Here is a 71,818-nt window from a genome sequence, read left to right on the forward strand (position 1 = left end):
AATTGAAGCTATCTCTTTATAATTTACATTTTTATGAACTAAAAGACTATGTAGGGAGCTAACAGACTAAGTAGCTCTACCAACCTTAATTTCAATTCAGATAATTCCTCATCAGTCCTCTCCGCAAGGTCCTCCCTACAAAGATGAGCTCTTCATGGCTTCCATGGGAGTTGGCGGCCAACAGACTACATAGGTGCCCTTACCGGTCGAGCCTTCCAAGGCTCCCGTGTGAGCTGGCGACCTAAAGTTAGTAGTGCTGCCCCCGAAGGTCGAGCTCCTGGTAGCTTCTTGTAGGAGTGGGTGACCGGCATTACGAAGTTGATGCAACACAATCATAGCTTGACACCTCACAGGCAAAGCCTACGGGCCACATTATTGCTTAAGACCCGGTTGCCTCTCTGGCACAGGCAAAGTAAAAAAAGAGTAGACTACGAGTCACTCCCAAAGCCTATGGGCCACATTACTGCTTATGACCCGGTCGCCTCTCCGGCATGAGCAAAGTCAAAAAATAGTAGACTACGAGTCACTCCCAAAGCCTACGGGCCACATTACTACTTAAGACCCAGTCGCCTCTCCGGCACGGGCAAAAGTCAAAGAAGAGTAGACTACAAGTCACTCCCAAAGCCTACAGGCCACATTACTGCTTAAGACCCGGTCGCCTCTCTGGCATGGGCAAAAGTCAAAGAAGAGTAGACTACGAGTCACTCCCAAAGCCTATGGGCCACACTATTTCTAAATATCCAGTCGCTTCCTCAATAGGAGCAAAATCAGCAAATGTGAACTATAAGTTGCCCCAGAGCCTAAGGGCTACACTACTGAACTGGCGGAGACCCCCTCACCTTACTGGCAACTCACCACATATAGGCAGCTCCCGAAGCCTAAGGAATTGGATCAGCACTTACCAGCTTGTCGACTTACAGGCCAAAAGAAATCTACTCCCTTTGCTGAGTTACTCAGCTCGGGAGTGGGGGGCAATTAATGAGGGTAGATTTGACCCTCCAGTGAAATTGTGACATATGGCACCTCGTGACAACTAGGAAAACACCCAGGCAACAACTTACGGAGATAGTGACCCACCCAGGCATCGGTCTGGCCGGCTTGGCTCGGCCTGGCGCGGCCTGGCGCGACCTGCATGTGGCCTACGCGACCTGCGTGCGGCCTACGCGACTTGGCCGACTTGGATCAGCCTAGCACATGATCCGACCTAGTCGCCCATAAGACGCCCATCGATAAACTCGGCATGCATACCCCACGAGCTTGGTAGCTCACCAAAGATCTCGCCAAAGAGCCAGGCAGCTCGGCAGAGCTCGCCACAAGCAGCTCAGCATGGCTCCCCTGGGTAGCTCGCCACTTGTAGGGTAGCTCGGTACAGGAGTAGTTTGGCGTATCGCAGGAAGATCTCCTGCCTGACAACCTGGCCTAGACACCAACCCGCCGACTGACACAGACGCCGACCTAACAACCTGGCCCATACACCGACCTACCGACTGACACAGGCGCCGACCTGACATCCTGGCCCAAACACCGACCCGCCGACTGACACAAGCGCCGACCTGACAACCTGGCCCAGACACTGACCCGCTGACTGACGCAGGCGCCGACCTGGCCGCCTAACACAAACGCCAGCCTGACGACCTCGAGCAGTTCACCACCGTACCCCCGGGTCCTCTGATTCAGTTCCCGCAGGTCCCTCAGCTCCCGCTGCCTACAAATAGGAGGAAAAGATAGAGTTCTCACAGGTCCCTCAGCCCCCACTGCCTACAAAGGAAAGAAGATCACCTCATGCAGAGGGCAGTCGGGTTGCACTGCACCAGGGAGCTCCACCATTCTCTAAGTCATAGGTCGCCTAGTAGGGAGCTTGCCACCAAGCAGTCCGCCACCAGGTAGTTCGCCACTAGGCAGTTCGCCACCAGGAAGTTCGCCACCAGGGAGCTTCGCCACCAAGCAATTTGCCACCAGGGAGCTCGCCACTAGGCAGTTCGCCCCTAGGCAGTTCTCCACTAGGCGGTTCACCACCAGGGAGCTCACCACCAGGCAACTCGCTACTAGGCAGTTCTCCACCAGGGAGTTCGCCACCAAGTAGCTCATCACCAAGGCACGTCACCACCGGGTCAAATAACGAGGTAGTTAGCCAAAAAAATGTATACATTACAAAAAATGGTACGTGACTGGCAACGGTTAGATCAAGGTTCAAACCATTAATGCTCAACAGAACCAGCAGATGAACATGTCGCAACAAAATCCCTTCACAAGGTTGACTCGAATTGATTTTCCAAGATTAAATGGTTACGATTTCAAGGGTTGGTTGTACAAGGTGGAGCAGTTCTTTGAATTTGATAGGACTGCAGTTGAGAACAAGATCATATTAGCCTTAATCCACTTGGAAGGTAAAGCCTTACAATGGCATCAAATGTATGTCAAGAGTAGGGGGTTAAGGGGATTACCTGTTTAGGAGGAGTACTTGAGAGTTATGGATGAGACATTTGGTAAACCTCAAGCAAACTAATTCTCTCCAAGATTACTTGGATGAATTCAATCAATTATACACTCTAGCATATGTGACTGAGATCCAACTTCTCAGTTTTTTCCTTGCAAGCCTCAGGAAGGAATTGAAATTTAAAACCCAATTAGGAACTTAGGATGTTTAATCCTATATCGCTCTCCCAGGCTTATGAAATGGGCAGGCTATAGGAGGTCACTAATGATTCATTACTTGTAGTGGCCAAGACCCTCCTCAAACCACAGTATCAGTTCCTTCCAAGGCCTCAGCCTCCTATATTAACGAAACAACCCCATTGGGCTTTATTGCCTTTGCCCCCACAATAACCCTTTCTGCCAAGGCCATCACCACCAACTCTCTCAGCTAGAAACAATCAATTTGAAATCCTACCATTACCTCCCAGTGCACAACCTCTAAACAAGGGTAACTCCAAAAATACTAGAACCTTGTCTAATAAGGAATCAGAGGAGAAAAGAGCCAAGGGATTGTGCTTTACATGTGGTGATTAATATGAACCGGGGCATAGGTGTAAGGGAAAATAGTTGTATTCCATTATAGTTGTTGAAGAAGAATAAGAAGAAGAAGGTGGATCAATTGTCTGTGAAGGGGAGACTTATACTACTGAATGAGTGAAAGGAAACATCAACTAATTGAGGAAGAAGCACCAGTAGAGGATCTATAACTCTCAATATCTCCCCATGCTCTGTTAGGGCAAACTGAGATCACTCAAAATAACACCATGAGGATCACTATCTCTTATAAGAGGAGGAATTTGCATACATTGGTGGACCAGGAAGTTCACAAAACTTTTTGGATGCAATAGAGGTAAAGAAGATGGGTTGTGCACTAGAAATTACAAGGAGTCTCTCAATCAATGTGACAAAAAGAAAGTCGTAGACTTGTAGTGCAATTTGTAGAGGCTTCACTTAGTCTATGCAAGGGTATGTGTTTACAACTGATTTGTTGATACTTAATTTAGGTGGTTGTGAGCTAGTACTTGGAATATAGTTGGATACACTTGGTGATATCCTTTGGAACTTGAAAACATTGAGGATGGAGTTCACCTTAGCTAGTAGAAAAATAGTGTTGTCCGGTGAGCAAATTGCAATAGTGATGGCAGTACCTGAGAAAACCTTGTCTCAACAGCTAAAGAAAGCCACACATAGTGGACTAGTTCAGTTCCTTACAATTTGTATCAAGAGTAAGGAAGAATCAGCTGCACTTCCCTTAATTATGCAGTTGACATCAAGAACTTCGGTAATCCCTATATCCACCTCAAGCTTTTTTAGATGAATTCAATGATGCTTTTGATGAACCTAGAGGATTACCACCACATAGGGCACATGATCACAAGATATTATTGAAGGATAACACTAATCCTATCAGTTTAAGGGCCTATAGACACTCATCAATTCAAAAGGACATTATAGAGTAGATCATTAAGGAGATGCTAGACACTGGAGTTATAAGAGCCATTAATAGTCCATTATCCTCCCTAGTTATTCTTGTAAAGAAAAATGACATCACTTGGAGAATGTGTATCGATTACAGAGCCCTCAACAAAGCCACTGTAAAGGATAAATTCCCTATTCCTGTGATTGAAGAACTCTTAGATGAATTGCATGGTGTTGTTATTTTCTCTAAGATTGACCTCAGGTCTAGTTACCACCAAATTAGAATGCATGCTAGGGATGAGTATAAAACTGTATTTAGAACTCATGGTGGTCATTATGAATTTCTTGTCATGCCATTTGGCCTTACTAATGCACCCTCAACATTTCAAAGCTTAATGAATGACCTATTTAAAGCTTTCTTAAGGAAGTTTTTACTAGTGTTTTTTTATGACATATTGGTGTATAGCCCTTCCAAGGAACAACATGTGAATCACTTAAGGAGGTACTTACCACGCTTGGAATTCATACATTGTATGTCAAGATAAGCAAGTGTAGTTTTGGCAGTACCAAGTTTAAGTAAATGGCCATTTTATCTTTGTACATGGAGTCTCAACTGATCCAAAGAAGGTAGAAGCATTCCTTAAATGACCAACACCTGCAATAGTTAAGCAATTAAAGTGTTTTCTAGGCTTTACAAGTGACTATACGAGATTTGTGAGGAACTATGGTCATATCAACAAGCCCTTAATTTCTTTATTGAAGAAGGATGGGTTTAAGTGGAATGATGAAGAAGAGGCTTTCCAAAGGCTCAAGCAAGCCATGGTTTCTACACCAGTACTTTCCTTACCTGACTTTTCCAAGGGTTTTGTTGTAGAGACAAATGCTTCAAGTCAGGGAATTGGTGTTGTTTTGATGCAAGAAGGCCACCCACTTGCATTCATCATCAAGGCACTCTCCAAAAGGCACCAACAATTCTTAGTTTATGAGAGAGAATTGTTGGCCTTGGTTTATATAGTTAAGAGGTGGGAACACTACCTCACTAGCAGGCACTTTGTTGTGAAAACTAACCATTAGATTTGAATTATCTTTTGGAACAGAAGATCACAATCCCTAGGTAGCAGAGATGGTTGACAAAGCTACTTGGCTTTGATTATGAGATCCAGTATAAGAAGGGAAGAGAAAATGTAGTCATCGATGCTCTTTCAAGGGTGCACAATTCTGAGTTGTTTGTTTTATCAGTACCAAACATGCAATCTAGCCTTTTGGAGGAAATACAAGCCAGTTGCGAAAATGATGAGTATCTCCAGCAACTCATAGATTCTCTCCAAGAATCTCAAGTTTCTTCAATTACCCCATACAGACGATATTCTTGCGAAAATGTAGTTCTTGATTGGAAGGGGAGAATGGTTGTGGGGGAAAATCATTCATTTGATGCAAAGTACACCAATTTGTGGCCATTCAAATGAATATGCTACCCTCAAGAGAATACAGGCAGTGTTTTTCTAAAGTAGGATGGCAAAAGATGTGAGGCAGTTCATTAGAGCTTGTAGCATCTGTCAGAGATGCAAATATGATCACTCAGCCACTCCTAGTCTCTTGTAACCTCTCCAGATTTCAAAAAGGTGCAAGCAAAAATCATGGATTTCATTGAGGGTCTACCAAAGTCACAGGGCTTTGATATAATTTTTGTTGGAGTAGACAGATTTACAAAATATGCTCATTTCATGCCCCTAGCCCATCCCTTTTATAGCTTCCATGGTGGCTCAATCCTTCATGGATCATGTCTTTAAGCTTCATGACTTATCCAATTCCATTGCAAGTGATAGGGATGTTGTTTCTTTGAGCACCTTTTGGCAGGAGTTGTTTAAGTTGTAGAGCGTGGATTTGTTGATGTCATACTCTTACTACCCTCAAACTAATGGCCAAATTGAGGTGGTTAATAGAAGCTTGGACACTTATCTCATATGCATGGCTTGTAATCAACATAAACAGTGGGATAAGTGGCTCTCCTTGGTCAAGTGATGGTATAACACAACCTTCTATATAGCCATACACACTTCTCCATTTGAGGCCTTATATGGGTTCCTCCTCGTATGTCCTATCCATGTGTCGTACTTCCCAGGAGATTCAGTTGTAACTTCTATTGATCAACAGTTGCAAAACAGAGAGTCAATGTTGCAACTCCTAAAATATCACTTGACTGAAGCCCAGAAAAGGATAAAGACCTTGGTTGATAGAAGAAGATCTAAAAGGAAACTTGACATTGAGAACTGGGTTTATGTGAAGCTTAAGCCTTATAAGCAATTTTCTATAGCTCACAGAGACTACCATAAGCTTTCTCCTCTTTATTTTGGCCCCTGCAAGGTGCTTGATAAGGTTGGTAAGGTAGCCTACAAGCTGGACCTCCCACATTCTTTTAAGATTCACCCCACCTTCCACATTTCACAATTAAAGAAGAAGATTGGAGCTCATACAGCTCACAATGAAATTCCTGCTTGGTTTACAGAAGATACTCCTCAACCTACTGCTATTTTAGCTAGGAGAATGATGAAGAGAGGCAACCAGACAGAAATCCAAGTCCTCATACAATGGAGCCATAGGCCCGTTGAAGAAGCTACTTGGGAGTATCTTTATGACTTGCAAGCTTGGTATCCAAACATAGTCCTTATGGAAAAGGACTCTAAGAGGGGGGAGTATTGATAGGAATAAAATGCAATTGGCAGTTTGACAATTGCTGGCAATTTCAGGGCTGTTTGAGGGCTTAACAAGGTGCTAGGTCAACATGGCTGAGTCATCAGTCCAGCTCATGGATCGAATGTACAAGGCAAAGTCAGCATTGGTGCAAGTTAGTTATGTTTCCATTTTTAGTAATTTGTTACTAGACAATTGTAATTACTTTCTATTTCTCATGTAAAGGCCAGTATATAAGCCTCGATTAGCATGAGGATGGTTATGGAAGGATAACAAATTTGTCATTTTCTCTCAAATGCTTTCTTCCCTAATTCTTCCCCCATCTTTCTCTCAATTTCTTCTCATCTTCTCCTTATCTTCTTCCCATTTTCATTCTAAATTCTTTCTGTTCTCTGAAGGTTCTGGAGTTGATACACAAGTGTGTATCAGTAAAAGGCTGTGAATACGGTCTTGTGAGCATTGAAGCCGCTCTCCCTAATGAATAGTGGCTGATAGGCTGTTGGTGCCGATGCTAATGGCAATGGGTTCATTAATGTGGGCCGAGGCATCGCAGGAAGCCCATCATTATCTACCATCTTTGAGACTTTTGACTTCCTGCCTACGGCTACGTAGAAGAACTGTTAGTCATTGATAGTTGCGTCAAAATTTGGTGTTGAAATAGTATGTAATGTATCACTTGTTCTCTCGATCTAGGACCAACTTCGTTATCATATGTGCTTTTATATGTCATATTAATTAGGTGCTTAATTGCACTGAAGAAATACATCAAATTTTGACAAGGAAAACATGCCAACAGTACGAACACATAGCAGTTGTTAAATTTAAAAAACTTAAGTAGCTACTGCCCCAACCCCAATACATGCATATGAAACATGGGTTGTAGTGGGTTAGCCCTAAGTTGGTGGTTGTATCATTTTAGAGGCCGTCTTCATATACGTACTACATGGGTTGTCAAACAGCCCAGTCACAGGCAGGCCCAAAAACCTGGTCTTAGGAGGTCTGCCCATTAGGCCAGGTTGGCTGTAAATCCCATCCACCAAGTAGTTTAGCAAGCTGTAAGCCTGCCTGTAACTGATTCATTTTGAACATGTAGAAGTAGAATGGATTCGGATGTATATATATGTGGTATACCCATAACCCATTTCTTTTCCAGCATGGGCATCAGTCATAACATATACAACAATGCAATGCTCATCAGTTGACATGGAATAACACTATTATACAGCTTTATAAATTAAACTAGAAAAGAATACAATTCAATCTGCCACTTTTTTGGTAGATTCATCATTCATCTCTGTACACCAGCTTCCAGCTTTTCGCTACCAATGAATGAACTACCGAAGCACAAGTAGCCGCCAGAGTGACCCTTCTCTTGCTGCTATGATGCCATATATTGCATCTAACCCGCACCTACACCATGCACATAACACCTCAAGTGAGTTTATTACAGGACATAATTTACCCTGAAATAACCAGAATAAGGTGGCCAGAATAGCATCCAATGCTTCAAAGCAAAGCCCTTAAGACACAGAGGACTTCTCCAAGCACGTGGTTAGCCCTCTTCACAGAAAAAGGGACTGAATAATGTGGGTCTCATAAAGATCTAAAAGATAGATGTTTCCTAATTCGAATTTGATCACAAATAAAATCTAATGTACTTTCCCAAGCGAAATAAAAAACCAGCACAAATATTTTTAGGACTTACCACCTGGATAATAGATTCACTAATTTAATTTTCCAGTCAAATAAAAAAGAACAGCCTAAAAGATAAACCAATTTGGTTTCAGAAATAAATCAAAAGGGCAGCCCTTAACGCTTCAGAGGCTTGCAACATAGACAAGGGTTCCTAAATAAAATAGGACAAGTACTTGTCCCACGAAGTCATTAGCTAATATATCTAAGCAAATCTCTCAGAAAAGAGGATTTCTCCTTCAAACTAGCTTTTCTGCCTAGAAATAATGGTATATAAATTTTAGCTTAGATTAAAAAGTTAACTCGTGTCTATCAATGAATCAAATCTAATTCAACTCGAATAAAGGACCCAACAGAAAGGATTTCAATACGTTAGATTGGATTGGATACCTATGCCCAGATACCTATACAAATTACAAGGGTGTCATATCATATTGGACACTTCAATTTTTAGCATAAATTTTGTATCCAATACTGCATCCATCCATGTCTTTGTCGTATCTGAGTAACATAGGTGTATCCCATTCTTCCAGATAAAAATTGGTTGTTATTTACAAATATAACCTAATTTAGCCTCCTAACATAAAATAAAAACAGCCTAAATTTATCACATGTATAGTGGGTCCCAAACAAAACACAGGTATAGTTCCCTACGCTCAGAGACAGGGTAGTCATCAACAAGTTTATATGATGAGATGATAGAGGAAAGTGCCTTCTTTGAGGTCAATCAAATAGAGGAAATGCCAACTCCAAAGAAGCTTCACCTAGGACCATTATCCAGTGCTGATCCTAGATATCTGAGGTCTTGGGAAGGGTGGACTGGATACAGAGTAACAAATCCAACCTCAAACATTTTATTGCACAAATTGACCACTCTGAGATTCAAATTCATTCTCCCACACTAGTCAGCCAGAGATCAAGAGATGGCCCCTTGGGGAAAGTTCACCTATCACTTAATTTCAGCTTTCTTTTGGCATCCACTAAGTATATCCATATTCAAATTTCTTGTTTCTTCTAAACGGTTCTTGTATAGACTTGTGCCACACTTTGCCTCTATGAATATTCTTGAGTGCTTCAAAGTCCAAAATATAACCAGCTCGATCAATTGCCTATGAATATCAGAAAATAGCTAAGTTTCAGGGAGGATTGCTTTGTCTTTATTTTACCAATTAGTTGCAAACGGAACACACACAAAAAGGCCATTACCCAATGCTGTTCCTGACTGTCCAGGGTCTTGGGAGGGGTGGATTGGATACAAGTCCAACCTCCAATTTCTGAACAAGGTGACTATCCTCAGACTCAAACACATTCTCAAACTTGACAGTCCAATATTTTAGCATTAGACCAAGCAATCCCCCCCCCCTACACACATAGACACTCTAATTTGTAAGAAAAAAGGTCCTGATTTAGAAAGACAGAATCCCTGTTTATTTTCAAGGGCTTTGCAAAAAAAAAGGCTGCATTTTAATTCCCAAATAATATTTTGGAATAAAAAAAATTGTAACAGAAAAATACTTATTTGTAAAAGTACTATTTTTCAATTTTTCTAATGTTTGATTGCAACTTTGAAACAAACTGGGAAAGTGGTGTCATAAGAGAAGTAGAGAACAATTAGATTTTAGGCCAGCATGAGGAGAGAGATTTCTAAAAAGTCAAACGCTTCATTGAAGCAAGTGATTTTAGGAGATAGTTATAAGGTAGGGTGCTTAAAAATACAAACTACAATCTAATCAAAACACCAAGTAAAATGCCTTTGGGAAAAGGTGCAAGTTATTTTACCCCGTTCCTTATCTAGTTTTGAACAATATTTTGCTTCTCTTAGTATTTTTGTGGAATTAAAACACTAAAAAAATAATATTTTCTAAAATAAATGTTTTGTAACATATTATGCATACCAATGAGAGTCAGGTTTAATAGAATATATCTAAAATTCTAAATGATCTAATCCATCAGGAGGTACTGCTTTTGCACACAGATTGGGAACTATGTTGCAATAAGAGTATATTTCTCTCAGCAAAGCTAGACACTACTAGCAAGTTTCCCAAATAAAGACAGGATCTCATTCCAGTAAGTCCAAACTTTGAATTCATCAGTTTCTTTTTAATGCTATTCACCCTGGATGGGTATAATCTTGTATGAATGCACGAGCAAGGTTTTGCTATTGTATGGATTATGGAGCTCTCAAATTTAGGAAACATTCTCAGTTGGTTTCTTTCAAGTTCTTTACTAACATACACACAAAAGATTGCTAATATTGGACATATATCTCCAACTTCAATATTATCTCCCTTACATTGGCATAGAAGAAAGAGAAATTACCTAGCCCACTTGCATTCCAGCAGCACCCAAAAACTTTTGAGCTTTCAAGTTTTGCTCCAATTTCTTTTGCTCCTTTAATTTCACCCTATGATCTGATAGCCACATTCAGGACCCTATGATTATACCTGAATTTGGTGCTTCTATATTCCTTTTCCTATCTTGAGCATTTCAACGCACCAAAGTTCATGGCTTTCTGTAAAATGCTTGCAAATCTATTTAAGAGACACTAGATTAAATAGATAGTCCTTTTCTAATCAGTTCATCCCTCTTGAGAGATGACAGAAATTTGAGATACCAATCAAGAAAAATGATACAGGTTAGAGATTGAAAGATGTATTAAGTTTGCAATTTATTCTAATTATAAGTGGCCTGAAAATTTGATATTGTAGCATCATTGCAGATTCAGATTTTAGGGTAACACCACTACTTGAAACCTTGATGAGTTGGACTAACATAACCTTTTCATTGTCTTTGTTAGGGTGTGGTGGTGCATAATCACATAGAGATGAAAAATAAAAACCATAAAGAGCATATATAAAACAGAAATTCTACCTGCTCATTCAAGAAATGGCATGTTGACATCATCCTGCATCCCAATCCAAAGAGTTAAACAAGAATGTCTTGCCGGTATCATCAAATGTTGATATTGGGAAGAGGCATTTTCCAGTAGTTCCATGAGTTGAAGTCTTCCTGGAGTTCATAGATAAGTCAATTCACAAAATTTTCAACCAAAGCTGAAATGACCAATCAAAACTTAGGAATTAAATTGTTTTCTCTTCCTTTTTTTTGGGAGGAAGATGGTGATCTTGATTCAATTCTGACCAAAGATATAAAAGATGGTATCAAGAAGGGGTGAACCAAAATTTAGAATACAGTTTTTCATTTTGCAATTTGATTTTTTTTTTCCTTTACAGGGGGATGCATGGTATTCTAGATTCAACCCAGAACCAAGTTAGGCAGTGTAAATGGAAAGTGTTCATTCTCCTGGAGTTAGAAGACTACTCAGTTTATAAAACTTCCAATCAAGCCTCAATGGGCCAACCAAAATCTGGAATTCATGTCTTTCTTTGATAGGCAGCAATAAAAGGTAGCATCATGAAGGGTTCCTTGTCCTTGACTGAATTGGAATAAGATCAGGATGAAAAATAATTTATGTTTGCAAACTGAACCTGCTCAGATGAGGACATGGCGGGAAACATGCCATTAACAAGTGCATGAAGGGATGTGTAGGATTTTGTGTCAACCGAACGGTTCACAGCAACCTCGCCCTGTAAAAACCATCAACAAGTAAGTTGGCTATGACACAGGGTTGGTTTTTACTACCCCCATTCGGTAGAACTTGGACTCTGAGATTACCTTAGGGTTTATGATGAAGATTTTCCCTTTGGGAATTCCAACTTTAAGGTAGCTAATCTCATCGGTGTCTCTGTTGCCAAAACCAGCATAGAATGGGTTGCAATCATGAGGAAATAATGCCCTGATATCCTGGAAAATTGAAGAACGGGACACATTAAAGAGACCAGTTTTCCCGAAAGATGTAGCAACCATCATTCTTTTTACAGAACAGTGTATGATTAACCTTCATGAACAATACTCATGGTTATTATCACACTAAGACAAGAGAGATGGTAAAACATTCAATATACTATTTACATTTTAGGGAAAAATTGTAACACAAACTTATGAAGAGAATTAATAATTATACTGTTAAATCAAATGGGCAAAATTGTCCTTAAGAAGTCAGATAGGAATTAATTGATAGATCATGATTATTGTCTAGGTAATTAGATCACTTAAAAATACAAGCTAGTACATATGCATGCACACAACACTAAAAATGTTATGTTTGTGCCTTGGAATTCATTATTGCAACCCGTTTCATGACCCACTCTGAATTAAGTTGAGAAAAAACCCGAAGGCAAAATTTCATGGTGGTTTGTGGTGGAAGCACAGGCTAGGCCCAAGCCCATAGCCCACCACTAACCACCACTGAGGGTACTATGGGTCCAAGACAAATACAAAGAGTCATGTAGTTTGGGGGTTTTTCTCTTGTATATATCTTTATGGCTTGAAAGACAAGTCAAGAGGTTTTGGGCGTTGTGGGGTTTGGGGTTTCTGTGAAAGAGGTTGTGCACAGATGTGATTCAAAACTAATAAAATCAGTAGAATATTTCAGAATAAGGTAAAAGAAATCAGAGAAGAAGAAGGAGACAGCAAGGAGGAGGAAGATTGGAGAAGAAAGGAGAAAGAAAGGAGGAGTTTGAATGTCTCCTTTTTCCCCTACTCTTGTCTTTTATAAAACATACTTAAGTTATATAAATTACAAGGATTCCCTTAAGTAGGCGTACACATCGGCACTAAACTTAGAAAAACATAAAAAGAACTAAAGGGCCAATAAGAAAACATAACGTGAAAGAACTAATAAGAAATGTTAGAATGTTAGAGTGATGTTCGACTGATAATAGTTCTTATTAGCCCTGTTTAACTTATCTTGTAACTGGGCCTGTGTTAATGGGCCTAATCCTATTTAATGATTTAAGTCATCTGGGTGTCCCATCACTAATCAGGGGCATCCCAGTAATTTCTTGTACCTTGTACTACATTCATCTATAAATAAAAGACTGGTCAACTAGCTAGTACAGTTCGACATTCTCTTCATTTCAGTGGTTCTCTTCTCTTCTTTGCTACTTCGAGTATAGCTCCTCAGATTACATGGTATCAGAGCATTAGCTCCTTCCTGGTTTCAGCAGGCGCATTCTCTTCTCTTGCTGTCTTTTCATCTTCTCTCTTCCTTTTCTGGGTTACTGCAGTAAAGACCTAGGAGTGTAAGAGAGTAAAGCAAGTTCAAACCTAGGGTTTCTCTTGGTTGTAGAACTCAAGGGAAGTAAGACCCAGAAGTAGATGTCTTTTCATCTTCTCTCTTCCTTTTCTGGGTTGCTGCAGTAAAGACCTAGGAGTGTAAGAGAGTAAAGCAAGTTCAAACCTAGGGTTTCTCTTGGTTGTAGAACTCAAGGGAAGTAAGACCCAGAAGTAGATGTCCTACTAGTTTTTTTTTCAGCAAGTAGTAGCTATTGAGCTACTAAAAGGAGAGGCATGACAAGCAGATTGAGGAGGGCAGAGCCTTTAAGTTTCTAGCGGGCCTTGACCCTGTATATGAAGGTATAAGGTCACAGATTCTAGGGAGAGATGAATTATCTGAGCTTCACCATGTCTACTACCTGGTGAGGAATGAAGAAGTAAGGAGAAAGGAGATGCAAGTTGACTCCCAGACACAGTCAACAGAACTACTTGGAAAACATTTAGCCTTAGTCTCCACTAAGGGGAATAGATTTTCAGACAAGAAGTCCCTCAAGTGTATCCATTGTGGTGGTGAGAAACACACAAAGGAGAAATGTTGGGTCTTGTACCCTCATCTGAAGCCAACTGCTCTGAGAAAGGACAAAAGGCAACATAAGGGCCACACAGCAAGTGGGAATCTTGCCACCAACAACAGTAGTGACAACTCACAGAGTACTCAGATAGTGTCCTCTTCCACCGCAAGGCAGGCTGCCGACTCCTCTGGACCAAGTACTTCGGGCTTTACAGCTAGTGAGGTAGAGGTTCTCAGTCGGGCATTAGCCCGTCTAAAGAACGATTCTTTAGCTTCCACCTCTCTTGCCAAAACAAGTACAGCCTCTGCATTTAGTGCAACTAGTTCCATTAATTCTACCTCTTGGGTGATTGATTCCGGAGCCACTGACCATATGACACATATGTCCTCCTTATTCTCTACATATCATTTGTTGTCTGGCCAGGATAAGATGAGAGTAGCTGATGGGTCCCTCTCCACCATCTCTGGAAAGGGGTGGTTGACCTAAGCAAGGATCTCTCTCTTAAATCAGTCCTACATGTTCCTAGTCTTACCTCAAATTTGTTGTCTGTTTCAAAGCTTACAAAAAATTTGAACTGCAGTATAACTTTCTTTCCTTCTCATTGTGTCTTCCAAGATAGATTAACGAGAAGAACAATTGGGAGTGGTCATGAGTATGGGGGCCTTTACTATTTTGACGAGGATGTCAGCTCAGCCTTGCAAGCTTCTGCTACTACTAGTCTGGAAAGTGTGGAGTCAATAGCTAGGCTGCACTTGTAGCATGCTAGGTTAGGTCATTTGTCTTTTTCTTCTTTAGCAATGTTGTTTCCCGAACTATGTAAAGGCATTCCGAGTCAGAGTTTAATTTATGATGTGTGTCAAATGTCAAAACAATGTAGATCAATGCATCCAATTTCTAGTAATGAAATTCAAGCCCCTTTTGATTTGGTTCATTTTGATGTTTGGGGTCCTTCACCCATTGTTTCCATTGATGGCTTCCGTTACTTTATCAGTTTTATTGACCATTGTGAATAAACCTAGTTGTTTCTAGGTCAAAGTAGAGAAGAAGAAGGAAGAAAGAAAAGAGAAAGAAGAAGAAGGAGAGGAGAAAAGTTTTCGGCCATACTAGAAGAGAGGATGTACTAAAGTACCTCTCCTAGCCGACCCACTTAACTTTTATTCATGAAAAACTTGAGTTACAAGAAAGACAATTTTATCCCTCATAAAAGATGGGACACATAACTTAAACTCAGATACAATAGACATTTCACTTTCAATAAGATACACCAGAATGACCAAAATACCCCTGACTCGAGCATTCTAACACTCCCCCTCAAGCTGGAGAGTATATATCATATAGTCCCAGCTTGTTACAAATGTAATCTATTCTTCCCCGAGACAATCCTTTTGTGAAGATATCTACCCACTGATTTCCTGAGCTCACATGAGATGTAGTTATTACCCCACTTATCACTTTCTCTCTCACAAAGTGACAATCCACCTCATTATGCTTAGTTCTTTCATGGAAGACAGGATTGGATGAGATGTGAACAGCAGCTTGGTTATCACAGTATAGTTTCATGGGTTTGTCAATTGAGAAACCCATCTCCTGTAGTAGGCTCTTCAGCCATACTAGTTCACATGTGGTATGGGCCATAGCCCTGTACTTTGCTTCCGCACTACTTCTTGCCACCACTGTTTGCTTCTTGCTCTTCCAAGTTACAAGATTGCCACCCAGGAAGGTACAATACCCTGTGGTTGACCTCCTGTCTGATATAGAGCCAGCCCAATCAGCATCTGTGTACCCTACTATCTCAAGAGGTCCTCCTTTTTGGTATAACAAACCACGACCTGGAGCACCCTTTAGGTACCTAACAATTCTCAGAACAGCTTCCCAGTGAGGAACCCGGGGATGTTGCATAAACTGACTCACCACACTCACAGCAAACGATATATCTGGTCGGGTAATGGTCAGGTAGTTCAACTTTCCCACCAACCTTCTGTATCTTCCAGGATCATCAAACTTTTCACCTGCATCCACACTTAACTTGGCATTGAGTTTCATAGGAGTCTCTGCTGGTTTAGCACCTAACAACCCTGTTTCTTCAAGTAGATCAAGAACATATTTCCTCTGACATAGGTTGATCCCCTGTTTTGACCTCGCAACTTCTATTCCTAAGAAATAATTTAGCTTCCCCAGATCTTTCGTATTGAAGTGGTCCTGTAAGAATTTTTTCAGCCTGTCAATTTCGTTGTTGTCACTTCCAGTTATGACAATATCATCCACATACACGACTAGCAAGATGTTTCCATCTTCCGAGTTATAGCTAAACACGGAATGATCAACCTGACACTGTTTCATCCCAAAGGCCTTCACCACTTCACTGAACCTGCCGAACCATGCACGAGGAGATTGTTTCAGTCCATAGATTGCCTTTTTGAGCCTGCACACCTTACCAACCTCCCCTTGAGCAACAAACCCTGGTGGTTGCTCCATATACACCTCCTCAACAAGATCACCATGTAGAAAGGCATTTTTTATGTCAAGTTGTAGGAGAGGCCAATCATACATAGTAGCCAATGAGATCAACACCCGAACTAAACCAATTTTAGCCACAGGAGAGAATGTCTCCAATATAGTCCACACCATATAACTGAGAATAGCCCTTGGCCACTAACCGTGCCTTCAATCGTTCCACACTGCCATTAGGAAGATGCTTCACTGTATAGACCCATTTACACCCAACATTGTGCTTACCAGGAGGAAGGGTGGTGAGTTCCCACGTATGATTATGTTGTAGAGCAGAGAATTCTTCTTCCATGGCTTACCGCCACCCTGGAGAGACAAGGGCTTCCTGTACAGTCTTGGGAATGGGAGCCGATGAGAGTAATGATATAAACTTGCAATGGGAAGCAGAAAGGTGAGCAATGGAAACATAGTCTGAAATGGGATGAGAAATACAAGTACGTTTACCTTTCTGCAAAGCAATAGGGAGATGAAGATCTGATGGAGAAGGGGCAGTAGCAGGATCTGTCGTCAGGTGCTAAAGTGAAGGAGGAGCCGAAGCACTTCTGTGAGTATACACTTGAGTAATTGGCGGCCTCTCTGTAGTAACCGGCATATGATGTGCATCTGCAGTAGAAGTGGGAACTACGGGAAGGGGGTCCACAACTAGAACAAGAAGAGGAACCACAAAGGGAGAAGAAAAGACCCCGGCATTGGAGAAAAAAGGAACTGACTCAAAGAAGGTGACATCAGGGCACACAAACAATTTATGAAACTTAACACTTGTACTCTTTCTGAGTCCTTGAGTAGCCAAGAAAAATACACTTTGTAGCCCGAGCATCTAGCTTGTCTACTCCAGGCCCCAAGTGCTGAACAAAACAAACACAACCAAAGACTCTTCGGGTGAGAGGAAAGGGAGACAAAGTGGGGAACAACACGGAGAAAGGGGATTGACTTCCAAGGATTGACATGGGCATCCGATTTATCAAAAAACAGGATGTAAGAACAGCATCACTCCAAAAATGCTTTGGGACATGCATATTGATCATCAAGGACCGAGCAGTTTCAAGAAGATGTCTATTTTTCTGTTCAGCTACACCGTTTTGTTATGGGGTGTAGGCACAAGAAGTTTGATGAATTATTTCATGATGTTCTAGGTATTGCTAAAATGATGAGGAGATGTATTCTTTGGCATTACCGGAGCGAAGTATTTTCATATGAACACCAAACTGAGTGTGTATTTCAGTATGAAATTTCTGAAGAATAGAGAACAATTCACTATGGTCTTTCATAAGATAGATCTATGTCATCCTTGAAAAGTCATCAACAAAGATTACAAAATACTTAAACCCATTGTATGACACCACTTTAACTGGACCCCATACATCAAAATGAACTAAAACAAAAGGACTTGAGACATGACTATCAGTTCTTGGACTAAATGAGACTCGATGATGTTTTTCCAACTGACATGACTCACAATCTAATGATGAAAGATGACTCAAGGAAGGAACTAGCAGCTTCAAAGCCTTGAGAGAGGGATGACCAAGTCTGCAATGCCATTGGAGAGGAGTAAGAGACGACTGAAAAGCCACTGAAGGGTCACCACCATCAAGGTAATACAAACCACTGGCTTCATGCCCAACACCAATCTTCGTCCCCATCTTAAGATCCTGAAACACACAAGAAGAAGGATAGAAGGTTACAGAACAATTAAGGGACTTAGTTAATCTACTAACATACATAAGGTTAAAAGGGAACTTAGGAACATATAAAACAGATGCTAAAGACAATGAGGAGAGATCAACATCACCAATACCACAAATAGGAGATGTAGAACCATTAGCAAGTGTAACTGTCTGAGATGTGGAGGTGCGAGAAAGGGAAGAAAATACATCAAGAGTCCCAGACATATGGTCCGAGGCGCCAGAATCAATGATCTAGGGTGAAGCTTTGAAAGCTAAACAAGTCATACCTGAATGGGCAAGTGCAGTTGTGTTCTGCTGAGTCGTTTGAAGGAACTGCTCATATATTTCCCGTGGTACACTCACCATTTCTTGCCCGGAAGCACAAGTGGGTGTGGAGGGGGTTGGTGCAGTTTGCTGGCTTTCAGTAATTGTGCTACTACTCTTAGATGTAACATGGTTAGTCCAAGTGTTGGGTGGACCACGCAAATCATAGCAGAAATTAACTGTGCCCCTCTAAGCCACAATGTGTACATTTTCTCTGAGCATTACCCCTTCCTTTTCCACGGCCTCCGGTCCGACCACTGGCCCGGTTAAACATGTGCCCACCACGATTGCTTGGAGGGCCACTGCTACCACCACCACTTCTACTTCCACGACTACTCCCTTTAGTCACTACCAAACCAGATCTATCAGAGAAGGAAGAATGTTCCACTGGCTCAATGGATGTCCTCTTAAGACGGGCAAAAACTTCTTCAAGTGAGGGGAGAGCTGATCCCCCCAATATCTGTGCTCTGACAGGCTCATACTCAGCCTTCAAGCCCACAAGAAACCTAGTCACATCAAGTTGTTCATGTTGTTGTTGTTGAATATGGACATCTGATGTGAGAGGGTGATACACATTTAGCTCATTGCTGATGTTTCTCAAACTTGCATAATACTCTTCTAAGCTTTGACTTCCTTGCTTCAAATTGAAGTACTCTTGGTATAACTGATATACCCTAGTTGTATTGTCTTGTCCAAAGTACAACTTTTTAGCATGATCCCAGATCTCTTTGGCTGTATCTAGGAACATGAAGTTCACACTAATCTTTGGTTCCATGTTGTTCCAAAGCCATGTCATTATCTGTGCATCATCTTATTCCCAATCACTGAACCCAGGAGAATCAGAGGAAGGTTTCTCCTCCCTCACATGTTTTACTTTCCTCTTGGCCTTCAAGAACACTTCCACAGATTTTGGCCATGGTACATAGTTCTCACCATTCAACTTGATGGATGTCATTTGAACACTTAGATAATCTGAGGAGAGCATGATGCCTGTTTTGTTGTCATTCCCAACTACAGTTGAAGCCATCTCAATTATGTCTCCTCTGAATATACACCACAATCTCACACTTGTCACAAGACTTATCTCACTTACAATACCACCAACCCACTTTCTTCAACTGCACATTACACACAGTGCTAAGTTTGGGAATATGAAGGACAGAGGATAAAACAAGTGAATCAGAGGCTTTAATATTCCCCTTGCCAGATATGGGAGCAAGAGACCCATCGGCAAGAGAAATCTTCTCTCTACCCGAGAGGAGCTGGTATGAGCAAAAGAGGTTGGGTAGGCTAGTCATATGGTCTGATGCACTAGAATCTATGATCCAAGGAATTCTACAACTACCTAAGACTGTAGCATGATTTGCAGAAGCACGAATACTTGAATGGGCAAAAGCTGATGTAGAGGGGGTGCCTGAGGAGGAAGATACAACAGTAAACTCCAAGTGATTTATCAATTTCCCATATTTCTCAAATTCTGCCTTCACTGTTGCCAACTGTTCCACAGCAAATTTTTCTTCACATTCAAGCACTGAGGCAACATTTGCCTTCTTGGGTCTTCCAGACTAACCACCCTTCTTAGAGTTGTTGTTGTTCCGGAACCTCTCTGGAAGAAGATCTGGATGAAGCTTCCAACAAGAATCCTTAGTATGTTTCGACTTCTTGCAGTATTCACATATCACTTCCTTTTTCTCATTTAGCCCCTTTGGTTTTATTCTAGCATGTGCAAAATGTTCTAGAGGAGGTGGGGTCTGTAGTTGTACATGTCGCCTGCACTCTTCACTGCACACCATAGAGTATGCCTGTACAAGTGACACATCATCCTTGGCCAAGATATTATGCCTTGTAATATCAAATTCAGGATTGACTCCTCTAAGGAACTCAAACACCCTGTTTCTTTCCACAAATTTCCTGAAAATTTTGGCATCTTTGGTGCTTTCCCATGCAAATGTTTCCATAACATCCAACTCCTGCCATAGTGACTTCAACATCGAATAATAGGTAGCCACACTCTTCTCCCCCTGTCTTAAATTCTTCACATCACTCTTTAGTTTGTAGGCCCTTGCAACATTTAATTTCTGAGAATGTGTCTCTGTCACACTATCCCAAATCTCCTTGGCTAAAGCCATCCATAGATAGTGTTGACTTATATGGGGTTGCATAGAATTTACCAACCACCCAATAACTGTGTAGTTATCCTACATCCATTTCTCATATGTAGGGTCAGACTCATTCAGTATCACTTACTACCCGTTAGAAACCCTAGTTTACCTCTACTACAGACATGGATCTTAATGGATTGTGCCCACACAAGGTAATTTGTTCCGTCAAGTTTAATTGTAGTCACTCCTATAAAAAAGGAATCTGTGGGACCAACCCCGACACCGGAATCTACTTCACCTCACTTCCAGATTGCTCCATTAATCAAATGAAAATAAAAAAACATTGTTTTTAACCTTTATAGACCTAAGGTCAGCCAAGCACTCAAAATCCCCAAAACTAGGGTTTCACCATACCTGGCCTCCGGGGAGAAAGAAAGAAGAGGTATCCGCTCAAACCAGAGCTATCCAAACGACTTCCAACTGCAGCCACCCACTTTTGGAGATAAAAAGGAATCCTCCAAGCCTTGAGCGCCACACCCAAACAGCCTCTTCAACCCGTAACTGGAAATTCTCTGGTCGGCTAGGGTTTTGGGAATAAAATTGCAGTCCCACTTTCTTAGCAACCTTCGACCAGATTCCAACTCTCCAAATCCTCTACCAACTAGGCAAACAAGATTTCTGAATAATCAACAATTTATCTCTCCATACACCTTTCAATTAGAAAAAAAGATGTATTGGAAAAAAAAGGGAATGGGAAGAGAGACCTGCTTTGATACCAAGATGTGATTCAAAACTAATAAAATCAGTAGAATATTTCAGAATAAAGTAAAAGAAATCAGAGAAGAAGAAGGAGACAGCAAGAAGGAGGAAGATTGGAGAAGAAAGGAGTTCAAATGTCTCCTCCTTCCCCTACTCTTATCTTTTATAAAACATACTTAAGTTACATAAATTACAAGGAGGCCCTTAAGTAGGCGTCCACATCAGCACTAAACTTAGAAAAACATAAAAACAACTAAAGGCCCAATAAGAAAACATAACATGAAAGAATTAATAAGAAAGACACTAATGGGCTAGGGCCCATTCGGCCCAATCTCTCTACATGCACAATTCTGTAATCTCCAATTGTTTGTTTCTATAGTGGATTTCTGCTCCTCCTTCACCCAATGTTAGCCTATAAGCTAAACCACATAAATTTGTGTGTGCTCTATTTCTTTCTTCTCTTTACTTTTTTTTTTTTACTTCATTTTCTTATGCCACCCGAATTTGTTTTTCTGGGTTTTATTGCAACAAAAAATGCACTCGAAACTTGAAAAGTTTAGCACTCTCGTGCTTTAATGGAGGAACTTGCCCAAGATATCAACAAGAAAACAAAGGGGAAAATATTATTCTAAAACTTGACATGATGAAAGCATATGATAGACTTGAATGGTGCTTTGTATTTAGTGTCTTGGCTAAGTTTGGCTTTAGTAGTGGCTGGATTGCTTTGATTAAGAAGGTCATGTGTAATTGTTGGTTCTCTATAAGTATAAATGGGAATGTGCATCGCTACTTTCACTCTATTAGGGGTCTTCAACACGGAAATCCTCTTTCACCTTCTCTTTATTATGTTTGAGAAAGTGCTTAGTCGGGGGGCCTACTAAATTTTTCTCAAACCATAAGGACTTGGTTTATAGGGTCCCGAGAGGATGTCCCACCACAGCCTGTTTGTGGATGATGCCATCATCATCACCACTGGTTCCAAGGCTGCTCTCTCTAAGCTGATGCAGTTTCTTCATCACTATGAGGAAACATCAGGTCATAAAATCAATTTGAGAAAAAGTAGGTTGTACACTTATAAGACTACACCTCGGGCCATGGTTGCAAGAGGGGGAGGTTCCCTTGCAAATATCTTGGTCTACCCATTTGCAAAGGAAAGTCAAAGAAAGAGCACTTTGCTAAAATGGTGGATGGATTTAGTGCCGAAATTGATTCATGGAAAGGGAAGCTATTATTTTTGAGAGAAAGTAAAGTAAACATCGTGTTAAAGTATGCTGTAAACACAAAATACAAGTGTTATTATTCATAAAAAAAAAACACAAAATACAAGTGTCAACAGATCAGCCATGTACAGCCAGGAACTAATACATCAGAATTCACAAAAAAGGTCCCCAAAAAGGGAAAAAACAGAAAAACAAGCTTCAAAAATACGGATCAGCTTATCTGATTAGCCAAAAAGAGTGCTATTTTCAAAATACTGATCGTGAGGAATTCTTCTAAAGAGATCTATGGCTGAAAGCCAGGAATGGATTGAAGCCATGATCTGATGCACCACCTTGTCCAGATCCCAGCTTTCTTTCTCAAAAATTCTTCTATTTCTCTCCTTCCACAGTCCCCAACAAATGGCATGGGAGATCATACAATGGCTACAAGTACTTTGTAATTTTTGTTGATGATTATTCAAGGATGGCATGGCTTTATCTCATGAAAGATAAAAGTGAATTGTTCTCTATTTTCCGAAAGTTTCATGCTGAAATTCGTACCCAATTTGGTGTTCATATTAAAATTCTTCGCTCAGACAATACAAAAGAATACACCTTAACACCATTTCAGCAATACTTAGAGAACCATGGGGCAATTCACCGAACTTCTTGTTCTTATACCCCACAACAGAATGGCATGGCTGAACGAAAGAACCAACACTTACTTGAAACTGCTCGATCTATTATGTTTGATATGAATGTTCCAAAGTGTTTTTGGAGTGATGTTGTCCTTACATCATGTTTTCTCATCAATCGGATGCCCATGTCTATCATTGAAAGTCAGTCTCCTTTCTCAGTCATGTTCCCTACTCTTTCTCCATTCCCTCTTACTCCCAAAGTCTTTGGTTGTGTTTGTTTTTGTTCAGAGTTTAGGGCCTGGACTGGACAAGTTAGAATTAGATGCACATGCTACAAAATGCATCTTTCTTGGATACTCTAGAACCCAAAAATGGTATGTGTTACAACCCTAGCTCTCATCAATCCTTTGTGTGTTCATATGTCACTTTCTTTGAGTCTATTCCATTCTTTTCTAGCTCTAATGTTCCTCCCCTTCCACTTCCAGTTGATGACCCCCTTCCTACAATTCTTGTTGTGTCTTTAGCCGTCATCTTCTCTGGTGCAGGTTAATACTGAAAGGCCACCAATCACACAAGTGTATACTCACAAAAGAGCACTGGCCCCTCCTCCGATTTAGCCCTCGTCAATGGATCTTGCAATTGTACCTCCTTTTGACCTTGATATTCCTATTGCAATTGTACCTCCATTATATTTCTGTTGCTCACCTTTCTACTTCCCATCGAAAGTTTATCTTTGTTGTCATTTGTTTCCATTCCTAAGAATGTCCAAGAAGCCATTACCTCTCTAGGGTAGTGGAAAGCAATGGAAGAGGAATTGTCTACACTAGTTTTGGGGATTTTGAGTTAGAGAGTGAGAGGTTCAAGCTAAACCTCCCTCTAACACTCTAAAACATTTTATTAAGTTAATCTTTGAATTATTACAGAGAGGCCCTTGGGTGGGCAAGAAATTACAAAAACAGAGCATATAAGAGTACGGGCCCAGAATAAGGCCCATTACAGAGGAAAACATAAACATAACATAGAACAACAGCTTATGGGCCATTCGGCCCATCTCCTCTACACTCCCCCTCAAGCTGAGCATAGATGTTAATCATGCCCAACTTGCCAGTGTCATGTTGAAGCCTTGCCTTGGAAATACCCTTGGCAAGGAAATCTGCCAATTGTCCTTCAGAAGTAATGAACGGAAACACACTTCACCGGAAGAGACTCTTTCTCGAATAAAGTGTCTATCAACCTCAATATGTTTGGTTCTATCATGTTGTACTATGTTGTGAACAATGTTGTTGGCAGCCTGATTATCACAGTACAACATCATGGGTTTGTCATGATCAACCCAAGTTCTTCCATTAAGGACCTTAGCCACAACAATTTATAGACTCCATGTGCCATGGCTCTATACTCTGCTTCTGCGGAGGATCGGGCCACAACTGATTGTTTCTTACTCCTCCAAGAAACAACATTACCAGCCACTAGACTGCAATACCCTGAAATAGATCTTCTATCATCAATATTTCCAGCCCAATTAGCACCAGTATGGGCTTCAAGTTTCAGATAACCATGCTTGGTAAATAGGATTCCTTTTCCTGGAGAGCCTTTCAGATATCACAAAATTCGTTCTACTGCTGCCATATGAGTATCTCAAGGAGCATGCATGAACTGGCTAATACAACTGACAGCATACGCAATATCTGGCCAAGTCATGTACAGGTACAGGAGCTTCCCAAGAAGTCTCTGAAAAACCCCTTTGTCTTCCAACAATGTTCCATCCGAAGCTGAAAGTTTATGACTCATATCAATGGAAGTTGTAGCTGGTCTAGCACCCATTTTTATAGTTTCAGACAGCAAATAAAGGACATATTTCCTCTAGGAAATAAGAATCCCATCCTTGGATCTAGCAACTTCTACGCCAAGGAAGTATCTCAACTCCCCCAAATCCTTAATCTCAAATTTTGTACGGAGGAAAGACTTCAGGGCCCAAATGCCTAAGGCATCATCACCAGTCACTATAATGTCATCAACATACACAATGAGATACACTGCTAGAGATCCATTTTTCTTCACAAAAAGAGTATGATCTGACTGTGTCTGAACATAACCGAATTTAAAAAGTGTAGCTCTAAATTTCTCAAACCAGGCTCTAGGAGATTGTTTGAGGCGATAAAGTGATTTCTTCAATTTGCATACCTTTCCTTGCATATCTTTCCCATACATTCCTGGAGGGAGACACATGTAGACCTCTTCATTTAAGTCACCATTCAGAAATGCATTCTTTACATCCAACTGATAAAGAGGCCAATCAAAGTGAGCTGCCAGAGATAAGAGAACCCTCACAGATATCATCTTGGCAACAGGGGCAAAGGTCTCCAGGTAGTCAATCCCATATGTCTGTGTGTAGCCTTCTGCAACAAGTTTGGCCTTGTACCTCTCAATAGTCCATCAGCCCTGTATTTAATGGTAAAAACCCACTTGCACCCAACCGGATCCTTCCCTTCAAGCAAACCCACCACCTCCCAAGTATCATTTTTGTATAGAGCATCCATTTCAGACTTCATGGCATCTCTCCATTCTGGAATCCCAAGAGCTTCTAACACAGACCTAGGAATGGGGTTAGAAGCAACTGAAGAGAGGTAGGCAAAGTATGAAGGAGAAAGTAGATCATGATCGAGGTGTTTGGACATGCAGCATGCAGTGCACTTCCGCTTTCCTTTCCTAACAGCAATAGAGACATCAAGATCTGGGAAAGATGGTTCCAAAAAGATTGAAGCAGTACCTGTTATCTCATCTGTGATTGGGAATATATGAGCCTCATTTGTTGTAAGGGAAACAACTTGCTCATCCTTGGATCTCTGCCTTTGATACACTTTGGGATTATGGGTAGGACGATGAGGTAAAGAAATAGGGGCACTAGGGCAAGAGGAATGAAGTGGCTGATCCTCTGATTCATTTGGTGAGGATACAGGCTTGTCAAGTGACTCAACTGGGACAGGAAGAGGAAGAGCAAATACTTGTGGCAGACTCTCCCCCTGTTGACAATGTCCTTCCTGAGATGAACTATAAAAAGGAAAAAGCTCATCAAAGGTAACATCCATAGAGACATGTCGAATGCCAGTCTTTGGATCAAAACAACAATAACCCTTTTGTGTGGGGGAGTAACCAAGGAATATGCATTTGTGAGCTTTTGTTTCAAACTTATGTCTTTGGGCACTTGGAATGTGAACATAACAGGTACAACCAAACACACGAAGAGGAATCGGGAAGAGATCCTTGTCTGGATGAAGAAGACTGAAGGGGGATTTAAACCCTAAACCCCTGAATGGCATACGGTTTATGAGATAGGTAGCAGTAAGTACAGCATCACCCCAAAATCTTGTGGGAACATGTGAGGCAAACAAAAGACTCCTTGCAGCTTCAACAATATGTCTATTTTTTCTTTCAGCAACTCCATTTTGTTCAAGGGTTCTAACACAGGAGCTTTGATTAATAACCCCCATGTCAGAGAGATACAAGGATAAACTCTTCTCAAAATACTCTTTTGCATTGTCATATCTGAAAACCTTAATTATGGTATCAAATTGAGTTAAAACAAGCTCATGAAATTGCCTCACAAGTCTTGGGACTTCATCATGGAATTTCATTAGGTATATCCAAGTGAATCTAGAAAAAGCATCAATAAACAAGATGGAATATCTGTAGCCCTCCATAGAAGATAAATGATAAGGCCTCCAAACATCAGAATGCACAATATGAAAAGGAAAATAAGACCTTTTATTGCTCACAGGGTAATTGTTTCTACAATGCTTTGACAACTAACATGACTCACAATTGAGACTAGACACACTGACTCCCTTAAACAATTCGGGAAGTAAATGACTTAAAGCAGAAAAACGTAAATGACCCAACCGACAATGACTCAACATAATTCGACTAACAGACTCTGAAGAAGTAGAACTAAAGGCAGCATTCTTGGGATGATCAAAGCATTGGCCAAGAGTGTCGAGCAAGTATATTCCATTCGTTTCATGGCCACTCCCAATCACCTTCCGAGACTCCAGGTCCTGAAACACATAGTGAGAAGGGAAAAATGTTACACAACAATTCAATGACTTGGTCAAGCCACTTACAGATAATAAATTAGTATTTAATTTAGGTACATGAAGAGTGGAAGATAAGAGTAAGGAGTCCGTAGCCTTGACAATTCCCTTGCCAGAAATAGAAGCAAGAAAACCATCAGCTGAGGTGATTTTGTCACGACCAAGCAAACCATACGAAACAAACAGAGTGAAAATGTTGGTCATGTGATCAAAAGCACCTGAGTCTATAATCCAAAGAGTCTTAGGATTACTTGAGGTGGATGCATGGTTAGCAGAAGCTCTTATACTTGAGTGAACAAATGCGGTGGTGACTGAATTTCCAGAAGGGTTGGATGATGAAGTTACACCTTCAAGATGGCTGATCATCTTTCCAAACTTCTCATACTCAGCTTTCATGGCTGCCAACTGTGCACAGGCAGACTCAACTTCTGTATCTGTACCCATAGCTGCATTTGCACTCCCTGTCTTTCTACTATCATTTTTCTTCTGGAACCGAATAGGGACAAGACTGGGATGCAATTTCCAACACTTGTCCTTGGTGTGTTTCGGCTTCTTGCAATATTCATAGACTACCTCCTTCTTTCCTGTGCCACTGGGAGCCCCTATAACCCCTTTGGGTTTAACCCCCATATTTGCAAAATGATCGTTGATGCCAACTCCTTGAACCTGTACTTGTCTTCTACTCTCTCACTGTTGACCAAAGCATATGCTTGCGACAATAAAACACTTTCCTTTGGCAAAATGTTCTGCTTTGTGATATCATATTCAGGATTCAGCTCAGTTAGGAACTCAAAGACCCTGTTCCTTTCAACTAATTTCTTGTATGTTTCAGCATCATTGGGGGTATCTCATGTTACAGCTTCTATCAGATCAATCTCTTGCCATAAAGATTTCAGGGTTGAGAAGTATGTCGCAAGGGATTTCTCCCTCTGTCTTAGATTCTTCACATCACTCCTCAGTTTATAGGCTTTGGCAACATTCAATTTCTGGGAGTAGGTTTCTGCAACACTATCCCAGATTTCCTTAGCCGAGTTCATCCAAAGATAGTATTGACTAATCTGTGGTTGCATTGAATTCACAAGCCACCCAATGACTGTGTAGTTCTCTTGCATTCATCTCTCATAAGATGGATCATCCTCTGGGAGAGCTTTCTTGCTCCCAGAAATAAACCCCCATTTTCCTCTGCTACAAATATGGATTTTCATTCATTGTGACCATGCCAAGTAGTTTGTCCCATCAAGTTTAACTGTAGTTGCAGCCAACATAAAATCGGTTGGGGTTCCCAAAGTCTGTCCATATTCAGCAGCACTCTTGCACTCTTGCTTTCAAGGTCTGAGAAATCCATCATGAAAAGGTTTCAATTAGGGTTTTAATAAGTTTCTCAAAGTGCAGGGATTCTTGATGAACTTGGTTTGAGCTGAATCGGCAATACCACAACTCACAAAATCAGTTTAGTATTGACAACCGTGACAGCCAAGCTCGGTGGCAGCTCTTTCTAGAAGAAGAAATACTATTTCAACCTTCAAGGGGCAACCAGCAGACCTCCAAACACAAAGTATTCCAGGTCCCCAACAACCATTGTCCTGAAGAGAATAAATAATAGTCCACAGTCCTTAGGAGGCCATTTAACAAACACTCTGTGTGCAATAGTTAACACCCTACTGATAACTAGTATAAACCACTTCAATAGTATTTCATATAGGTCCAAGAAAAGGTTGGGCTGAATTCGAGACTAATACCACTAAGTCCAAACCAGTTTCAGCAACTTGACAGTCCAACAACAGCCGAACTGCTCCCCAAAATAACCCAGAAATCTCTGAGTTGAATCAGTCCAACAATAGCCAAACAGTAGGGCAGAATGGAGAGGGGTTTCGAGTACTTTAACAGCCCTCCCAAACAAAGAAAATAACCCAGCAATAACTGCAGTAACTTACAGTATGTGAATCTTTGATTTGAGCTTCAAATCAGGCTGAACACCTTTCTCTCTGATTCTTCCTGGTCACCGAACTATTCTCCAAGTGGGTAGAGACTTGGGCACCCTCCAATGACCCCCAAGAACCAGGCGAATAACTTTAAACTTCCAGCCCTAGAACATCCTCATGCAGTCGACTAGACTAGAACCACATGAGGGTCACGCCAAGCTCTGGCCTGCTCTGATACCAAGTTGAAAACAGCCCTCTTGAAGTATAGAAATGCTTGAGATTAGATGCAAAACCAGAAAACAAACAAGAGAAGATTAAGAAGATGAGAGAGAGAGAGAATTGGCAGCAATGAGAGTTAGAGAGTGAGAGGTTCGAACTAAACCTCCCTCTAACACTCTAAAACATTTTATTAAGTTAATCTTTGAATTATTACAGAGAGGCCCTTGGGTGGGCAAGAAATTACAAAAATAGAGTATATAAGAGTATGGGCCCAGAACAAGGCCCATTACAGAGGAAAACATAAACATAACATAGAATGATAGCCTATGGGCCATTTGGCCCATCTCCTCTACAGCCAGCAACTTGGGAGAAGTGAGGGGATACAAATCTCTTCCAAACTAGAAAGAATATCTATGGTCTTGGGAAGCCATGCTGGACTATATAGCCTTCCTTGGGGAGTGCTTTGTTTGTGAGTGTCATGGAGATAATTGATGGAATCTCTCCCTTTGCTCTTTGATGAGAGATATACACATAGAGATGCAGATACCATTTTTATTTATTGTTCCAAGGATGATTTTGTTTGTTTGCATTAGACCTTAGTGTTGTGTCAATGTGTTTATAACGTTTCATTACAAAATTAAATGTACTTTATAAAACAAAAGAGTCAGTGTGTTTTTCAATGTGTCAAAGTGTTCAATAAGCTTTATAGGATCATTTTATTTCTTTTGCATTTGTCAAATATAAATTTATAAGTAAACTCATTAACCAACAAAAAATAGAAATAAAGATTCCCACAACATCAAGACCAAAAAATGTGATTCCTCAACTAACACCTTAAACCTTAAATAAGTGCTCAAAATAGCAGCTAATAATTTAGGTTTGAGAATCACATATATTGCACACATTGTATTTAGTAGCAGGGTACTTACCTCTAGGCATGTGATTTTGAATTCATGAGGAGCCCTTCTGATTACTGTGAAAAGAATATAGGATAAGAGATTTCTTTTAGACTATGTATTTGAGGTACAAAAGTGATCAATACAATTGTAATTACAATAGGTCTAATCCAGCTTCAATAAGACAATAACCAATGCCACCATAATTGAAATTTGGTAATAGGAAGATATCCTAATTGAAATTTGAATAAAATTGAGTTGGAAGGAGAAAATTTTATATTATTCTTGTTGATACTAGGACTACTAAGAGAAAATGACTGATCAATTAGATGGCATAACCAATGCCACCATAATACCTGTTGGACAAAAGAAAATATTCATGTTGTAATGGAACTCAGCCCATTGTTGTTGCCAGCTCATTTACAGATAATAAACAAATATGCCATTTCATCAAGCCTTTGGCCCACCCAAGGTGCACCATCTCCGAGTAAAAGTCCTTTGGTTAAGGAACATATCAGATGGACTTATCTATTTTGTTTCAGGATTTGGAGATATGGCAATCTTAATCATACAGATGTTGGTGACGGGTTGTTTCTTCTTTTATTTTTGTATTTCCTTTCTTGGGTGACCAATGACCACCTTTCTTGTACTCTTCTTTTTCTCTAATAAATTTTACTTTTATCTTCAGAAAAATCATACAGATGCTGGATCACATGATCTTGTACAAAATAAATGGTCGTGATTATTTGATCAGGATATTTTTTTATTATTTTATTTGATCAGGACATTGTGCATAATCAAGAAAACTAGACTAGAAATCAAAAAGTTGTCTGTTTTAATAAGACATAAATCAGAATACTAAGATTTACATGCAAAAAAAGTGCAGTTATGTGGTATGCAGGCTGGAGAAACTAGTGAAAAATGAAATGGAGCATGTCCACGGAACCAAACATTTGATATAGCAGCATAATCAATCATCTCCATCATCCAAATTCCATTAAACAGGTACTTTGGGCTAAATCCCATCCTTTCTGACAAGGCTGCATGGGGTCATTATTTGCTTCATTTACCAACTCAAGGTCATTTTGTTGAAATTTTATGCCTGGAAAATCACGTTAACAGGATTTGACCTGGATTTTGTAACTGAACGTATTCATGTTCTGTGCCATGGCTATGAGCCCAGCACTTCCTCTTGGGCTTAGAAACTCAAATAAAGAAATGGATGTAGATTTTATATTTTCGCCCTGCAAGACTAGAGGAAATGCAGTGACTGCACAGAACCTGCACAGATGTTTCTAATCAATAAAATGCATGTCGCAAACATGGGTCTTGCCTGCCATGTGGCATGAATGATTGACAAAATTTCATAAGTTGCAGTGAGCAATCTCTCTTTCTTCACTAGTCAATATTTGTTGGTGATTTTTATTTGCTTTTATCTAATTATAATTGCCACAATATATCCTAAGTTGTCATTTATGAGACTGAAACACGCTCCTCACAGTATATGTAAGGCAGTTCAAGTAAAAGGTCTTTTGTTTAAGATTAGTTTATCCACTGGCTAAAGGTTTCCATGTTGGCTGTCAACCTGACACAAAAGTCTGAGTTGACTTCAGTTTGGTGCATCCTTTGACCAACAAAAAAGTATGCATGAATTTTGACATCAGGTTAACCAAAGAGATAAATACATCAATTATAATAATAATAAATGCAGATGCACCACTAGCCTTCTCGATATAGGGAAGGAAAAAGTCCATCAGGGGAAATGACAACAGGTCCATTTGGTAGTGCCTTCCCATCCTACAAGATGCAAGGAAGATGGTATTGGTTAGAAAAAAATATAATACACTACCTTAAAAAAAGAAAAAAAAAACAGCACCAAAAATCATGTAAATTCCCGCTGATAAAAAAATCATGTAAAATTCTTATTATGAATATTAAATTTTCATATTTTACTTGCTATACATCACCTGCTTAAGATTGAAAAGGAACTGCCTTGTGAGATATGCCTGAGAAATTGAACGTGCACTTAGGAAAAGTAACTGATACCCATTTTCCTGCAATGCACAAGAACATCACTGCCATGAAAAATACCAAGTGTGCTGTTGCCAAACTAATTAGTTTGACATCCCAAGAATATTTTAACTCGAAAACTCTCCAAAAAAAGGAAGGGTTCTGATTATAGAAGAATTAGGATAATAAGATTCAACAAATTTCTAGCCTAACAGACCTCCTGGGTAGGAAATACAGGTTTCATCAAGGTCCCACTTTTTATCAAGGTGTGTTGTAGCAATGCAAGAAAAGCACAAAGTGTTCAGAGTATCATGTGAATTACTGCCTTCAGTTGAAAGAGAATTTTAAAATCCAAACTCTCAGTGCAAAATCAGACAATAAGATGTGACAAACCTTAATTGCTGAAAATAGATGTGCAACACCTGTTTGTGACCAATCTCTTCCAACCAAAGGCATGAATTGTCCAAGAACATCTGATCTGTGGCAAGGATGCAATGTGGTAGGAGGCACATTCATCCATTACAATGGTAAGTTTTCGTCAAAAAAAATAAAAAATAAACTGTAAGAAACTAAAAATCTGACCATAAACAGAAAGTATACAGATAATTTCATGAAGAAGAAAAGAGCTTTACATAGCTGTACTACCTACGAGGGCTCTGATGCAAAAGCGCACAGATGGCATTGCACCAGCAACATGGTTTGTAGCCAAGGAGGCTAAGCAACAAAGCACTAGGTTAATGCCTTGCTATATTTATAGCTCCAATCAAATCAATTACTACATAATCTACAAAATGTTCATAGGTGGTATCTTCAGATACTCATGATACTGTTTTGAGGGAGGAAATAAGAACTGGAGCTTCTATGGAATTCTAATGATTTTTTTGATGTGTGAGTCCTCTTCGCCATTATTGTGAGGCCCTCCCTATATAAGAGTCTTCATGAATCTGCTCCTATTTTTTCTTTCATCCGTCTTGCTTTATTTGATTTTATTTAACCAATGATCTTCTATTTTGGAGTTTTTATTCTTTTTATCATGTTTTAAACCAATCTTCATGCTGAATTTTAAGATGCAACAAAATTGAACTGAAAATTATGCTGCCCCTTACTGATTACCCATATAAAAGAGGATACCACCAGTGAGGGAGAAAATTCAATGAAATAGAACTGAAAACTATGCCAGGAGGTCTCACTTGGTAATTGTACCATCAACATCTGAAACAACTATGCGAGTGTTCCATTTCCACAAGTAAATTCTAGCATCAACCTGTTCAAGAGTATCTTATTTCATATGTAGGAAAGGAGAATCTTGGTTAAAAAGCAAAAATAAATAAATAAATCAGTTAATCAAAAATAGCAACCTGTTGTTTCCCCAGCATTGCAGTTGAGAACGTGAAGGTTATCATGTTCTGTCCTTCCTTCAGATCCAAGGTTGCTAGCTGTTCAGATGTTGGAACAATTGATCTCACCTTCTTTTTAGTGACTTTGGCAGTAGTGCACTCATTTTTATCTGCAATAATATTATGCGTCTTCTCCGAAGGATTGGCAGCATCAGAAGCTTCAGTGCCACCTTGAGATAGCTGGACAGAGCTCATGGTTTTTGATCTTCTGAAAGAAAAAGGCCAAAGCTTCCAGCTTCCACCAGAAGGAACAATGGCTCTTGACGCATCTACTTCATTAGTTCTCTCGACTTTGTTAACAGCTATTATTCCTTCAGGCTCAAAGATTTGTTGACACTCAAATGCACCCATCCCTAGAACAATTGGTGCAGCTGCATCCCATGGGAAATAACGGTCACCAATCCTTATGACAAGCCTATCATTTTTCACAAGATCAGGATCCAGAGAAGTGAACTTGTCCAAATCCACCTTTTCAGCATCAAATGCTTGAGATGCAGCATCATCACCCATCCCTTCATGTAGAAGGTGCCTGCATAGTGATATCTCTGCACAAATGTAAATGAGTTTTTCACAATTTGATGAATTCTAATATTCTCAAAAGGTAATTCAGTCACAATGTGCACATTGAGGGCGCCTTCTTACCAACTCCAGAGTTGATTGACACATTTCCAAGTTTCCCTGATGTTTGAGTATCTTCAAGCTTAGGCTGGTCCTGTACTAAGTTGTGTTCAGAGTCCGTATCTGTCTTTAAAGAGTTTGAAGCATCATTCCTAAGAAATCCCCACTTGAAGTTTCCAGAATTTGAGTCCAGAGAATGGCTAAGATGGTTAACAACATCAGACTCCTCCAAATTGTCAAGAAGAGATCTGATATTTGGTAGAGATTCTATCAACCGCACAGTATCTTCTCCCACACCCTTATGACTTCTTGGAATACTAATTGGACATGATTTAGTCATTGAGTCCTCAAGCAAACCGTTAAAATCACTTGGTGAATGCTCCTGAAGAGGCTTCTCTTCAGATGAAAGCAAGTCTTGATCTTTATTGACTGATTCATGCTCATCTTCAGTGGTTTCCAGCATACAAATCCTTGGAATGCTTATTGGACTTGATTTAGTCATTGGTTTGTCAAGCAAGCCTTCAAAATCTTCTGGCAAATGCCCCTGAAGAAGATTGTCTGAAGATGAGGATGACTTATGATTTTTAATAACTGCTTCATGTTCATCTTCTATGTCTTCCAGGGTAATAAAAGGATAACTTCCCGTTCCCATAGAATCTGGAGACATTAACTCTTTGCGCCAGTTCTCATTCTCCACAAAATTGTCAATGTCACTGAAAAGGAACTGATTTTCCTCTGGACTTTCCAATGGTGGAATGCTTGAATTTATTGCCTTCACACGGATAGAACCAACACCAGACACTTGTTCAGTGGAAATTTTCAGTGAAGAACAAAGGTTGCCCATCTTATTGTATTCCACAAAATATTCCTTCTCTTGGACTTCACAAATCAAGTTGTCAAGTCTAGAAGGGGTACAGATATTCTGCATCTCTGCTTCTGCAATGGAAACAAGTTTGCAATCAACACTAAGGGTTTCTGGAGGAGGCATTATAGCCATGGATGGTTTTCCCAGATTCACTTCATTATTACCGGAGATGTCAGAGTAAGAAATTTCCATTTTTTGAAATCCATCCTCAGAAACCTCCAGTCTTTCAGTTTTCAAATTCTTCTTCTGAGTAAGATAATCAGCAATTTTATCTTGGTGAAGAACTTCTAGTATTGCCGATTCGTCAGCATCAACAGTAACCGGGCATGTATTAATGGAAGAAACACATTCTGTTACTGTGTTCATCAAAACAGAATCAACGGCACTATGCTCACTCTGCATGATGGTTCCAGTGTCCAGAATCTCAGATGAACCTGTTTCTCCTGGACATTCTATGTTATTCAAATTTTCTTTGGCTGAGAATAAATCATACTCTGGTTCAGACCTTACCTCAGGAATTATCCTGGCACTTTCACATGGAATCTCAGCTTGAGTTTGGACCTCTTCAAACCCTCCATGAGAAATCTCCGTAATCTCAACAGATTGACAGGATTCATCCATCCTCACATTTGAGCTCTCTGACGTTTCAGAGTATATGTAGTAATGAACTCTTTCGTTTCCACAACCTTCCTCCGGTATAGCATTATTCAAAAGAATTTTAGTTTCAGAATGTTGTTTTATACACAAATGAGTGTTTGGCGCTACTTCAAGCTCAACTAAGTCTAGATGCTGCAAATCAGGAACCGCAATCTCGGAGAGAGATTCACTCATTGTCTCCTGACACGATGATACTTCAGATGTTACATCATGTTTGTCCAATTCACCTGCCTCTGATATGGAGGTTTCCACAGGTTGGTCCTGTGGTTTAGAATAATGACTAGTTACACCATCAGAGATCTCTGTATTCCCTAACTCGTACCCGGAATTGTCACAAGGAGTAGTTTCTACATGTACAACAGGAAGAGCAACATCCTTCTCCACGTTATCATGTAGCGATTGGCTACCTGGGTCGTTTCCATCAGTAACCTGCAAATCCCCATTAATTTCCATGGCTTGCATAGTAGTAGTGGCCCCAGGTTTATTGGTGAACAGATTGGTAGACCATTTCACCTCCATGAGGTCAGCTGCTAACTCTGCTCGCTCCAACGAACTTACCCTTTCCATTCCAACACTGCCTCCATCACCGGCCCTGCTGTCCTCCTTGGAAGATTTCCGTCTGAATAGCCCAAGTATCCGCTGCCGACGGGAATTCGTCCTTGCCACAATCTTTCCATTGCTCGCATCAATCGGAGTAACAGAAGCCGAATGGTTTGAAGCAAAGTTGCAACTCTGAGACCTTGCCACAATCTTACCATTGCTCGCATCAATCGGAGTAACAGAAGTCGGTTGGTTTGCAGCAGAGTTGCAACTCTGAGACTCTTTTGTTCCTCCTCTGAAAGATTGCTCATCCGTCTCCTCTCCGGAGGACAGAAAAGAAGGTTCAAAATCTCCATTTTCGCTGTCCACCTCCTTGAGAAAGTAAGCTTCTCCTTTGTGATCCAAGTACATATGAAATCCGGCCTCCGCTTCATTGACAGATATGGTCACCACTTTTTCCCTTGTCTTCAAAACACCTTGGAATTTCCCGAATCTAACGTACCAAGGCGACGACTTGAAGCTCCCGTCTTGCTGTTGGACTACTATGATATCCACAGCTCCACCGAAAGGGTGAAAGGGGCCGGAGACTGTATAAACTCCTCGGGAGATGTAGCTACCCAACCTCCCCACCGCTTGCATCCTTCCAAAATCCTATGTTTTCAAATACCCAGATCACATAATCCGGGATCTCGCAATAATTTCAGACCCCAAACTAAGGCGCAACGAGACTCTGAGCTCAAAGCAGAAACCACCGAATCGGATATCGCCGGTACCTCCACATAGACCAAGACAATATCCAGAAACTTCACAAGATTCATCGATTCGTGGTTCAGAAATTCAAATTACACAAAAGAAAATTGAGAACATCCTCAATATACAAAAAGACTCTTCAAAACAAAGTAAAATTCCTCCCTTTTCCAATAGAAAGAAGACAAACCCAATTGAGAAAACATCAAAACCAGCCCAATATGTGACTTTCCAAGCAGCGAAGGCGACGGACAACGGTCAGTACAAAGCATATTCGCGTAAATCCATTAGAATGTCCGAAACCTGGTCATTGAAGCATTGCAGGAAAAGGACAAATTGGACGCAGATTAAATGAATGATGGAGGTCCCAACCATTAGACTTTAGACTGACCTCATTAACAGAACAGCAGATAGCCAATTTTGAGAAGGGGGAAAAGCCAACAGGCATGAGGCAACAGCAAATGGTTTATTCTCTCTCTCTCTCTCCCTCTCCAAAGGCGACTTTGGCCTTCCTCGGCAAGATCGGCGGAAAAATCTGACGGACGTCCACGTCATCTCCCTTTGCTTTGCTTGGGTCATTTCATGACGAATTATAGTTAGGTATGACAGACAGACAGAACTTTCAAGTCTTGAACGTTCGTTGTATGCGTCTCAGCGTCTGGCGCTTGTATATAAAGGCTTCACAGCTTCCGTCAAGGCAATGCCCGTTCGAACAGTCTTTACAGCCTTGCATTGGGAATATCTCCCAACTCTCGTTCATGGAAGATATTACCGATGCAAGACTGCAAGAGGTTATTGGGACGGTTTGAGTACGGGTTTGTCCTGACCGAAGCCGATCTGGCATATATAGATAAGCGTCCGGATCTCCTACCCACAAGACGATATCTATACGCTAGTCAGAAGACACCAGATACGTACATCGGGAACACCTTCTTGTGCGCAGCAGATTAAGCTCTCCTCTTCTTCATCGTGGGGTGATCCTGTGCGATGCATATTGCGTGAGCGTAACACAGAATTACAGTGGGAGCCTTGGAGGATGATTAGTTCATAACCCCTCCCTTCCAAATTAAGCTTCTCGGTTTCATTTTTATGATTCCGTTTGATTGGTGATAAGTTTTTCGGTACAATAGTGTAGTGGTGAAAATGTACCTTTCGGCTATTCCCAAGAAAACGACCAGGTTACGTTAACATGCATCCGTGCGCGTTTCTATTTCTCACTCTCAGCACTCGGGTTATGATTGTCCGTTGATAACACGTGTCGGGCATGCAAACGCAAACGGGAGAAAACGGCACAAGACTCGAATAAGAGAGGAGCTTGATCTCACAAACCAAACGGCCATCTGCCCCAGATAAATTGATCAATAATTTTGACCTTTTTAATAATGGTGATATAGATAATGAAGAATCAACCACCACTATCAATTATCAATTAAATGGGTCCCTCATGAACTTTTTTCCTCGTCCAAATCAAGATCTTACGGAAAAGATACATCCCTCAGACTTCAACCTCGTCATCGTCATTGTAAGCCTTGTCCCAATTTTTTTATATATGATCGCTTACAATAATCCTTGTATTGCCATGTATGACAGAGTTCACATATGCGCCACATGGATGCTCCGCAAGCACATTTCAGCGTGCATCTCAAAGTTGTCATTGGGAGATATTCACGTTACACGGTTGGGATGTGCTGCGAGTGGGCCGCATATGTGAATTTTGTATGTCATTTTATCACTTTAGGTCCAAAAAAATAGATATCACGCCGGGCTTGTTTATGTATTAATTTAATACATTCATGCTGAAAACATATTTTTCTTTTTTTTATTCAATAAAAGTGTTTTATTTAATTTATATTAAAAACCCTCAAAACTCAAAAATAATAAAAGATCTCACTATTATTTTGAAAATGATAAGAGAAACAAAAAAATATTATATCTTTTTTATTAAATAAATCATGTTTTTTATTATATAGTATATATTATTAAGTCAAGCTTTTTTGAGAAAGCCCAAACTCGACACGAAAAAAATGTTGGATCCAGTATTTTAGGCCTGAACCCACGGACCTAAAATAATGTCCAAACCCGACTTAGAATAGGGCGGGCTGGGACCAGCCCAGGTATGCCCAGAAATGAGAGGTTAGAGGGTTTTTTTTTTTATTTCACCAGATAATATTATCCATATCTTATGATATTAAAGATTAAAACATTTTACATCAGTAGAGGCTAGCATATGTTAATTTTTACATCAGTAGACATTTACATGCCTCATAGGCCAGAAGGTGTGCTAAACTATTTTTCTGTGTGAGGAATATATACACAAAATATTAGATTGAAAGAGTTGTTGTATCTTGTCGTGTACCCTAATGAAGATAATCCACCCATGACCAATAGGCAATAGGGTCATGACTAGTCCGTTTGAATACAATAACACCTTTTTTTATAGAAACAATAAAACCTTTCAGTGAGAGGTGTATCTTGTTGTTTCTACTCTCATTTTCTTCATCAAATGAACCAGTTGTATGGGTGAGTCAATCTCTAGCCTTTTAAGATGATGATCTTGCTTTTCATTTGTTGCATTTAATAGATCGTTTAAAATATTGCAAACTAATATAATAATCTTCAGATTATAAATATTGTATAATTTACGTGAGAATCAAATGAATATACGTAAATTTACTTACCTGAATGGCTTTCCAAAAAAATGAATGGGGCCAATAAATCATTATTGAATATATATATATATATATATATTCAATAATTAGCTATTTTTAGTAGTTTTTGTATAACATCTAATAGAAAATGAAAATATGTTTGTACCAAAAAAAAAAAACAGATGGACACACCATTAACTTATCATTCATAGGAAGGAGGTGGTTAATACCCTCCCTCTCAATGAACTACTATAATGTGAAAAAAAAAAAAAAGGGAACTTCACCTTGGGTACACATTTGCAGGAATATTCTCTTAACCCAAATTTTATTCTTAGGGAGTGCTCTTTTTTCGGATCTCAAGAGAGTGAAAATTGGTCAATGTGATTTTGATTTCCATTGACTAAGAAATTCATGTTTTTTCTTTCAGATTTATGTGGGGATTATGAAAAGCTTATTTTCTTAGGTATCACTTACACTCTCTTAAGTGAGTAAATAATTTTCCCACCTAGGCGGAAGTCACTAACACTAATGGGACAAAAAAACAAAATGACACCAATTGAGGGCTGGCTCATTGGTGTGCTAGTTGGGTTGTCCCAGCATTGACGTGGAATCAAATCCCGCAGCCAGCACTTTGGGAAAATAAAGGGAAAAAAAGGGAAAGTTATTATTGTTTAATAAAAAATGGACAAAAATGCCCCTTATAATAATGAGATTTATGGCTTAAATGGTCATTGCCTTATTTACCTATGAAATAAAAGAACATAAGCAAATGCACTTGTAAAGATAAGTCTTTCCTGGGAAATACTTACCCAAATAAGCTGTTGCTCATATGTTAGCTAGAAGGGGTCAAAAGGAGTCTGGGGTTTTTGTGCAGCACCCACCAGGGTGGGTCCAAGATATGGCCAACTCAGACTTAAATAGATATTAAGTAGTTATGTTTTGTTCGCTGATACTTGATAGTTTATGATGATTATCTTTTTCGTTTCTACCAAAAAAAAAGAGATAAAGGGTGACACATGGAGTACTGATTTAGTATAGATTTATTCAGTATACAAGATATATACGTTGATTTATGTGTATAAACATGTTTATGTGGTAAAAAAATAAGAGAGAGGATGATGATAAAAGGGTAATTTGTCACATTGGCTTCATTTGGAAGGAGTGCAAATGCAAATATATTTGGTGCAAATTTTTGTGTATGATATTTATAAACATTGTACACATTTGTATTTGTTCTCTTCCCAAATTGAGCCTCCCTTGTAAAATGTCACAATATCATTTTCATATGCAATATATACACTTTTCCCTCAACAAAGATAACCTAGGTTGACATTTTATGTCTCTCGTTTTCTAACAAACCAAACATAATCTTAGAATTAGGTCCACGTGGGTTTCTGTTTAGGTCCTTTCTTTCTTTCTTTGGTTTTTTTCCCGGTTCATCTCTTCACGAATCATGAGGCTACACAACGGGGTAGCTTATCCCTCCCATGCCCATAGGCCATAGCCATAAGATCTGTTCATGGCCTAGGCTTGGAACTCAGCTTTACACAATTTCGTGCCTAGATTGTTGGATTTTAATCTCATTAGAGATTAAACTTAATGGGGTTTGATTGGTTAATTACATGAAAAACCACACTTGCACACATGTCTTAAAAAAATAGTTTTTTTTTTTCTCTTACTAAAACCAGTTTTTAACTTGTCCCACATTAGGAAATTATAAGAATTGTTTTAAGTTTTTTAATAGGAGTTGATTTACGTTGTTTATATATAAAGAGGCGAGTATGGATGGTTGTTACTGTGCAACGCATGTGTGTGTGTAGCACAATGAGGTGCACTTTGCTCACACTTTGACTTTTGGTGCGAGACTAATCGTTGATATGAACAATGACCACGATTCGATTATGTGTGATCAATAGACACTATTCAAAGTTAAGAGACATTAGCTGTTAACTACGTTTTAACAGTCATGGTTTCTGAAATTGTTATTATTCAATAAGCCCTTTTTGAACCAACACTTTCCTCTGCTCCATTACTCTTTAAAAAATATTTAAAGAGTATGAATCAAGCATTTGCACACACAATTTTGAAAGTCGTTTTTTCTCTCCCTTTCTCTCAGTCCAGCCTATTATTGTCTCATAGAATATTTATTCGGGGACTTCAACTTTATTGGTTGCATATTCTTATCCAAGGCTTTGTTGTATCTTGGAAACGGATTTGCATGTAACTCATCAACAATTCAGTAAATTTGGGTGGGGGCATATAACGTTCTAAATGCAGTATCTTCAAACACGCCTCAAAGCTTCTCCTTTAAATTTTAGTGACCCGATTTCTCAATACAAACTTCAAGCTAGGTCTATGCAAATTTTTGCAAAAGTTAAGCCAAATCCTGACCATGTCCATATCATAACTAATTACCCCAACCTTGGTGGCAATAGGATTTTGTCCCAAATCCCTACTACAACCAACTTTGGTTGCAATTGAGCCACCAACAATTGGCAGTTATGGTTAGCATTGATTTTAACCTGAGCCAATTTGGTTGAAGTTGCATCTCTATTTAGAATTATATAGGCTGTATTTGACATCATTGCCTCTTCTACTTACAATATTTTAGGTTAATCAATGCAACATTTTTGACAATATATTTTTGTTATACCACAAATATTTGAGTTATCAATACAATATTTGGTACTGTGATCGTTTATTTAGGCTACATTTGGAAGTGATGTAAAACATCATCAATGTAAAAGTTTATCTCGGTTCAGTCATGTTGATGTTTGGATGGAGTGTAAATCAAGATCCATATAAAACTCAACTCCATTTTAGATTTATTGTTGTTTGTATGGAGTGGAGTTTTATATCATAAATCAATGCAAAACTACATCAAAGGTAAAGTTTTACATCGATTACCAACGTAAATACTACATCCATCTTTTACCAATGTAAAAACTTAACACTTTTTCCATGCTTTCTGAAGCTCAATAGTAACTTTTTTATTTTATGGTTCGGTGTAAAACCTCAATGTAAATTTACATTGACGACGTTTTAAATCGCTTTCAAACACAGCCTTAAGGAAACATTAAATTTGATATTTTTACTTTAAAAGGTAACACTGAATCGAACGCCTATATTTTTTTTTTATTAAAATTTGTATTGACCAAGGCCTTTCAAGGCCTTTCAAGTAGAAGGCAATGGTACCCAAACACAACCATAATGTTTTGGCCCGCTCCACTACGAACGAACGAGGCCCAAATTTCGACCGTTTGAAAACGGGTGTGTATGGGTCGAAAGAGAAGAGCCCAGTTTATATACGATGGATTCTTTTATAAACTTGGATGCTAGAGTATCTTGTTCCTCGTTGGACCTTGGACGGGTCCTCTTTTCCGCCAAATTTCTGTAAAATTTAAACAAGTGGAGCTGCGCTTGCCTTGGGAACGCGAAGCCTGAACGCGGGAAGGTGGATTTCATCCGTCATGGAAGACGACGAAGGGGTCTTCTCAGCGTCTGACTCCGACCTCAGCGATTCCAGCGACGAGTACCGCGAAGGCAAAGATGACGAAGTTGACAATGATGAAGAGCGATCTACGGCTGAATCTCCCCCGTCCGACGAAGTTCGGAAGTCTAAGAATGTAGCCGCACTTCTGAGGTACATCAAGAAAGTTACATCTTCCTCATGGTCTATAAAAAGCTACAAATCCATACCTGTTGATGGAAATCATTTTCCTCCCTGTTTAGTGGTTTACATTTCCCGAAACACAATTAATTCCTTTGAATTGGTTAGGCCAAGTACTGTTGGTTGGTTACGACCTCCGGTTGTCTATATAGGGTTTCGATTTATAATGGTATTTTTCTGGGTGATTTATTTCAACGTTTGGTGAACTAATATCTTCAAATTATTGCAAGAATATAAAATTATAGTTAAATGCACGAAAATTAAAGGTGTTTTTTTTTATATGCTTGTGATTCATCAGGGGCAACCTTGTTGTTAGAAGGCAGCCACTACTTCCTCGAGTCCTTTCAGTGTCAGATGGAGCGGCCGTGGCTAGGAAACCATTTAAGCCTCCATGCACTCAACGATATAGTGACCAGAATGAAGAGCTTGCTCGCCGTCTTTGGGCTCGTAAGAGATTTGTCCCATGGGGTTCTTCAAGGCCCGCATTGGTTCCGGTAACCAACCGCTTGAGTGCCTCGAGCGTTGTTGAGAAATATGTTCCAGAGGAGAATGTGTCTCTGCCGCCGGGGGTAGAACCCTTGGTATTGTGGCAACCTGAAGAATCTGAAGGTGAATATGGGAACATGACATCAATAGTGGTGGATCCTTTGCTTGTTCGTTTCCTTAGGCCTCATCAAAGGTATTTTGCTTTTTCAAGTAGCTAATCTATACGATATTGGGATTCATAGTGTTAAAGTCTAATTGGAACATATGCTCATGATTTCATATTACAGTAGCAGTATGGTTCTGAGTTATTATAGCAGCTAAGTTTTACTGCTATTGTTTCTTTAGTTAAATTTATGGTACTCCATAATAAAGCACGAGAATTTGGATAAGCAATATAGAGATTTTTGGATCAATAATAGAGATTTTAAAAATCCCTGCCATTATAATGGTAATTGTAATTGTTAATAGTGACCAAGGTCCGCCACTGTTAACTATCTTTTTTTTTTAATCTTGTACCATAAGTGTATATATATATATATATATATATATATATATTTGTAATTTCAACACTTGAATATTACTTATCCTCCAGTACATTAGAAAATTGTCAGCTAATATTATTTTAGATTTCCCCTTAATTTGTTAGTTAACTTTGAACTGTAGTTTAGAACATGTTAGAGCAACACTTAATTCACAATGTTAGACTTTTAATAATCTGAATTTATTAGTACTCCAATTGTTTTACTCAATTTATATTTGTGGATGGAATTCTCATGCAGAGAAGGAGTTCAGTTCATGTTTGAGTGTGTTTCTGGATTGTCCAGTTCTGTGGGTATTTCAGGATGTATTCTAGCAGATGATATGGGGTAAATGCCTAATCTAATTTGGGTATTTCATTTGATTTCAAACCAGTAGTCTCTTATGATCTTATTTTCTGGCCATATTGTTTAGGGTAATTATTTTGTCTTGTTTGTGCAGGTTGGGAAAGACTTTACAGTCAATCACATTACTATACACTGTTCTTCATCAGGGATTTGATGGGAAGCCAATGGTTAAGAAGGCAATCATTGTTACTCCCACTAGTCTTGTTAGTAACTGGGAGTCAGAAATTAAGAAGTGGGTTGGGGAAAGAGTTCAACTTATTGCTCTATGTGAAAGTACCCGTGATGATGTTGTCTCTGGTATTGATAATTTCACAAGACCTAACAGCCCTTTTCAGGTAAACTTCTGTACCTCTGTTTTTGTCAATTTTCCTGATTACACTAATACTGATTCATTATATACTATATAAGGTGCTCATTGTTTCGTATGAGACATTCCGGATGCATTCATCAAAGTTTGATCAAAGTGGATCTTGTGATCTTCTCATATGTGACGAGGCCCATAGGCTGAAAAATGACCAAACATTAACCAATCGGGTCAGAAAGCAGAAATGTTGGATTTTATTTTAGAATACACTATTTTTTCATGTAGGTATAATGACATTCCCCATTATCTTAGTAACTTTATGCATATTGTGCTGAATCAGGCACTAGCTGCTCTTTCATGTAGACGGCGTGTTCTATTATCAGGAACTCCAATGCAGGTTGGATAAAATTTACACTATTTTTGTTCTTCAACTTTGAACCTTCTCTTGTTGTATAGTAGTTATTGGTTTAATATTTATTTATTTATTTATTTTGGCAGAATGACTTGGAAGAATTTTTTGCAATGGTTAACTTTACTAACCCAGGAATTTTGGGGGATGCTGCCTATTTTCGTCGTTACTATGAGGTGAGATGCTTAGCTTTATATATTCAAAACAGACCATGGTTAAATAGAAGTCCTGTATATACTTGTAATTTTGCTCAATGTCTTCCACCAGAATGTTAGTCATTCTTGGTACAACATATTTGCATTTAACAACATTTCTTGGATTTGGGATGGGATTCTTGTTTAACTTAATGGTTAAAGTTGGTTGAGAAGATTAGCAGCCAAACTAGCTTTTGATCAATGTTTTAAAACGCGGAGGCGTGATGTGAGGCGTTCCACTACCTAGAGGCGTGAGGTGTAGTTCAGAACGCAAGAGGTGTAAGCCTTCGGAACACAAAGAGGAGGGGGGTTAGGAGGACTCGACATTGAACTCAATATGCTTCGATCACAACTTTCTAGTGATTGTGACCCCTTTGCCTTACATGCCCTCTGAGCAGTAGTGCCAACTTACTATCAATTGATGAAGTTTCCGACAAACTATGGAGTAGGAGTGGTGCGAGGTGATCAACTTGAGTCTCGCAAGTGCTACCTAGCCATGCTGAAGGGCAAAGGAAAGCATGCTGTTGACATCAATTTGGAGATGCCTCCGGAGAACGATGACGAGAGAGCTTGCCCCATGGACACCGCCTTGGTGCCGGCCTCGGATACCGACCCCGAGAAGATTGTGCGGATCAAAGCTCACCTCACGGAACCACTGCGTTCTGAGATGGTAAATTTTTTAATTAAAAATATAGATGTTTTTGCTTGGTCGACATTAGAAATGCCTGACATAAACCTCTCTGTCATAACTCATAGGCTAAATGTTGACCCTTTAGTCAGACTAGTCCAGTAGAGGAAGAGGAACCTCACCTAGGAGCGGTGGAGGATAATAGATGAGGAGGTCGGGAAGCTCCTCGCAACAAGCTTTGTTAGAGAGGTCTAATACCCGAGAGTTGGATTGCCAACCCAGTGTTCGTGAAGAAAGCCGACAACAAGTGGCGCATGTGCGTTGGCTACACCAACCTCAAAGTTTGCTCAAAGGACAACTTCCTACTTCCTAGAATCACCTGGTAGACACGACCTTAGGATTTGAGTTGTTGAGTTTCATGGATGCCTACTCCGGTTACAATCAAATCCAAATGGATCTGGACGACTAGGAAAAAACTACTTTTGTAACTGAGACAAACTTGTACTATTATAAAGTAATGCTTTTTGGTTTAAAAAATGTTGGGGTGACTTACCATCGCCTTGTAAATAAAGTATTTTTTGATTAAATTGGAAATAAAATAGAAGCATATGTTGATGATATGGTTATGAAAACCCGATTTTCAAACTCCTTAATTTTTGGCCTAGATTGTGTTTTTGACATTTTAAAGTACAACATGAAGCTCAAATTGAACAAGTGCGTCATCGAGGTCATGTCGGGCAAGTTCCTCGGGTATATAGTGAATTGATGTGGCATCGAAGCCAACTTGGATAAAATCCAGGCCATCCTATATATGAGACCCCTTGGTTCAATTAAAGAATTTCAAAGGCTAGCAGGTTGGATAGTCGCCTTGAACTGGTTTATGTCTAAGTCAGCTGGGCAGTGTCTTCGTTCTTATAGGCCATAAAAAAGAACCAAGACTTCGAGTGGACTGAAGAGTGCCAACTCGTGTTTGACGAGCTCAAGAGGTACTTCAATTTGCCACCTCAGTTGACTAGGCCGGAACCCGAGGACAATCTCAAATTCCACCTCTCTACGAGTGATGAGGCAGCCATCTCAGTCCTAATATGCGAGGTGGACAGAGTGCAACGACTTATCTACTATGTGAGTAAAGTCTTGCACGTTGTGGAGACCAAGTACCCGAACATCGAGAAGTTGGCCTTCTTGTTGGTGCTAGTAGCCTGTAAGTTGCACCCTTACTTTTAGGCCCTTACCACTGTGGTTTTAACCGATTGACCCCTAAGGCAAGTCCTTTAGAAGCTTGAAGTCTCGGGAAGGCTGATAAGATGGGCAAAAGAGCCCAATGAGTATGACATCCGGTTTGAGTTGCACCTAGCGATCGATGCGTAGGTCCTGGCTAACTTCGTCACTGAGTGCACGTTTAGCATGTCGACCCTTGAAGTTGTTGAGCTCGTGACCACCTTGGAGGCATCAACTAGTGCGGCATCTGACTCGACTTGGGACGAAGAACCGTAGATCCTTCATGTGGACAACTCATCCAGCCAACGTGGAAGCAGAGCTAGGTTGATCCTCTATGGACCTAGCGAGGTGAAGATGGAGTACGCTCTCCGGTCCGCATTTCGAGTTTTGAGTAACGAAGCTGAGTATGAGGTGCTGATAGTCGAGTTATCACTAGCAAAGGAGGTTGGCATGAAACATATTGTGGTGTACAATGAATCTCATCTAGTGGTGAACCAAGTGAATGGGTATTATGAGGCCCAGGAGCTCGCCATGTTGGCCTACCTGACTAAGGTTAGAGAGCTCCTGCCCAACTTCCACTCTTGGTACATCCAACAAGTGTCGAGGTCCGAAAACACCAAAGCCGATGCATTCTCGAATTTGGTTGGTGCAATGGACATTACAAAGAAGACACTCTACACTGAAGACCTGCCACAATTAAGCATAGAAAGGGTGGCAGAAGAGGTTGCACTTGTTTTGGCTGCGGAACCGAGTTGGATTGACTTGCTTGTTGATTATTTGTGCCATGAGACCCTACCAGCAGAACACAACGTAGCTTGAAGGGTAGAACGACAGATAGCTCGCTATATTATCATTGGCGAGCAATTATATCGCAAGTTGTTCACGTTCCCCTACTTGCGTTGCTTGCGACCAACATAAGCGAACTAAGTGCTATGCGATATCCACGAAGGTCTCTGCGGAGGACACTTGGGGGCTAGGCGTTGGCCCAAAAAGCTCTAAGACAAGTGCCAGTGGCACACTAACATACCACATCAGCTTGTCATCGACCTAAGGTACTTCACCAGCCTGTGGCCATTCTCACAGTGGGGGATAAATATCCTCAGTCCTTTCCCACCTACAATCGGGTAGAGGAGGTTCTTGGTAGTCGCGATGGACTACTTTACGAAGTGGGTGGAAGCTAAGCTATTGGTATCCATCACAACTCAAAACGTGCAAAATTTTTCTGGAATTGGTGTGCTGAGATGGGAATTTAGCAAAATTTCATTGTAGTGACTCACCCTTAGGCAAACGATCAGGCCGAAGTGACAAAATGGGCGATACCATGCGGACTCAAAGCTTAACTCTCCCGAGCTAAGGGTCTGTGGGTGGACAAGCTACTTAGTGTCCTTTGGGCCTACCGAACTACAATCAAGACGGTGACATGCGAGACTCCTTTCAACCTAACCTACGAGATGGAGGCTGTCATCCTAACCGAGATCGAGGTGCCGACCTTGTAGTTTAAGATGTACAATGAGGAGGCTAACGAGGACGAGTTGTGGACTAACCTCGACCTAGTGGAAGAAGTCCGTGACTTAGCCTATATTTGGACTGTGACATACCAGTAGTGAGTAACTCGAAACGTTGGAGGGGAGGCAGGTACCTCGTGCATGGAATGTTGACAACTTAAGAAGATATTATCTGTGAGGAGTTTAGAAGTTTCGAGCTGTGCCCGCATAGACTACAAATTTCACTAAGTATGAAAAATGAGACCACCCGCCTTGGCGACTTGGTCTAGTTGATCTACACTGTGAGCACTTCGGCTAAGTTATACACAAGAGGAAGCCAAATCGCTTTCAGCTCTGAGGCCCCTTATGTCGACCTTGGAATACTTCGACAGTTCGACAACTTGACATCGTTTTGACTTGGCTGAAATCATAAGTCTAGTCGCTTTGGCACCTAGGCAATTGGTGCACCTTGTTGCCTCGACACCTCGGATTGTGTTTCCAAGACTTAGCCTACTATCTAAGGCAAAAAGATAAAGACACACGATGTGCAAAGATGTGGTTCCATTAAACAGAAGAAAAGAGTACATCGTTACTCAACAAGAAAAAGGGAAAGAAACAATCAAGAGCACATAGGCTCTAAAAAGAAGCATTTAGGAGCACGCATGCTCTAGGTACAACAATTTCTTAAAGAATGTAAGTAGAGACTTCCCACAGGAAGTTTCCCCTCCTTATCACCCTACAGATCGTCGTCGACCTTGTTTGTCCCCTCATCCTCTTCAACATTGCCGATCTCGCCAACCTCCTCATCCAGAGTTAGAGGCTCTTGGTTGACTTGAACGACTAGCTCATTTGGTACCAACCTAATAGATAGTACCAAAATAAAAGTTGGGATGCAGGAACTTGAGGAAGCAACAACATAGCTTAAATCCCCTCTTCATAGAAGGAAGGGCGTTGTTGACCTTTTCCTGCTCATACTTTGGTGATAGGCGGAAACCCTTGACTGTTGCAACCTCAGCCCGGTGAGTATCTTTAGTATATTTAGTTCGCCGCTCTTCCAGCTGACGATCCTTAGTTTGCACTTTGTCGGTTATGGTGACGATGGTTCATTTGGCCTGCTCCAACTCGCGTTGCATACTGATATTGAGCTTGAAGAAGCATTGGCGGTCTTCCTCTGCACTGCGGTGAGCCGCCTCAACACTTAGGTGATCTCCTTCTAGTTGGGCCTGTAGGGCAATGTTTGCCTACATTTCATGCTTTTCACGCTTGGATAAGGCTTGATTTAGCAAGGCTTGGCCCATCATGTTCGCCTGTAAAAAAGGAAAAATAACAAGGCTCGGAATGAAAGAATAGCAGACATCAAAAATAGAGATTACACACTTGAAGGATGCATTGAGTCATCCTTGTGTTGACATCGGAAGGATCGAGCCCATTGTAGTACTGGACGTCCTCAGGGAGAAGGATTCCTCTCCCCATTCGCAGAGCAACTAGAGGATTGGTAAGACAACCGGCAATCAAAATGTCGATGTTGGGGACGAAACGAGGTATGCCAGAGTGAGAGGGGCCGGAAGTGCACTCTTTTGGGTGACCTAAGGGGATGGGGCGACCAGACCTATGGCAACCTGAGCGAGCTCTATGGACATGGGGTTGTCGCCCCCTTCAAGGTCGAAGACCTCGGGCATGTGCGCGTGAGTCTCTCCTTGGCATTGGTTGTCGAACCCTCCATTGACGAGTGAACTGAGGAGTCAACCACCACCTTTCTCTTCTTCTTTGAGGGACTCTTGGTTGCTGCCAAGAGGAAAGTAGTACTCGCCATCTTTGAGAAGCCACACAAAAGAAAAGTGAGTTAGCCGAGCTAGAAGGTAATCTCCAATATAAAAAGAATTGATGATTTTGTTGACCTACCCATAGGACCCAAGCCAACCTAAACGAGCATAGGCTCAACTAAGAATTGATCTATTAGTAACCATTGACGTACAAGGTGTTGGACTTCAATAATAAACTCTTCATCGAACTCGACCTCAAAGACCTTTCTCGCCCTACGTCGCCAGACAGTGTCCATAGGCCAACCAACTTTCCGAGAAAGGAAGAATACCTACTCTTCTAGTCCCTAACCTTTGTGGGAAACCTCTTAGAAGCTTATAACCTCGGTGGAAAGACAAGTAAAAACAGTAGGATCATTGGGAATCTTCATTATACTGCATAGCCCCGATAAGACATCTATGTCCAAAGGAAAGTCAAGATGGTAACTAAGAGAAATTGTTCCCACAAGGGTTTGGATGGCATTCGAGTGGAGTTTCCCCAAAGAAATACCGTAGAGAGAGAGGACCTCAATAATGAATGGGTGTAGAGGAAATTGGAGGCCAACAATCAATGCCTCCTTGAAGACACAGACTTTGCCTCGGTCGTGGCTCCAAGGGAAATAGTCTAGGTCGGGCTGAATACAATTGAAGTCATTTGGGATGTGGAATGCAAACACTAAACCAATGATTTCCTCCCCACTTAGCTTGCTGGTACCGAACTGGGAGCTGGCTTCTAACTCTTGCTGAAAAGTTAAGGCCCCAATATGGGAACCTTGTTGATCTCGCACTGAAGTCCGTTCCTCGGCCCGAGTAGAATAAGAGAACCCCCCTTCTAACTCACTTGAGGACATGGCTAAAAGAAGGAAAAAGACTTACAAGCTTTTTGGAAAACAAAAATCGACCTCTACCAATCTGATTTCGCTTGCCGAACTGATAGCGATCTCCCAACAGGATTCTCCAAAACTTGCCCCACTCTCTCGCTAAAAATCTCAAAACAGTGCGAATGGGACCCCTTCAGGGACTCCTTATTTATAGCCATGGGTGTGAAAAATCAATGGATGAGGCAATACGACGATGGATTAAGGATCGAGGTCACACCGCTTGCGGGCAAATTTGAATTTTAAAATTTATGCACCCAACTTGGGCACCCAACTTGAAATTTGAAATTCGAATCTTGTTGCACGCTAGCCCACCCTTGAGCCGAGTTTGGTAGACAGGCCGGGCAATTTGCGAACCTACTGAACGAGTCACCACGGGTCGAAGATTGACAATGAGCTACTCCCTTTGCCTAACTGGCATTGACTCGAGAGTGAGGAGCAATTGATGTGGGGCGATTTGGCCCTCTAGTGACGTGATGACATGTGGCACCTCAAAATAGTCAACTAACATCTTAACACCACGTAAGAAAACCTCGGGAGCGCCTCAGACACCTTGCACCCGCCTTGGCGACCTTGGCACCACCTTGGTAGACCGAACTACGAATGGCTCGACAAGACGTTAGGTCTGCATAAGAGGCGACCTGCATCCGCTGACCTGACCTGAGTTCAACTAGTGACCTGCTTGACGTGCTGAGTCCATCTTTGGGCGTTAGGTTGGGATACCGTCTCCGACTTCCCTGGGCGTTAGGTCGGTTACCACCTCGCTTGCTTCAAACGCGACTGGATAGACATTACCCGCTTACGTGGAGTCCATCTTTGGGCGTGGAACCGCCTCCAAACCAGACGGGCCGGAGATCTCGGACGCGCTTCATGAGCCTCACAACAACTATCCTATATAATGGCATCCCCATTCACAGAAAAGGTAAGCGCGATTTAGCATTTACAACTCTCTAGCTCTCTTGCTTTTTAGCTTTCTCAAAACTCTTCGTTGCCTTAAGCATTGGAGTGCCCACCCCGGGTAAAGCAACCTGGACACTCTGATCTCTTTCTTTGCAGCTCAGCTAGGCGACCTACCCAGTTCGACGTCCGTGTTGTCTACCAGCAGGGAGCACTAGATCACACATCATCAGATAGGATTAGGAATAAGTTATCCATAGGAACCTAGAAGTAGCTCCAATAGGTGATAAAATGAGAGAGAGTAGATTAATATGGTTTGGGCACATAGAAGACCACCAACTGCACTAGTTAGAGGAAGTGATTTATACACATTGAAGGGGCTTGAAGTGACCAAGTTAGACCAAAAAGGACATAGGGGTAATAAGAAATGATTTAAGCACTAACAATTTAACCGTGGAAATGACTTTAAATATATCAGATTTGCGAAACAGGATTCATGTAGCCGACCCCATATAGTTGGGATAAGGCACGGATGATGATGATGATGATAATGATTGATTCTTGATTGTCAACACTTAATTACATATAATATAGTGATCATTTCTCTTGTACTTGTCAAGTTAATGTCTTCCAGAAGCTTCACCATAACTTTACTTAGCACGTGACTATGATTTTAAGTTAATGAAACACAACCTATTACCATCAAGGAAAAGTAGTATTGACATGGATTGAAGTAGTGAGTTTTCTTGTCTTTCTAATGATACTGATGTTATCATAAATTCATTCTAAAAGAATCAAATCAATTGCTATGGTACTACCAAGGTTCAAAATTTGATACAATAGACCCTATATTGGGCATATTGTATCATATTGGCAAGCCCCTGATACAAGAAATACAAGGCTTTTGGGGTTTTGACCTAAACTGCCCCTTGGCCAATTTTGAAAAAAAAAACAAAAAAAAAAAGGTTATGTAGCTTCCAAACACTCAAAATGCATATTTGGCGTATCAATACTTTGAACCTTGAGTACCACAATGTATGTAACATTAATGATTTGGCATTTCCAACTTTTCTAAAAGTTGATAATTTTAACTTATTTTACTTCAAATTGTGACATTCACCTTGAATCGAGGCTCCAATCATTTGTGGAAGAGAACCTACAGCAACAGAAGAAGAGAGAAAACTAGGCATTGAACGTTCTGCAGAATTAAGTGCTAAAGTAAATCAGGTAATCTTTTCTTTTTGTTGTATGGGCTAGATTGTAAGATCTTCTTTAGTTTTTTGAGAGACCTATTCATGCCTTATCTTAATATAAAAACAAAAACATTTATTGTTGAAAATAAACACCAACACCTGGAGCTGTTATCTTGTGGTCAAGCTGCATATACTGCATCATAGTTTCAGATGTGCAGTTTTTTTTTTTTGTAACCAATGACTTACCTAGCTTTGTAGTTGGTGTAAGATTTCTCCTCAAGTTAACATATGGCTTTTTGTTTCAGTTTATCCTGAGGAGGACAAATGCTCTGTTATCAAATCACTTACCACCAAAGGTATGGTGTTTATTTTGGTATCTACTCCAAACTTTTGTTCAACATTGCTTAGTGCATTCATCTGGCAAAATATCTATCCACAGTACACATCTTGCATCAATCATCCTTTGTTACTATTTTATAATATCTTCTTGGTCATTTCATTTGGTGTTCTGTTGTTGCCTTGTTGGGCAACTATGTTCTGTTTTTGCACCTTTGTATTTATGGAGTTATCTTTGTATGGATATACTCTAAGACTAACTAGGAGGTGAATCCTATATGTAAATAATTTCTGGAAACACTTAGTGCTCCAAATAAGATTTCTAAAACATGTTTTTTCTCAAAAGAAAAAAGATAGAGTTGTAAACATGCAGTAGCATGAAAAGCGAAAAAAATGTAACAATTTCTTCATACAAAATAATGAATGGAAATAATTCATTGGATGTATAGTGGAAGCTTGATTGCATTTCATAAATACAAGGTTGACTGTCCTTTGTCGTTCATGTAGGCTTGAGAATACGCTTACCTTGCAATGGTTATTATTTGAAACAGAGGGTATGGTTTTCCTTTAAGACTTGAAGCCTGGACCCTGATCAATATGAAACTTCTATTTCTTTTACAAATAAGCAGGAAACTGATTTATCTTTAACACCTTAAAACGGTTGAAGTAATGCTAAAGGTTAGGATGGTAGCCAGTTTAACCCTCTCAAGATCCTGGATAACTGGGATCAGCATTGGAGTAAGTAACAAACATATATGAAGTTATTGTTAGTGTGCATATGATCTTCATGCTTGACCAGATTCTCTTTTTTAGTATAACTAAGTTCAATGTCCAGGTGGAGATTTTGTATTTGTGATACATTGTTTAAATAGCGTTATCTCCATCTAAGAGGTATACCTGACATTGCTGGACTTGATAAAGACATCTGATGGTCGTGTTTTTTTTTTTTTTTGAAAATTTTGTCTTGTCAATTCATTTTCATCTTGACAGGGGCCTGTAAAACTATTTGAGAATCTTGCCTCTATGATCTTTATTGATTTCATTACTACTGAAAAATATATAGATTTTTAATATTGGATGCTTAGATGTGATGCATACACTTGGCACTTAGCACAACACTTTTTGGAGCATTCAATGCTTCTCCAAGCTGAATTCAGCTAAAAACCTTTGCATCTGCACTCATAAACAAGATATCACAAAAGGACACATCCAATAATCACTTCTTTATCACCTTTCCATGCTTCATATTTATTCCTGTTATTTTCTTTTTATATTTATGAGCATTTGCTTGATATTAACAGTTTTGTTGAACGAATGCTGAACTTATTAGTTCTTGAATAATTGAGTTGATATTTCCCATGCAGATAGTTGAAGTTGTTTGTTGCAAGCTGACTCCTCTCCAATTAGAACTGTATAACCATTTTATACATTCGAAAAATGTAGGTTTTTACACTTTTTTCTTATTGCCATGCATTATATGTTTCTGCAATGGGTGAAATTCTCATTGGATATGATACAAGGAAGTGATTGACTGGACTACTACACCTTTCATGACCTCCATTACAGGTTAAACGGGTAATTTCTGAGGAGGTGAAGCAGTCAAAAATTTTGGCATATATTACAGCCCTTAAAAAGTTGTGCAATCATCCAAAGGTAAGATATCAATTAAATTGATGTTTTCGTTAAGAATTGGGGGTCCGTTTGGTTTGCAGTTGGGATCAGAATGGTCTATTCCTCCTGTCTGTTTGGTTCAGACGGGAATGACCATTCCCTCAAATGGGAGAATGCCATTCCACCAGGAATGGGAATAGGGTTCTGGTTCTGCCCAGGCAAACGGCTGGAATCGGAATGGACCATTTCAACTCCAATTCCAGATCCCTATTCCTGTGAACCAAACAGACCCTAGAAATATCTTCTTAAAAGACAATTAACATTATAACATTATTTATTTTTGTGTAAGGATTAAGAATTTAAGACCCTAACATGGATTTGTTTGGGCTTGCCTTGAGGGGCTTGGTACAAAGGTGGCTCATAGAATTAGGAATGCAAGATGTTTTACATCACATTAGCTATTTGAAGTAATGCAATTGAGGAAAGAAATAGAGATTGTGGGTTTTATATGCTTGAAAATGTTTTATATGTTTGGTTTTATTTTCAAATTTTCATTTGAATGCACTTTACATGTCATGTTCCTGTATTTTAATTTTAGATAATAGGTTTTTTAAAACATTTATTTTAAAATTTAAGTTTATACTTTTTATTAATGTTACGTTTAAATTTTTTTTTTGAATTTTCTGACATTTATTTTGATTTTTTTGGCATTTTTGTAATTTTGTGTCTTGCTTCAAAAAGTCACACACCTCAGCTGTAAATTGCCCCTTGCACTTTTTTTTGCACCTTGCACTTTTAAAACACTGTTGCTGAGATTTCTACCCTTACAACTTTAGTTATGTTTCGTGATTAATTCTCTGTGAATGTCTTGTAACATATCCAATTTGCAAGGTTCTCTTTGCATAAAAGCTGAATGTAAATGTATTTGTGTGAAAATTTTGGGAAAATTTCATGCAATATAATTCAGTCAATCGAATGATTAAATTCCAATTAACATGGTCGTAAGCCTTATCCAGATCTAGTTTACAAGGCAGCCCAGGCCTCCCCTCCCTTTTCCTTGAGTCAATTAGTTCATTTGCCACTAGAACACTGTCTAACATTTGTCTATCCGACACAAACGCAAACTATCTAGCTACTATTGTGTCTTAACTTGATCTCTTTTGTTATATAGATAAACCAAGGACAAGGTGTGAACAGGGTATTGGCATGGAATTTACTTAAAATTGAAGTGTTTGGACATGGAGATGACACCCGAACTTTAATTATAGGTGTTAGAGGGGTATGCTGGGGGTTTGGGGGGGGAGTTTCTGTGGGTTGGGATGAGCCTGGTTTAGTACCAACCAAGGCCCAAAAACCCCAACTAAAAGAGTTGGCCCCAAATCTAGGGCTGGTCCAACTTGAGGTAAAGCCCTTGTTGGCTAGCCCAAGCATACCCTAAGCTAAACCGTGGCACAAAGTTGGGCTGAGCTCTAGGATGGATGGGTTTGGGTGTCCTTGGTTGGGCTTGTGGAGATTGGTTGGGTTTGAGGGTTTTGTATTACATATTTTGCTACTCTAGAAATTCTTTAAGCTATACAATCCTTTTGGAGAAAAAGGAAATGAAAGAAAAATACAATGGAAACATCATTGTAGATGTAATTGCTAGCAGTGTGTATGCTCTTTGTGTTAGTGAATTTGGGCCCAATAGGAAATGCACGTGTTGGTATTACTGTAAATGCCTGATCAACATATGCATATTTGTGCTAGCAAGTACATAATATGCATACATACACAATGTAATACATAGTGGATGTATGTTAAAAATGTTACACAAGCTCAGGATACTAGGTTAACATTGTGTTGGGTTGGACCTGGCTTGGGCTACCCAAGGCCTTAACCCTAGCCTAACCTGATCTAGTGTCAATCCCAGAGCTTTGGCCCAAAGCTTGAAAACCCAAACCCAACCATGCAAGAAGAACAAATTGGCTGGGTTAGGTAGACCAATGTTGCACCTCTTAATCATTTGTGTCAATTAATCATTTTCAATAACAGCCTGGGAGCTTCTTCTGCCTACGGATTGGTACCCAAATCAAAGTAACACTACTTTTTTGATGGAATGCTTCTGCCTACATGATACTGTTTTGTATTGCAAGAGGTCAATGGAAGAGTTCGTATCTTTAAACTCTTCAGATTTATTGGGGACAAAAACCTACTGCTTATTGAAGAATGTTTGTTTACGGTTAGCATTAGAAATGCAATCAAATCGAGCTTTAATCGAAGAATTCAAACTCAAACTCAAACTCAGTTAGGCTTGATAATTGAGTTGAAATCTCAAGGTAAGTTTGATTAGTTTTTCAAACTTGAATTTGGCCAATAAAATATTTGGCTCGAAAGCTTGCGAGTCTGGCTCGATTAATTTATATATATATTATAAAATATAAAAATATTATATATTTTACATTATACACAATTACATGTATTATTTAACATATTAAACAACTTATATAACATATAATATTAGACTATGCAGTGTCGTTTTATCTAAACTAAAATCAAACCACGTTGCTTCATTTTGAATTGAGAAACCCTCACTAATTCGCTGCCTCTTGGCCTCTCCCTCTCTCAGTTCTCCACTGGAGCACCACTATCCCTCTTGCTCCTACGTTTTTTCTGTTGGAAAAGAATATTGAGAAAGCCTTCATAGTCATGGTTGCAACCTCTTGATGCCATGCTTCTGCTTACATGATAACATTTTGAATTGCAAGAGGTTAATGGAGAAGTTCGTCATTGTCTTCTTCTAAGCCTTATCCTAACTATATGGGGTTGGTTACATGAATCTCGTTTCACCATTGCATTTTGTTTAATGTCATATCAATTGTTTAATTATGAATGCTTAAATCATTTCTTACTACATCGACCCATGTCATTTTTGGTCTACCTCTAGCCCTTCTAGCTCTTTCAACTTGCAACATGTCACTTAGGTTAATGGAGAAGTTCATATTTCATACCTTGATATTCTTCAGATTTGCTGGGTACAAAAACCTGCTAATTATTGAAGAATGTCTGACTAAAGATAAATGACTGCTTTCAATGGGATAAAATTTTCCCAGCCTTCATTCATATTCTAGTGCTAGTCTGCATCCCTCTTTTAGTTTTCATATTCATTTTATATATGCATTCCTGATACTAGTCTAGTTTTAACCATGGTAATTTGTCTTCCAGCTTATTTATGATACAATCAGGAGTGGAAGTCCAAGTACATTGGGATTTGAGGACTGCATACGATTTTTCCCACCAGAGATGTTTTCTGGCAGGTAAGCACTTTGCTATGGTATTATTTACGCCTCTTCTTTAGAAACAGTTTTTTCCTTCATAGGTGCCTTATGCTTTATTTAATCAGATCTGGATCATGGACTGGTGGTGATGGGGTTTGGGTTGAACTCTCTGGAAAAATGCACGTCCTGGCTAGATTACTGGCCCAACTTCGTCAGAAAACAGATGATCGCATAGTTCTTGTTTCAAACTACACTCAGGTATATTTTCAGTTACTTTTAATATCTAACCTTTTTCTAAGTTGGAGGCCCTAATTTTGTGGAATGGTGTAATTGCATAATTGTGATGGTGCATGCTAGTTTATATATATATATATATATATATATAATAAGTACTCTTCAAGTTCTGAAAAAAGTTAGGGTTACCATAATTTTTTTCCCATATTGAAGGAATTGGTGCCTGGGGCTAGGGGAGGTGATCTTATTTATTTATTGTTTATTATGTTTCTGCAAGATCCAATTCAATATTGGGGCATTTGGTTTTTTTACTGACAGTCATTGGGCCCTTATTTCAAATTTGTTTTTAATGCTGTTGGGCCTCAGCCCATGTTACTTCATTTGTTTTTATTTGTTTCTAGCAGTAGTCGCCTCACTATGTGTGCAGAGGTAAGGCTGCATACATCTATCCCTCCCCAGACCCCGCATTGGCAGGAGCCTTGTGCACTGGGCTGCCCTTTTAGTAGTCGCCTCGTTAGGGGTGTGCCTGTCTTCGTGCTTGGGGTGGCCATACTATCTTTTGGCTTCTCTCTTCTCTCCATTTTTTCTTTCTTTCCTCTCCTGCTCATCCCTCTCTTTCTCTCTTAGTTTTCTTGCTGTTTTTCATTGTTAACAGATTTCTACTGTTTTCTCATATTGGAACTAAACTTCTCTAGTTAAATTTTTTGAATAGTTGATAACTATTTCAAACCTCTTTCCCATATTCTTCCATGATTTTTTTTTTTTGTTTTTTTTTTCAAAACTTAGGTGTACACCTCTGGGAGTGCTTGTGAAAGAATGAACTTAAATTAATTTCCCTATCTGACTTGTTTGCGCATGAGATGGATAATAGGTTGATCTTACACAATCTTGTCAATCTGAAAGAAACTGTTTTAGCATTGATGATCTAGTTCTTTTTAATAATATTGCATTACCACTAATGGTCTAGTTTGATAGCATAACAGAATTACATAACTCATTTTTTGATGAATAATAATAAGTTTATTGATTCAGAAGCAAATTAGAGTGAGTTCATACATCATCCCAACAAAAGGCGCGAGCTGCAGCCCCTCCTTGAAACTTACAAGTAAACTAGGAAAGAAAAACAAGAATCACAACTGAGCCCAAGAATTACATAACTCATTTGTCAACTATTTAATTATTACTCTGAAGTTCTCTGTTCTGTCCTGCTTTTAGAAGTGAGCCTTTGGTTCAGTATATTCTTTTTATATTCGGTGATCAGACTCTGGATCTTTTTGCTCAACTGTGTCGTGAAAGGCGGTACCCATACTTGAGGCTTGATGGAACCACATCTATCAGTAAAAGACAAAAGTTGGTCAACTGTTTTAATGATCTATCAAAGGTATATGCTAAATTTTCTAATTTTATTTGGCTCTTTCACCTACCAATGATGCATTATGGGGCTTAATTAGCTTACATCATGTCTTATAGGATGAATTTGCCTTTCTTTTAAGCAGCAAGGCTGGTGGTTGTGGACTTAATTTGATAGGTGGTAACCGCCTTGTGCTTTTTGATCCTGATTGGAACCCGGCAAATGATAAGCAAGTAAATACTAACTTTGATGTGCATTAGAAAGATGCCTATTCATTTCATGATCAACAATTTTCTAAGTTTTTCCAGTTTGTCTTTCCACAAATAGGCTGCCGCTAGAGTCTGGAGAGATGGACAAAAGAAGAGAGTATACATCTATAGATTTTTGAGTACTGGAACCATTGAAGAAAAGGTATTGATTAAAACATTATGTCACAACACTGGATGATACTTGCTTCTTCCCTTGCATCTGTGATTGTTTTTGTTGCCATAAGCTATGGTTTTTAGATTGTTTGAAGGTTTATTTGAACACATTTAATAGGTATACCAGCGTCAGATGTCAAAGGAGGGCCTTCAGAAAGTTATTCAGCATGAACAAATGGACAACAATAAAGGACAGGTTCTTGTAGTGACTACCTTTTGCTTGCTACAATTTTGACATTTGCTTTTGAATGCTAGGTCTATTAAATATTCTATTTGCAGGGGAATTTTCTTTCAACAGAAGACTTACGTGATCTTTTCACATTTCATGAGAATGTGAGGTAGTGTTCATTTCTAAAGTTAAAAGTTCCTCCCAGCATCTACAATTACTGGAATGTTATTTTATGTTATCCCATGGCATGTAGATGGGCTTGATAATGGAAATAACAGGATTCTTTGAGCTCTACTCTAATCCTGGAGTATTTTATTCATTAGTACAAAAAGTAAAGGGTGGCCTGGAAAATCCTTATCAGGTTTTGCTTCCTTCAATGCATAAGGCTTTCTACCTTCTAGCCTGTCACCCTTTTCACCACAAAGTTATATACACTACCACACGCAATTTGCACCATCACATGATGATATGCAATTTTTTTTTAATTGTTGAATGACATGACATCTAAGATGAGGATACTATGCCGAACAAGAATCTGCACTCCAATGCATAGCAGTGGAGTTATTTCAATTGAATAGTGTGGCTAATCTCTAGAATTTTAGATGAACATGGTTAATAGCCTTCTATTTTATAATCTGCTAAACATAAACAGTGTGCTCTTGTTTGTATAACAGCTTAGGACCTAAATGTTTTCCATGGATAAGCACAAAAAAAAATGATCATTAGAAATTCTCACATAAAACATTGTGAAATGTTATGCAAGATGATCAGTGTAGAAAATCCACAACACAACTAGTAGTACATTCTGGAATTTTCTTAGATGTGCTTGTCCCTTTTTCATTTTTTGGTGGTGATGACTCGTTTTTTGGTCTTCTTGTTTTCTTTTAATTCTAAGTTTGGTCTTCCTGGCTTCAGCTAAATTGTAGCTTTTGTTCTTTTCTCCTTTTGATGCAATGCAATCTTGTTATTGAAAAGAAAAAAAAGAGAACTATTCATATAATAGACATCACTTTCTCAACTTAGTAAAACAACGAGGGTCTGAAAAGTTGTGTTCTTCTCTGTATCATGAAGTTTTACTCCCGGATCTTTGTGCTTTTAAGGCTCTATTAGCAAGAAGTTGGTTTCTTTTCATCTATGCATATTAATTCTGATCTCTTACTGTTTATGCAGGTCTGAGATTCATGAAAAGATGAACTGCACTCGTTGTAGAACACATGCATTAGAGATAGATGATGGTCCTGAGATTGCAAGAGAGGTTGAAGGTGTCAATTCAACACATGGAGCTTGTCATTCTGGTGAAGGCACTTCAGATATAGGTGGATTTGCTGAAATTGCTGGATGCTTGCACAAGTTGAAAAGCTCAGAGAAGCAGGTAATTCTTAGTTCATTCATCCTATATTCAAGTGTCTTTTTTTGCTTCTATTCTTCTGACTGAATATCTGTTTTCAGCTTGGAGCCCCTCTAGAAGAAGATCTAGAAAGTTGGGGGCATCATCCTTTTCCAATGTCAGTACCTGATGCAATTTTTCAATGTTCTGCTGGTGATGAGGTGCGTTATAAATTCAAACTTATATTTTTAGTTTGATTATATTTTGAGAAAACTGATTACTGTCCTCACAAAGCTTAAAGCATCACTAAGTTTCTAAAACCAGTAGCCATCATCAGTCATTTTTCAGATCAGGAAATTAACATTAGTGGCTGAGTATGCAAATTTTCGATTTTTTTTAACATTCAACTATCATTGAGTGGGAGAATTAGTTTTCTGTTCCTGTTGAGTCAATTCATTATTCAACAGATTACACACTAGTTGATTAATTGGATATAGAAAAGCAACTTTTTGCATTTATTGGTTGTCACCAAAACAATGTTTTCTTGGTTTGAAGATTTCTTATACAATATGCTTATTTTCTTCTCTTTTTTTGGTATTCGGTGCTATGTACCATTAATAACTTCCCCCTACCCCTTTTTTCCTCAAAGTGCTGGTTGCGGGATTTGATTCTGCATCAATACTGGAACAAACCAGTTTACACACCAGTGAGCCAGCCCTCGATTAGTTTTCTTACTTTCTTCTCAACTCATCATTATGCAGCCAATTGTTTTCTATGCACATTACATTGTATGTCCATGACCTGTTGTCCATTAGAGAGCAAGCACCCTATGAGACCAAGTACACCTTTATATTATTTGGAGCCTAATGTTGTATATTGTAGTACACGATATTTGATTAAAGCAGCATTCTTAAAATTCCTAAGCAAAGCCAGGCGATAAAGGAGGCTGTAAACTGAGGTGCTTAGGCACTTTCCTAGTGACCTGGGTGATTGGTATTCGAAGAAGTTGTAAATTTTACCTCTTCCTGGGAGTTGAATATATTTGATGTATATTGTTTTAAGCTAATCTTGGTTGCTGCAGGTCACATTTGTTTTCACAAACCAAGTGGATGGAAAGCTTACACCTGTTGAATCAGTGGGGAGGTCAAAAACTCAAAGAGAGGTAGAACAAAAAGAAGACTCTGATTCAAAGGCGATCCGTAGTCAAAATTCCTCATTGCGTCAACATCTACGGCTGAACCCCATGGTCTGTTCCAATGGAGATTCTATGAGGAACTCATCAATTGCCACATTACGACCCACTACAGGGGCGTCTGTAAAATTTTTGAGAACGTCTCTGAAAGGCACAATGCATGCGCAAACAAAGCCAAAAATATCTTACGGGAATAAGTTACCACTGAAAAGATTGCCTGCTAATTCTGAAGAACATGATGATTTTATGTAATTCATTGGCAGCTAAAGTTCCTTTATTTTTTTTTTCATTCTAAAAATTCCTAGTCAATTCTTTGGTTAGGATTTCCCCAAAATAAGTTCAAATATTGACATCTTTAGAGCTTTGCATCTTCCAAGAAATGACATGCTTGGGGAGCAATAGATGACAAGCATCTAGAAATTGTTTGGTTGCCAAGGGCAAATTCTAGAAAGAAAAAAGAAGGGGTATCAATGGATTCTCAGTCTGAACTGATGAGTGACAACCGTGGGTTAAGCTGTTCAAACTGTAGTGTATATGTTTAACAGGACGAAGGTGGGATTCGATTGGATAAATCCTACCGGGGGACTCGTAGCGACAGAACTAATAGTCTAATACCATCAGACTCGACCTGGTTTATTTATTTTTATTTTTTTATTTGATCATCTTTGGATGAGAGCGTGGTTGTATACTCACTATCAGAAAAAGTACTCTTGTGTGTCAACTGTAAAGGGAGGTTGCCTATTCTTGATTTATCTGAAAATTAATATGATGGTTAATACACATATTTTTAGCTCTCGTGTGCTGAACTGTGAAGGGAGGTTGCCTATTCTTTTTCTTAAATAAATTGTTGGCAAATTGAGACCTGAACTTGGTCCAGTTGAGCATTCATTTTTTTCATGGATCCGGAGCTTCCAGTGTTGACAACCACAACCTTAAGTGGTTAGTAGAGTCCTATACTCGCATTTTGGCTTGGGAATAGTCATGATACCCAGTACCCTCAGGATTGATAGACCTGCTTGTGTTGGGCGCAAACGCAATAAGGGGAGATACTTGATAGTCTTTGTTCCGTTTTTCTTCCTTTGCCTATCATCATCCAGAGAATCAGGTCTGGATTTCCTGCGGCAGCTGCACCAGTGACCAGTCAGAGTGGAACGTGCTTCCTCTGATAGGAGCCGAGCCGTACTTAAAACCTTTTGGTCATTAACTCGGCATACGTGGGCTACGGACAAGCTGTGGTGTGTATTCTAGTAATTATGCCATAACATAGTGACTAAAATACCCTTATAAAGTGCTTGTGTACTGCTTTTACAGGTAACAGGCTTACAGCAGGCAAGTGAGAGGTGAGAACCGAGAAACTCGATTTGTGCAGCTGCAGCCTGCTGCCTGTTGCCTGCAGGCCTCTTAAATGTAAATGGACCATTTGGATTGTGGACTGGGCCACTGAGGATTGCCCAATGGAAAATGGTTTTCCATACGCATATACAGCCAACAGCCAACAGTCTGTCTAAATAAACAACTTCTCGGAATGGGGTGGGCCGTGGGGAAGAATCTGACCAATCCCCACCATTCATTGGACATGTGAATAACCCATGTTTTCTTTTCTGGAAAATATACATTGAGACACTGGTTTTGCTAGTGATTACGACGCGATCTGGGTAGGTACCGTACTGAGCTTATTGTAGTAGACCGAAACCCCAGCTGCCAAATGGGAGGATAGATCCCCAACCCCACGTCCACCAGGTCCGTCCAAAGTTCAAACTCCTCCGGATTGACCGTGCCGTCCAATGAGGGTGCCTGGGGGATTGCTTCATTTTGGCTTGGCAGAGATTCTATTCATTTCCGACTCAGCCCCACTACTGCACTAAGCTAGAGATGCCATTCATTTCAGTTTCAGCCACGTCGCCTATTTGTTACTTACTTGTTAGGTGATTGAAATAAATAATATAAATACACATAGAACTGAATATGTACAGTGGTACGATGCAAAGCTAAGATGCCTGCTTTTCCAGAGAGCTCAGACTCCAGAAGACTGTGTATCTGTGGGTCGTTTTGATGTACACCATATCCAGCGGGTTTAGAAGCTGATATCAATGTTGGACAAGTAAATATAAGTACATAAATGGGCCGAGAACCAAACGAACAAAGATTATATTTGATTTAAGCGGGTCACCGCAATATCTGGAGTTGTGAAGGCAAACCAAGGTACAGAAACAGATTTTGCGTATCCTTCATTAATGTTGATAATCCATCCTTCCCCAACAGTCAACGCTTGCATTTGTCTAACACACAAGAAGATTCTCATTCATCACGAGACTGACTCAACTCTGAAGGCTGAAGCTAGTTATTAGAGAGTGGACTCACTCCAGACTCCAGACTCCAGAGGCATTGAAGCTGGATCATCTCATCTCTTGTGAGTTGTGACCTCTGTGTGGTACCACCATTACCAATCAGCTTTGAGCCCTCCACGTAAACACCAACTCAATAGCGCGTACTTACAGCTGTCTGTATGTCTGTATCAGTGTGGTACCTCCACCTTAATATCAAATCAATGCCTTCAACTTGAAGGGTGATTCCTGATTCAATGAGGCTGTCGGCGTGGGGATACAGATGTTGATCCAACGGTCAGGGCTGAATGCTCATTATTATTTATTTATTTATTTTTATTGGCTCACGGTCTTCTTTTGAAGCATCTCACCAAACCCCTCTTTTCTGTGAGCTAGCTACGTGGACTATAGAGGGTGGTGCCATGGTGGAGGGCAATGTCTGCAACTGCAAGAGCCGAGGAGGAGGGAGGATAGATGCCTCGGGAATGGCTTTCCAAATTCCAATTGGTTGCAGCTCAGCTCAGCATCCCTGTGCCCATCGTACCTATACAATAGTCCATAGGTTGGGTTGCTGGGAATTATAAAACATCTTCCAACCCTCTATTAACTTGATCTAACATTGCATATCTCACCCATTATAAAGTGGAATTCATTATATATGAGATGTGCGGTGTGAGATTATGTTGGTAAAGAATTGGAAAAGTGTTTTGTTGGTAAGTGATCCGGAGTCCCGTGCTGAGGAGCTGCCTCGAAGGATGTCAGAGCCAGAACCCAACCAGCAAGCTAATATGACTCTTAATAGCCATGAGGATTATATTTCTGTTTCTTTTCCCCCTATGGGGAGTAGAGTGTTAGACATTGTCAGGAGAAGAAAATTTTATATATTTGTAATGTAAGGACTTAGAACTTATTAGGAGGCTATAGTTATACATAAAGAGATGGGATTATGTATATTATATTGTTCTTCATTAGTGGATGTCCTGCGATCATGACCCATCCTAGTTAATGCATGAATGCCATGTATTTTACTCCTGCAACTGAAAGAGAAATAAAAAAAAGAAAAATCAGAAAGAGAGAGAGATAAGAGATAAGGGAAAGAGATTATTTGATGGAATAAAACATAGATTGCTGTTACTGGGAGAGTCATTTCAAATATAATATTAATTAGCAAATGAAATTGAGAATAGTTCAATTAAATAAAGCCTAGAGAGGAAGTATTCATTATTCAAAGCACCCAAATTAAGAGAGAAGTGTTAGTAATTATCAATTACTTCCTCTGATCCAACATCGTAAGGCGCAACAAATATAAAAGAGTAGACAGGTTCTTAGTTTAAGTCTATAAAGCCAAGTGCTGCCGCCAAGGCAGGAGACCAAAAGAGAGACAAACACCCTTAGACCTAGCCTTACCCACTGTGATTCTAAAGAGTTCCGATGTGTTTGACTGGTCCTCCTCAAATCAGAATCTCTGCAACTGGTAGAGAGAGAGAGAGATGTGGGAATCGGCCACCTGTCGCCGCTCCATTTGGCCGCCCACCTGAGTTACGTTCCACCAAAAAGGGTATACCATGTGAGTGACAACGGTGCCTTTTGGTACCAGTAAAAAAGCTCAATCAACCACAACCCCTTAAATTCTTGTCTCTCATGTTCATGCTATGGTCATTTGGTCAATCCTATCCCTATGCCATCTAATTCCCAATTCTTAAGTCTAATAAGTGACCTATCCATCCATCCACTAACCACTTTCAGCCCAGTTAAGATATCTTTTTCTTTCTTTTTCTTCCTCTTCTTTTTTCTCAAAAAGAATCAAAAGATGATGACTGAGATGCCCTCTACGTTTTTCTTTGTCATCAAGAGTCATGAGGACTAGAAGAGTCCTTGGTCACACAAAGTAACAATTTACATGCATGGTACATATTAAAGTACAAATATATTGCCTCTTGCATGTACAGTTTCTGCAAAGGAATGCCTCAAAAAGAAAGCATTAAGAAAAGGGGAAGAGAGAAATTTGAAGGATGATTTATTGGTACATTTACATACTATACACTTAATTATCTCTAGACTCTAGTTAGCTTCTTAGTTCTTTCCCTTGGAATTCTTCACTCACTGCATCCCCACAACTCACACCATTAATACTTTATAATTAGGGTTGCAAGCATGCATCCATCCAGTATAAACAAATATATATTTATTAACAATGTAACCAGATTGAAAGATTACAATCGAATGGTAATTTGTCATCCCCTCTTTTCTTAATAATATGTGCCCGTACATTGGAATTGACTTGGTGATTGTTGAAATATTTATATATCCTCCCTAGAAGTTACTGAATCCTCATTCTTTTTTCTTCAAAAACAATGCAAAACCCTAATAGTAATAGACACACTTAAAAAGAGAGAGAGAGAGACTGACATTTGTTAACAATTCCATAACCCACGCTTCCCAACCCATCTCTAAGGAGAATACTCGCTTAATCTTTATGAAAACAAACACCATTGGATTAAAATTTTTATTGTGGGGATTAATTGAATCTACCAAAGCAGTGAGTGTAAAACCGTGCAAGAAATGGCGAATTAATACTAGAATCCTTATCCTAATTAAAGAAAACCCATTTCCTGTGCTTACACTTGTTCTCCATGCATTCTTAGAATCTCTCATTCTTATTAGTTATTATTACTTATTAATGATAATAATAATAAATTATATGAACCAAGGAAGCATGTTGGCGCCATTTGCATTTTCAAAATCTGTCCTTGTTTTATTTACTAATGATAACAATGAGGCAGTGGCATTACGGTAATTTAAGGCAAGGGGAGGGGGGGTTAGAAGCAGAGCACTAGCTTAGTTAGAAGGGAAGAGCCCTTCACGTGCCCACGTGCTTTGGTCCAGAAAACAAATATGGGGCAATAAAAGGAGGCACAGAGCAATCTTCTTCGTTTGATGGAAGCTAAGTGTTCATTGCGAGGGTCTACTTAATTTATTTCTTCATATTTATATCTTATTTATTAAATTATTTTAAGCCAGGAAAAAGAGAAGAAAGTTATTGAAGGAAACCCTAGTCACGTGATCCCATTGATCAGTCGGCATCGCCAGCTCATTCATTGCTAATAACTTATAAGTCAAACACCGGTCAACTCTCTCTCTCTACAGTCCCATATTTCCTCCACCAAAGTCTCAAGGTTAAAAAGTTAATAAAACCAACAGTATACCTTTTATTTACTCGTGTTGCTTCCTATCCCAGCAGTGGAAACTGTCACCCTTTCTCCCCTTTTAAAACTTACCAAATTGATTCAATCCGTCCATGTAATCCATCATTCCATCCTTCTACCCATTCCCCATAAATGGTAACAATCCATTGGTTCAAAACCAAAACCTAAAGTGGGTTACATCCATGCATGTCGCCATGTCCACATGCATGCATGGATAGAGATATGCATGCATTCATCATCATGCCCATTTATAACAATAACATTGTGTACCCACTTCATGCACGACCTCCCCTTTGTGCATAAGTAGTGCACTACTTATGAACCACACAACTTCCACAAAATAAAAAATAATAATAATTGCATAGAGCAAACTCATCAGTTGCCTCATTGTTATATCACCCACATGGGATATATATTTATGATATACATATCATACCATACAATGTATGCATCTGTACCCATAAATATCTCATGGTCCAAATACAAAACTGGACCAAGATTATTCAACCCATACTCGGAAAAATCTAAGAAAAAGAAGAATGGATAGATTAAAATTAATCCGTTGTAACTCTATATATGCTGCCTAATGCCTATGGTGAGTTGGGTTGAAATAAAGAAAAGACCAAATTAAATATTAAGTTGATAGAGAGAGAGAGAGAGAGAGAGAGAGAGAGAGAGAGAGAGAGAGAGAGAGAGAGAGAGATGTCACAGCACAGACGACAAATGTAGATGTGGTGGGCGGCATTAAGAGGCATGGAACATGACATGACATAGCATGCATAAAGAGACAGAAGCTCCTCTCTTTTTCCATATAAATACAAACACCAGCTCCGCTCATTCACATATAAATAAAACCATCCACTTGTGGGTAGGTTACAACAGTGCAGGAGGGAAGGTGGGGGGGTTGGGTGGGGACTGGGCCGGTCGGGTAGAAGAACAAGTTAAAAAGAGGGTTAGGCTGTGTTGTTGTGGGTTCCCATGGCATGCCTAGACATGTTCAACAGCGAGCACCAAGGTCTCTGCGCTCCCATGAGCCCCAGAATCTCCTTCTCCAACGATTTCGTCGACGCCCAACAAATGATCAAGTATGAACGTAGCTCCAGATCAGAAGCACCCGCCTCTTCCGATTTTGAATTCTCTGTCACTAACTACAACATGATGACTGCTGACGAGCTCTTCTTCAAGGGTCGCTTGTTGCCTTTCAAGGATAATTGCACCAACCAGTTGCAGAAGATGACTTTGAGAGATGAACTCCTCATCGATGACGACGATGTACCGCCGAGGCCGCCCAAGGGTAAGTGGAAGGGTCTACTGGGTCTGAAGAGGACCCCCCACATTTTGTCCAAGAAAGCAGCTGATAAGTGTGATGCTTCCAATTCCATGTCCATGGAGAGAGTATCAGTAGCTGTTGGAGGCAATAAGACACAGCTGCTGGTTCATGACGAAGGCTACATTATTAGCAGCAAGACCTCCCAGGTAATTAGGATGGAGAATGGATGAGATCGATTATATTTTGTTAGTGCAGTGTGCAGTTACTAACTGGTAACTAAATAGACGTTCTTATTACGCTTGAGACTGATTTGGTTTAATTCTTGATGCAGGAGCTCTTGAGTACTGATGGTGGACCAAGTTGCAGAGAATAGGATTTGCCTTGATCCATTTCATAACGGGGTCGTTGTAGAGTTATTGGAATTTTTTGTTCGAAGGGAGGAAGAAGGGATCTTAATTTCGTGTTCGTGAGCTTGTTTTAACTTTCAATATTCGTCTTTCCCTTTTTTTTTTTTTTTTTCTTTTTTCGTTTTCATGTTCTTTTTTTTTTCCCTGAGGTTGGTGTTTGGCTGTTCTATGTACAAAATATTTTGCAGTTGAACTTCTATTGTGTGATGCTGTCCATTGATGGATCTAACCATGGGAGATAAAATGTCGCTCTAATTGCTTTTCTTCCCCCGTTTTTTCTTTCGCTTTATATCTGTCTGGCTCTGTGCACTGTGCAGTGTGTGTATAACTGCATATGTGTGAGAGAGAGAGAGAGAGAGAGTAAAATAGAACTAATTAAGTAGGACGAAGGGGATTCTAGAATCGCGTAAAGGGTCTCTATCCAATCCATCCCTCCATTATTTGCTTTAAAAATCGGGACTCCATTATGGGGAAATGGTCAAAGAGGATCCAAGTACCTTTCATGAATGGAGACTTCATAAAGTTCAAGTAAGAATATAATTAGTTACTCACGGAGACATGAATTTGATCCAACCTAGCTTGCACTGTGGGGACCCTCTATATTTCTGAAATAATTCGTATGTTGCAAATAATTGATTAGCAGTGGTGTGAACCAGCTGTTTCTTTCAACGTACAAGCTAGTTCGTTTTCAAGCTTCAACGTGTGTGTGTGTGGACTGTGGAGAGAGAGATCAGCCGTTGAGAGGACTTTTACTTATTTGATCTTCACTGAAACCTGGAATCTTTCTTAACTTTCTTGAGAGAGAAAGAGAGAGAGAGAGAGGATGAAGAGGAACTCATAGGCGAAATCTTGATCACATCGGTCCGCACTTGCCGATTTTTAGGGTCCCAGCAGCAACAG

The 71,818-nt window shown here is 39.8% G+C and overlaps 4 protein-coding genes across 6 annotated transcripts; 2 read left to right on the plus strand and 2 right to left on the minus strand.

The window, feature by feature from the left end:
* Positions 1 to 7,675: 7,675 nt before the first annotated feature.
* Positions 7,676 to 38,181, minus strand: LOC148850375 (phosphatidate phosphatase PAH2-like). Of its 2 annotated transcripts, XM_088946603.1 has the most exons (11): positions 34,339 to 38,181; positions 33,658 to 34,241; positions 33,490 to 33,563; positions 32,693 to 32,777; positions 32,257 to 32,343; positions 32,014 to 32,086; positions 30,323 to 30,366; positions 11,953 to 12,081; positions 11,766 to 11,864; positions 11,149 to 11,286; positions 7,676 to 7,995 (listed from the first exon to the last, which is right to left on the minus strand). In XM_088946603.1, exons 1-10 carry the CDS (start codon positions 37,013 to 37,015, stop codon positions 11,230 to 11,232), a joined length of 3,909 nt encoding a protein of 1,302 aa, XP_088802729.1. In that variant the 5' UTR covers positions 37,016 to 38,181; the 3' UTR covers positions 7,676 to 7,995; positions 11,149 to 11,229. The 2 variants fall into 2 exon arrangements, with proteins under 2 accessions (XP_088802729.1, XP_088802728.1); XM_088946602.1 differs by lacking the exons at positions 7,676 to 7,995; positions 11,149 to 11,286; positions 11,766 to 11,864; positions 11,953 to 12,081 and adding an exon at positions 15,048 to 18,124.
* Positions 26,058 to 30,309, minus strand: LOC148850376 (uncharacterized). Of its 2 annotated transcripts, none has more exons than XM_088946605.1 (3): positions 29,187 to 30,309; positions 27,600 to 28,835; positions 26,058 to 27,216 (listed from the first exon to the last, which is right to left on the minus strand). In XM_088946605.1, the coding sequence occupies exons 2-3, from the start codon at positions 27,880 to 27,882 to the stop codon at positions 27,179 to 27,181; spliced, it is 321 nt and encodes a 106-aa protein (XP_088802731.1). In that variant the 5' UTR covers positions 27,883 to 28,835; positions 29,187 to 30,309; the 3' UTR covers positions 26,058 to 27,178. The 2 variants fall into 2 exon arrangements, with proteins under 2 accessions (XP_088802731.1, XP_088802730.1); XM_088946604.1 differs by having other exon boundaries at positions 27,471 to 28,835.
* Positions 38,182 to 43,101: 4,920 nt separating the features above from the next.
* Positions 43,102 to 64,045, plus strand: RAD54 (DNA repair/recombination protein). The gene is made up of 21 exons (XM_088947130.1): positions 43,102 to 43,414; positions 43,740 to 44,120; positions 44,707 to 44,793; positions 44,906 to 45,146; positions 45,220 to 45,345; positions 45,456 to 45,512; positions 45,614 to 45,700; positions 53,754 to 53,849; positions 54,121 to 54,171; positions 55,516 to 55,590; positions 55,718 to 55,804; positions 58,964 to 59,055; positions 59,142 to 59,274; positions 60,512 to 60,631; positions 60,721 to 60,834; positions 60,929 to 61,012; positions 61,142 to 61,219; positions 61,303 to 61,361; positions 62,363 to 62,564; positions 62,642 to 62,740; positions 63,601 to 64,045. Exons 1-21 carry the CDS (start codon positions 43,242 to 43,244, stop codon positions 63,961 to 63,963), a joined length of 2,805 nt encoding a protein of 934 aa, XP_088803256.1. The 5' UTR covers positions 43,102 to 43,241; the 3' UTR covers positions 63,964 to 64,045.
* Positions 64,046 to 70,081: 6,036 nt separating this feature from the next.
* Positions 70,082 to 71,132, plus strand: LOC148850378 (uncharacterized). Its single transcript, XM_088946481.1, has 2 exons — positions 70,082 to 70,717; positions 70,843 to 71,132. Exons 1-2 carry the CDS (start codon positions 70,220 to 70,222, stop codon positions 70,882 to 70,884), a joined length of 540 nt encoding a protein of 179 aa, XP_088802607.1. The 5' UTR covers positions 70,082 to 70,219; the 3' UTR covers positions 70,885 to 71,132.
* Positions 71,133 to 71,818: the final 686 nt, after the last annotated feature.

The sequence above is a fragment of the Nelumbo lutea genome, chromosome 5 (genome assembly GCF_056320005.1).
Source record: "Nelumbo lutea isolate HS-2025 chromosome 5, American lotus-T2T, whole genome shotgun sequence".
NCBI lineage: Eukaryota > Viridiplantae > Streptophyta > Magnoliopsida > Proteales > Nelumbonaceae > Nelumbo > Nelumbo lutea.

Coding starts and splice junctions, on each gene's coding strand:
- LOC148850375 (XM_088946602.1), bottom strand. CDS start 37,015: ATGCAAGCGGTGGGGAGGTTGGGTAGCTACATCTCCCGAGGAGTTTAT. Junction 32,778..33,489: donor GTTGATGGTACAATTACCAA/GTGAGACCTCCT, acceptor TCCTTGCCACAG/ATCAGATGTTCTTGGACAAT. Junction 32,344..32,692: donor ATCTATTTTCAGCAATTAAG/GTTTGTCACATC, acceptor TGTGCATTGCAG/GAAAATGGGTATCAGTTACT.
- LOC148850378 (XM_088946481.1), top strand. CDS start 70,220: ATGGCATGCCTAGACATGTTCAACAGCGAGCACCAAGGTCTCTGCGCT. Junction 70,718..70,842: donor TTAGCAGCAAGACCTCCCAG/GTAATTAGGATG, acceptor TTCTTGATGCAG/GAGCTCTTGAGTACTGATGG.
- LOC148850376 (XM_088946604.1), bottom strand. CDS start 27,882: ATGGGGGTTAAACCCAAAGGGGTTATAGGGGCTCCCAGTGGCACAGGA. Junction 27,217..27,470: donor TCTTTGGATTATAGACTCAG/GTGCTTTTGATC, acceptor TATGTGTTTCAG/GACCTGGAGTCTCGGAAGGT.
- RAD54 (XM_088947130.1), top strand. CDS start 43,242: ATGGAAGACGACGAAGGGGTCTTCTCAGCGTCTGACTCCGACCTCAGC. Junction 44,121..44,706: donor TTCCTTAGGCCTCATCAAAG/GTATTTTGCTTT, acceptor ATTCTCATGCAG/AGAAGGAGTTCAGTTCATGT. Junction 61,013..61,141: donor CTGGAACCATTGAAGAAAAG/GTATTGATTAAA, acceptor CACATTTAATAG/GTATACCAGCGTCAGATGTC.